This window comes from Galendromus occidentalis, unplaced genomic scaffold (assembly GCF_000255335.2).
Source record: "Galendromus occidentalis unplaced genomic scaffold, Mocc_1.1 scf7180000076295, whole genome shotgun sequence".
Taxonomy (NCBI): Eukaryota; Metazoa; Arthropoda; class Arachnida; order Mesostigmata; family Phytoseiidae; genus Galendromus; species Galendromus occidentalis.
Window position 1 is genome coordinate 399135 of NW_003804284.1, and position 54375 is coordinate 453509.

Genomic DNA, 54375 nt, shown 5'->3' on the forward strand with positions numbered 1-54375 from the left:
GATTTCTCGTCATATTCGTCTCCACGACCTCGCGAAACCTTGGCGCGGCCGATCATCAGGTACCTCTGCTGAAGGCGCGAGCGTCCCCGGAACTCAGCCCCTTAAGGAGCTCAACCAGCATCAGAAGCTCTAGGGACAGAGGGACAAAATCAAATATGCCATAGAGCATCTCCAGTTCTGCCACTAGCACAGAACCGGATTCTTCGAGCGTCTTTTCAAGAAGTTGACCAGATATTTCGAACCTTAATAGGAGCGTTATCTTATCATTAGCGCTAGGTACATATGAGCTCCTATCCGACGCCAACAGGACGCCCATCTCGTAGTTCTTCATCCAACTGAAAAGGTCAACGGGGAGGTAATCAGGGATATGATCGTTGGTGGCGATGACTTCGAGTTCGAAAAGCTGTCGATCGAAAGTTCCACCATCCATCCACGTCAGGCTGAAATAGCTCTCCGACCCTACTTCCGAAGTCTGGGAGCGATAATCATGGAAGCAGTACACAACGAATCGAACCCTTCGCTGCGGTTTAGAAGAATTCCGCACCGCGATCAAGAGGTACGAAACCCGGCCAGACGGTACGCGATCCAATCGAAAGCTTGCTGCCGGAAACACGAAACGTTCCAGACTTGGGTCGACGTTTTCTCGAGATTCCCCGAACAACAGAAAACTTCAACAATTTCGGGGAGAGAGGAGGCGGTATATGTCTCCCGGAAGCGGGCTCAACCTCGGTGTAGGATTGTCATCTCTTGACAGCACGGAAACTATCCTACGTCAATCTCCAGAGCGCTTCTAAAGGTCTCGCTTTCTTGATGCAATGGCCGCGATGAGATCCCCAAACAAAGGCTCCAAAATGATCACCGTGTGGCGTGCTCTCGGTATGGGCTGTCTCCTAACAGAAAAAAAACCGCCCACCAATGTCGCGAGCTCCTTAGAGTAAAATGAGGAAGTCACTTGATGCAAGAGCATCTCTTGAGGGTCGTACGGTGCGCTCGGAACCTTTGCGAACTAGCATCAATTATCGGATTGATGTAGCGTGAATTGAAAATCCTGCGAATTCAATGAGGTTTTGCACTCAGATGTAGGACTGAAAGGGGATAATCAACCAGACCTGAGGTGGATATCCTTCCGAAGATGCCAGATCGGAAATTCACCCCATAAAAAAGTTTCCACTGACAATGGCCTCAACCAGGGAGTGTCTTCCAATCTCCCCCCGAATTGTTGGAATCAATCAGCGAGCAGTCCGATGATAAGTCAGGCAGGCTCTCCTTCGGAACTTCGAGAATGAGGGTGCACGCCTTTACTCCGAAACATCAATGGGAGGCCTGATGTTGGACTCTCAATACTTCCGCCACGCAAAGGGGTCAACGGGGGCACTGCTGGTTGTAGGCTCGCTCCTCCGTTAGAGGATGGGAGCACCCGATGAGGTCCGTCTTTCGCATCCTTGTCCGTCCATAGTTCTCCGTCGTTGAGAATAGCATCAGATCGTTCTGCTTGAGAGCTAGAACTAGGATATTCCTCCTGTATCGACAGCCCGATCTCGGAGACGATCCTGTCCCGACGCACCGTCGCGGAAATCGTATCGAAACTCGATACGCGGAGATTCCTTTCGTCGGTAGGATCTGAGGGACATGCCTGCAGGTCCGCGGTGTCGTGCCGATCTCGCGATCGTGAGCTCATCTTTCATGGTTTGCAGCCGCTGCTCCTTCGGCGGGAAGAAGATTCCGAAACCGTTCATTTGCCAACGAGAGATCGTGGGGGGGGGGGGTTGGCCCGGAGAATCAAGGGTGATGTGTGATGTCATTCCGGCGAGGTTTTCTGACGGGTCTCCGGGAAGATAGAGCATCGCTTCCGATCAGCCAAGAGGAGCTACAGGGCCCATGATTGCGAGAAACGCCACAAGTCTCATCAGTACTCGCTTGATTCGAACAGAATTCGATCGTGCCTCCGAGATAGCTTATTTCAAGGCTGCCTCGCTCCACTGAAATCGGCGAAAATGAGGATGCTGCCTTAATTGTCTCCTTACGGACGAAGCGCGGCCGTGATCGAAAAAGCTACCGGAAACTCTCGAGACTCAGCGCAGAGCTCCGGTAGTCGACGTGCAAACTGAAGAGCGTGCTCAGAGTGCACCAACTCCTCTCATTCTCGCTGAAATCCCCTTCCGCAGGGATCTACGCACTCTTGCGCTGCGTCCCAATGCACACAAGCAGCTTGCGGACCGCCGCATCGATCCGCCCGTCGCGGCAGCTCGCCCGGAATCCCCTTCCCTTGCCGCAACTAGACGTTCACAGCTCCCTATGGTTATTTCATCTTCCTTGCTGATCATCGCAAGGCAGCATCATCCTGTTTTGAGTAGTGGAAGAACTGTATAACATACATTATGGGCCTGACTGCTTATCTTGCGAATTTTCAGTGCCTCATCGCCTGGCTGCCTGTTTTGCGAGTTTCTAGTGCCTCAGTCGCCTGAGTCCACTGATCAGTAGATGGGTGATCTGTGGGCAAATGGATTATTTGAGGTTTGCTGCGCATCGCGTCTTCCCGAAATCGATCCATAAATTTTTTTTACTGGAACGCGCAAACGGTAGTTCTCCTCCAGTTCTAGAAGCGCTGTTCTGAGGATGGATAGCATTCCCCTGGTGAGTTGATAACATAGGTTTGGAACTACCTGCTCGAGATCATCCCCTGAACCCTCCGGAAGAAAAACTCTTCCGGTCAGGCGTTCTCCCAAAGACGCAAAGTTTCAAGATCCCCGACAGTATTCGGAGAAGGCATTTGCATCGGCGGCATCGAGCTATCCGGCTGCGAAAGTCCCCTATGAAAACGCCTATTCGGCTTAGGGGCCTGCATCATCTCAATTTGTAAGCTCGAAGTTATCTTACGATTGTAGTCTCTCGAGAGCAAAGTCATTGCAATTTCTGCATGAGCGTACGTGTGGGTGTATTCCTATGGATTATCTCGTCGAGAGCTCCGATGAACGAGTTTATTATCAGCCAACGATTCGTGCGATAATGGATTCAACTCCGTCAGCAACGAGATGCTGACGTGCGATGAGTTTGTAGTCTCACCAAGGTCACGCTCCGAGCCCTCGATGACTCCTGGCAGATTAGTTCTCGATGCCGGATCGTAGAGTATGTGAAAAATAATGCCGAATATGGGCGAGGCCGCCATCCAACAATATGATGCGGGAATGTGATGTACACAAGAGGCTTATTGATAGTATTCTTGCTTCTCACTCACAGGGACGTCCCCGGAGCACATGGCCGCTCCGAGCAGCGGCCCTGAGAATGAGGAAGTCTTTACTTTTGCGAGGGAGCGGATATTCGTGTCTAAGCCGGGAATGGCCCTCGTATCCCTCGCTCATCTCGAAATGTCAAGGTCCTCTGAATTGGGACGATTCCCTAGCCATTACAATGGAGAATATATTTTCTTATCAGTCTTACCACTCATCACTAATTTCGCGTCGATTATCGTCGCCTCAGAGAGAAGATCCCTGTCGATTACGTTCGCCTTGAATCGATCGCTCAAGCGAGTCGACCCCATTCGATGGACAAACGGCCACCGTGGCGCTCGAAGAGCAGCCGAATGAATCATATTGATTGGAACCTCAATTACAGAACTTAATCCGTTCCACAAAGAAAGAGGAGGAGAAAATCGTTAACCGAAATGTTCGCCAAACGAGGCATTTGTTAGACGAGGGTTCATCGTGTTCACACACTCGAGACAATCGGCCATCGGGTAGGATGTTCGCGGCTTTCGGTTGATTCTGACAAACTGGTGTTCGAGACTCGGATACGCTGACGCTCCCTTGGGAATGGTTCATGGAGCATGGAGCTGCTCGCGAAGACGGCTCTCGAGCTTTCATCTCATGTTATTAGTCTAACACATCATAAGCCCATGATTATTATCTCACACATCATTCTCGTTTCGAAACTCTCGGAACTCCGTTTTTGCGGCTAGGCATGCTCAGGACTTCCACGCACCATCGTTGCCGTATGAGACGATACTTGCGAGACAGATCGTTCGCGTAGCGTTCATTATATACGGTCACAAACGCTATGATCCATGATCCAAAAGATCATCGGATTCACCGCTGCGACGCTACTATACTTTCGACTACCGAGCTGATACAATCTATCAAGTCTCGTTCAGGCCTGTCTAGATTTGACAAAATGTAGATGAGCTCGATAAGCTCGACAATTACAGCGGTACTCGAGCCACTGTTTATTGCGAGATCGATCAGAGAGACCACCCCAAGGTCAGAAGTCGATGCGCTAGCTAACACTAGGAGCCTCCCGACTAGACTACCTGAGGAGCTTAGTTCAAGAAATCAGCTCGACAGTCGAGCCCGATGCTAACAGATCCTGACAGCCTGCTTATACAATGGAATCAGATCACGAGCGATTCGGAGGGGATTTCGACTCGACTAGAGACTAGAGCTTCCTTGCGTTGGAGAGCACGCCGAAAACGAACGGAATGATCGAGATCCAAGCCGGATCAGAGCCGGATAATTTTTCAGACCAACTGTAACTGTTCAAAGAGTCGTGAAAGCCTTCAAACGCTGTGGTTCAGGGAGGAAACGAATCTTGCTACATAGCCTCTGCCTTGCGAATTGAGATACATTTGGAAGGTGCGACAACAACTTCCGGATACGGCCCTAATCTGAGGATCGATTCCGGTCGGGTCACTAGCGAATCGCCGCGTCCGCTATGCTGTGGGTCTTACTTTGGACGAGGGAATCGCACGCTCCTCGTCGGGAGATAATCCCGAACTTCATTGTCCTTTGGATCGATTCTGGTCGCAGCCACGCACATACTCTCCAAAGTATGACATTTCGAGCCCAGAAGGCAGAGTCTCTGCGGGAAGTGAACTTCATCTATTGGAAAATATTCGCAAACTCATTATTATCGACTTACAGCGTCGGCTGTCTGGCTGGAGAGCAAAGCTCATAGAGACCGCAATTATGTTCTTCCTGTCAGGAAGAGGATTATCAGCTTTACGTCAGCCGGGCTAGGAGTCTTCCGTGGCTGAAGAGAAACTATTTCCAGATCTGAGCCCACTGAGGCGAGCGAACGAGATCCTAGCCCATCGGCGACCTTCCTCTAAACGGAGGGGAAGCGTCCTCCGGATTGTCAGCAGGTCCCGTATCGTGACGGAGGTTCGCGGCGATCAGACAAACGTCAGAAGCATCATTCATCGCGGCCTATAATGCTCCGGAGTTGAAGCTCGCTCCCTGATCGCTTCCGGGCGGTATTCGTCCGACAGAAATTCAGCTCTATCCTTGAAGTTCCGCGGATGCAGAAATATGCCGATGTATGGCAACAGACTATGAGCGAGCCTACCGCGGTCAGCGCTAATCAAGAGAAGATAAGACACTGAAAAGTCCGACTGGAATTCGATAATACTCGTCCCCCCTTCAAGCTTGCTCAGATGTTCCGGACGAAGGAACCGTCTAGATCTAAAGCGCACCCTATAGGGCTGCAGATTATGGAGTACGAATTTTCCATTGATCTCCCGGCGGATTGACGTGAGATGAACGGCTTTCTGGAGCTTTCGAGAACGCATCCTCCACCGCGCCAAGGGATTCTCGCTACCGGTGCGCCCGCCCAGGGCCGCTCTGGACCCCATCCATTCTCCACTCTGTCCCCGATAGCTAATTCCGCCAGTCAGAGCTCAGCGTTCATCCATACTCCCTGCAAACGATCGAATGAAGAGTTGAATGTGATTCTTCGTGAGCGAAGGGAGTTTCCATCTCATGGAGCACTCGGAGATTCCATGACACGCAGCGCTCGATTGTGAGAGAGCGAAAATTCATGGTTTTGGAGGTCCCGGTCGGCGGTCAGCGGATATGAGTCCTCTGATTCTCGTTGAACATGCGAATTGTGATTGTGAGCTTGTCTTCGTGGATCATGTTGAGGAGACCAGAATCGAGTCATCGCGGCCGGATCTCCTCTCATTTTTCTGGCTGAAATATAATATTCCCGAAATATACGAGGTTCGCGCGTGGCCCTGTATCCATTAGGAGCCGCGGCCGGACAGATTCACAGCCAGCCATGCGGGAAAATGCTCCGAAAGGAGGAGTTCCCGACGCCTTCTATGGTCTCGATAATCCCGGGGATTGCCTTTCCCGAGATTAGAAGTTCGAATGAAATGCGGCGGATTATGCTCATGAGAAGTCATTCGCCAAGCGTGGGCAATGCGTCGAAATGCTCAACAGCAAGAGATTCCTCAACGTTCCTGATACAAAGTATCGAGGTCGCTCTCTCGAGCGATCAATCAATCGGGGAGCCCGCGCACATGGGCGATGCTCGCGCTAGGGCCGGCAACAGCTGCTTATTTCAAAATCGGAGGAGCGCCTCCGATTCCGCAGCGCGAAGTCCGGCGTTTCGGTTTCCCGTCCGAGGTCTCGCGATCGGGAGCTGCTGCGACTGTTGTTGTAGAGAGTACCGAGGATCAGTATATTCGACTGCTCCACTCCATTTACTCGAGAGAACGGCGGGGAGGCTCAAGGGTTGAGGCTGATACGCTGCATTGCGACTCCAGTTCCATTAGTCATCCTTTCCGACGACCCGTCTTCATGGAGTCGGTAACAAAAATATGTTTGTTCTGTAAGCTTTCTAGAATTTTTCCCGACCAGATGCTTGTACCGACTCTTGGCTCTTCTCCTGTATGGCGGATCCAGAAGTGACAGTTTCGTTTGGGCTGCCCATTAGCGTCCTCTCCAACTCGTTGAAGGTCACTGAGAAGCGCTTTAACGAAGTCTGCCACTATCTCTGAACGCCTAAAAGATGCGTCCTCAGCAGGCTTAGCACGCGTTTTGCGTCTTTCAGCCGGAAGCTTAATTAAGCGGAGCACTATTCTGTGAGGTCGTTTCATTTTGAAGCGTTTTTTTAGCGATTCTGGTCTGCTTTCGTCACTTAAGCATCTGGAACACGTCAAACGCATCGTGAGGGTACAGTTCCGCCTGTATGCACTTTTTTAGGCAGTGCGAAGACTCTGAGTGAGGGTGACCCTGTTTACCGCTCAAACAAAAGCCGGAGGAGAATTCCTACTACGAACGGTCGGAGCAGATTCGTCACGTTCCCCTGAATGGTTCAGGGCGACTCTTCCTCGGCCTCGAGACTCAGTTGTTCGGATCAGCTGGTATCGCGAGCTAGAAGCAGACTGATATGAGGCACCTTCCATTCGAATCTGAGGTATCGATCTGAATGAGTCTGGAATGGGATCACCTATGACCATAACCAACGGCTTAGGCCCTGGCGCCGGACCCGAAATCCGGTATCCGAGTAATGGGCAGGAACATCAGAAGAAGCGCTACATCCTGGATTCCATATGTCGATGATAAGGAGAAAATCTACGAGCAACCTCGCTAATCCGGCGGCTGTGATTGGTTTTTCCGATGTCGGAGTGAATCTCCTAGACCGAAGCTCACAGAAGCTCTCCTTATTCACCTTGCGCGTGAGAATGTAATAGGCTCTGGGCGTCCGTTGAAATTTCGCACCGGTCGCTTTGAGGCCCTACAGATTTGACCCCAATAGCGGAGAGGTCCTGGCGAAAGCTTATCACGTAATGAGCGGAAGGAAAACAGCGGTACCCAGTGCACCGCTCAGCGCTCCACGGTGTATGATATTTTCCCCGACGGGTCGACCTTATTCAGGCGCGAAACTCGCTCTCCGGTATAAGTCGAAAACTGCCGCTCAAGCCGTATCATCTCCGTGCTACAACGTTCATGTGTTCTTCGGCTTATGGGGAGGTCCGATTTCCGTATTTTCCCTCTGACCGCCTCGACGACATCGAAGTCAGCCGTCTTCGACGTACGACATTTTCAGGCGTAATACGGAGGGGTCCAAAGAACAATGTAAGCCGCTGTAGCAGGAAGTCCCTTTCAACCAGCTCGCTCTAGCCGAATGAGTTTAGTGTTAGTCTCTGTTCATCTTAAAATATGTATCCAACTTCGCACTTTGTGAACGCGAGGCCTATGAGACGTTATCTGGAGATAAGCAGCTTTCGCGGAAGCCTTGATGCCTCGAGGAGATTGACAACGAGCCGTCCGAAGTGAGTAGGCCCGCAATTTCGATAGAGAATGTCATCCTCGGGAGCTGTGGACTTTTCAGCGGGAGCGTCTCTTTCATTTCCCGTTTTTGTAGACTTCCTCCTCCGGCCGAAATGGGGCCGATCGCATCGTTCCGAAAAACAACAAAGACTGAATTAGGATTTGATGCTGTATAATTCTTATCCCTGCAGCACAGGCCGCCAGTGCTTTCTCGAGGAAAGGAATCTCGTACGGAAAAATCACAAATTTTCCAAGCTCTCACTGGGAAAATCAGCACCAAATCGAATATACACAAACGTCGCCTTTTATTTTCTTTCCAGGCACACCACAGGACCGGGCTCAGTCGGAAGCTCCGAGTCCATCCACGTTTTTGTGCAACAAAAATATTCACAGCAGAAATAGAATGGCGAGCGAATCGGATTCTCGTCTGGAGCTGTTTTTTCCATCTTGCAAAAACAGTTCACAATCATTAAATATTTCGCTTAAATATATCGCTCTTCTCGCTTATCTACACCATAAATATACAGAGTTTTCCCTCACAGCGATCGTCGTAGGAGGCCGATGGGATCCGAGAAACTCGGTCACATTCCGGCGCTGGCAACGTCGGGTTGATTTTATCTGACGATGGTGAGCTCCAAGTGCAAGCGAATACCTCGCGTCAAAAGTGAAACCAACAATCAATATATATGCAGATCAGAGGGCAACGCGAACGTGTAGTCGTTCGGAAAGATGAGAAAACGGTGACGTCGTTCATAGGGCACGAATTGGTCCGGTCAGCAAAGATGTCTCAGAGTCGAGCCTCGATTTCGCCGTCATCACCCGTTATCCTGATTTCCATTGGGATTTCCCGCGGACTCAATAGACCCAGTTCAGCGTGACTTTTCTCTGGAATCGTTCGAATCGCAAATTTGAACTCAATGGCTCCGAGATGAAAAACGTGATGAAGTCTAAAGCGAGAGAAATTCGAAACTCCAACCTGGCAGACATCTGGGATCTCGGTTGTGTTTCAGCTGGGTCGTCTCGCGGCCGCCCCGTCGCATTGAAAGAATCTTGAACTTAACGTTCTCTGGAAGCAGTCTGTACACCTCTGACTGGACTTCGCCGTTGGAGAAACAGTACAGAAGCGCCACGACAGAACCCTGAAATAAGTAGGCAACCTCCGTCAAGTATAATAGATGAATGTCCGAAACACGCCTGCTGTCGACACCTTCATCGTCGCTTCATTTGACTGCGACCGATAAATACCCATGCTGTGGTATTCCCGCTTGGCGGGAAGGAAATCGGCAGCAATTCGCTGCGCTTAGAGAATCAAGAGCGCCCCGAATCCTCTCTCCCCCGAGTCTGATCAGAGTTGCGAAAGAGTCAAAAGCCATACAGAGGGTCGAGAACAATAAAAACGCGATCGATCGAAGCGAGATGAAGCTTGTCGCTGAGGCTCCAGGCGTGGCAACGAATCATAGGTCGGGATCAGAGAGACGCTCTAACGGCGTACACTGAGACCTGTTTACTAGAAGAACACCATTGGGGAATTCGAATTCCGGAATTCTGATAATTCAGGTGGACTCATCGGGCAGGTCCCCGTTCATGGAACCCTATTATTTGGAGTCCGGAAAGGGTGGTCTGATTATGGCGGTGGTCTCCCCCTCCAATTTCACTGTGCATATATTTCTATGCTGGGATTCTCAGTTCGTCCTTTTCCTCGAAAGCTCCTTCCCGATATGTATCTCCAAAAATAAGGATCAAGAGACCCTGATTCGGATTCCCAGGCGATCTCTGCGAGGACTTCATCCGAGCCAGAATCTTCGAGGCGAGCGCGGAGGCGAATGAGACGATCATTTCTGTTCATGGACGGGAGTATTTCACAAGAGAATGATGAACGAGATTTCGAAGCGCCGCTTGAGAGGATCTTGTCCTCAAATGTTTCGAGAGTCTTAGAGAGTGGCGTGAGTTCGACCCTCCTCTGATGACTCCCGGGCAAAAATGAGTGCGAATGTGACCCGGCGATGGGATATCGAATGAACTTCATCGATTCGGTCAAATTTCTCTGTTGGATTGTTAATCTGATGAGAGTCAGCCCGCACAGACGCGACTCGGGCTCCAATAGCGGTGGAAGTATTGAGCACACAGCCGAAACTGCGAGAACTCGAGCCACTCCTGACTCTAGCGGAAGGCATATAGAATCCATGCAGAAACTGGGGCATCGCCGAGACGAGCATATTTCAGGAAATTCCCACACCCTACCTGAAACGACGTGAATAACTGATCGACATATAGCCAACAGAGCTCGTAAACAGGTGTCACGGCTGCGATCGACATCACCATCAAGATAGTGTGGTGGGCACCGAACAAGGGCACCAGGACAAGGGTAGATTTGAACCATTTCCTGCGGGGAGAGAAGCGAGCTCGGATGAAACACGGAGCAGCCGATGGACTGGAAGTTAAAATTTTTCTCGTTCCCCCGGAGTCGATCCCGATTAGGAAATTCACGCATCGGCATTTGTCGTGGACGCTCAATAACCATGGGTGAACGCTGAATCGCCGAAAAATTCGTCGAATTGTAAACTAAGAGAACATAGTCTGACATTGCACTCACTTATACTTCAGACGGCGGGCTTCGGGTTCATGCGATTTCGACATTTTGATGAACACCACCCGTGTAATGTTGATGAAGAAGAAAAAATTGAGCTGCAATTGTTCGAGAGGAGGCAAGGTGAGTCCATGAGCTTTCTTCTTGAGACGTCTCCGCCCATCAGAGGAACGACGGGACCGGACCTCGAGTCACGTGCTGCCGCGTGAGGGAGCCGTGTCTCGAGCTCATGGAAGCGAGAGCCGTCCGTGCGCATCAACTACTCGACGCGTCGCTCTAAGTGAGCTCAGACTAGAGCTCATCCGGAGCCTCCCGAAGCGCCGAACGATATTACGCTTCACGACTGACCGATCCAATGGGAGTGGAGGGTCGCGAAAATCACCGCCGGTGAGGACATTCGATGTTGCTCTCCAGTCGACCCGTTTTCGAATTCGATGATGTTCGGGAAAACCGCGTCGAGAGCCGACGGGCGCGTAAAATATTCCCCAGAATAGTCGCTGGCCCATCGACTTATGAGAGTACTTTAGACCGGTCGCCACTCGAGCTACGTGTCGGATCGAATGATCTGCTGAGAAGTGTTTCGAACTACGCTGGTCCTCCCAAGCACTTCACTGCAGATTTTCCGGCTCGTTGCATTCACTGGTAGGTGACGTCGAACCCCTGCCCCGACGGAGCCCTTCGCCCACAAGAGCTGTTTTCGTGAGCTTCGAAGGACTCGGAGATGGGTGTTCGGTACACTTCGGCCGGGGAGCTTCAAGGATCCTGAAACACCGGAGAGCGTCGCGCCGACTTACCACAATGCTTATCGTTATCGGTCCTCTGAGGACCCACTGTATGAGCTTGGAGTCTGAAGCCCAACACCTAAAACATAATGGGGAGATCCCTAAATTCATTTTCTACGGAATGGATATGGCACATACTCGAAAATGTTCGTTGAGGTATCTACGCGATTTTCGGAAATCATATCCCGGATCTGCTACTTGGGAGTCCACGAGTTTGGGTGCGAGCAACCTGCGATAATTTTGCCTCGGACTCGGTGGCGTGGTTCCAAAAAGAGCAAGGTATTGCCTCCCATGGCGACAGCGCTTTTTGCCACGAATAGCTCGTGATAAGATTCGCGGTTTCTCATTGGGCGGGTCCCTTCTTTTCGGAGACTCGTACCGAAGGATCTCTGCGATCGGGAACCCTCACACCACGAATTGGTCAGGGGTTTTCTGATTTCCTCATGCAGCGCCTCCTAATGGCCGCGTTGTTGCGGAGCGGCAGAATCCTTAGAATAAGCCATGCACCCAGACACATGGCGCCCCAGAGCATGAGGGGGACGCTAGGGCAGCGAAACATGGAACCATTATATGTCGATGAACTTCCGAACATGCCGGATTCCCAGTCCCGAAATTCAGGGAATCAGAGAAGTCTGCTCGCAAGGGTCCCCTTTCCGTGGGGATTCCTTACCGCGATGCATGCCCGAGCTCATACTGAGGTTTTCGGAGCCCAATAAGTCGACCATATGATTTGCGAATGGAAGCTCTTCGTATACTCACATGTCGTTGCCTACATAGTATCTGGAGATGGCCCAAAATACGACGCATGGTACAGGAATTCCTGAAATCGACAAACAAGTCCACATTGAGCCGATTCGCACGGAAGCCTCATCTGTCAAACAAGGTCGGAGATAGCTAAGGGCTGCCCACTTACCCCATCCCATGACGACGTATTTGGTGATGTCGGAATTGTTGTCGGCGTAGTACTGCGTGAAAATCAGACTGTGAAGATAGAGACCTTCCATCAAAATCCAGCAGTAGTTCGCCATGAGCGAGTAGTGGAATACACACATCAATATCCAACATTGGAAATTCAGCTGCAAACATCAAGGAAGCGAGTCGTCTTATTATCGCCAGCCCAGGAAGCTTGTTGCTACCCCTCCACTCGATTAAATCTAGTGCTTCCCAGTCTCGGATCTGGGCAACGATACTTTTGGTTCGAGTCGAAAACGGCTAACAAGTTGCTAGGTCTCTACGACTGCAATCCAATTTAGGAAAGCGGACAACAGTGCAAACAGCTGTCTCCTGTACAGAGCTCTCCGCTATTCGAATGTGGTTCCGTTTCGTGCGTTCCTCGAATTCTTCGGAGTGTTTGAATTTCTCTCTCAAAATCTCCTCGGAAACCTTTCTGACGGATATTTCAAGTCTGTCGTTTATTCGCCCCGTGTTCTCTAATTTCCGGTACTCTCCGGAATCCGGAAAATTGGAAATGTCCGCGGAAGCCTGAACTTTGGATTCGTCGACTCGTTTGATGTCGGAAGACTTCAAATTTTGAAAGCGCGGGATTCACCTCGAGTTCGGCTTTGCTCTTCGATGCTGCGTATGAGTTTATCAAGAATTCAATATTGAGAGATGGTTGTCGCTGCGAAGCGATGACCACGCCCAGAAGATATATGCGAAGCGAGTTAAGTTGTCCCTTGTTGTAACAATTGGTATCCGCCGCAAGCAAGTCAGCGGCACAAGCAAACTACGGCGCGGTCAGCGTAGCTGAGGATGCCGCCTTCCCAAATGCGATTCCCGATCGGAGAGTTCTTATCATCAATTATGGACAGCGATTAGTCGGCCGAAGGAGGGGGGAGAACTAGCCAGAGAGGATCTCGCTAAAGCACCGGATCCCATTAGGTCCCACAGTTTCGACCGTGAAATCTGTCCCCGAACCGGGGTTCCTCTTCCGGACCCCCAGGATCTAGATCAGACTCACGATGACCGGATTCCACAATTGAAGGTTCAGGATATAGTTTACTCCACCGCCGCCTCCTCCTCCCGAATGCACTCATGCCCCGGAGCAGGGGTGTGAGCCGCGCAAGCTAGAGGCAGATTTCTGGTCACGCCGCGTGGTGGCTGAGGGAGGAGCCTTCCTGTGGGGGATTCGAGTTAACCCAGAACAAACTTCGTCATGGGGATAAGAAATTATAAAACGCAGCCGCGTTCTAGCGACTAGGAGCGTGATACGAATACATTGTCGACAACAGATGAGGCGCCGTCGTTTTTTTGAAACGCGACTCGAGTCAATGCTTCTCATCCAAAACGCTCAGAATCCGCGGAAATATAGCTCCGACGCACTCCCAGAATGATTTGCGGACGAATCGAGATGGCTAAGAGCAAATTGTTCATTGTTTCCTTGGATTGTATGAATCCCGGATTCCATGTTGCGCTACCGGAGTCGAGACACGAGTCCCCTCGTCGTCCTCGCTTGTATATCTCTGACCCGGGTCCGAGATCTCTTGAGCAGTACGCGGGAAATAGTAGCCTTCAGACATGCCCTCCCGTCGCCTCCGCGGATCCATGAGAATCGGATCCACCAGCGAAGATCGTGGGCGATGATGAGCTCCCGGGATTCATGTCCCGACAACCAAGGGAATAGAGCTGGAAGCAATAGTACCAGATATCTGGCCACACAGTCGATCTTGTTCTCCTAATTATACCAAATGGCCCAATGCAATATTTATTCCCGTCTGACATCTCCGAAAGCCCCAGACGTCACCGATGCTGCCATTTACCCATATCGAAGCTCGATCAGAGTCCAACTCGAATTCGCTGCATCACAGTTGACGCGTCTTGACTGATCTATTTTGAGAACACAACATATTTTGGTGGACTATCTCGTTGACGGGACCGACTGAATCGGTGAGAAGCCAGATTCACGTTCGATTGCACAGGGATCGAGCGGCTGTCGCGCACGAGCGTGAAAACCGAGCGGATTTTTCTTTCCGTTTCCTGCATTTCCGCTCCTGCTCTCCCGCATCGTGCTTCTCCAATTCCAAGATCTGGCTAATTTCCCGGCCTGATTAGATGCCGAATATACTCCTCGATCTCAAGAGATTCCCGAAGACTCCTCCTACACCCACACAGGAGAATGGGACCAGGACCGGCGAGAAGGAGAATTCTTCAACACCGGAAACGAGATGATTGTATTCATTTTCAGAAGCTTCATGAAAGCGTGAAATGTCTCTATTGACGTGAAATGTCTTCAAAATGACTTGAGCGGCAGGATCAAAGAACTCCGTCCTGCATGCTGCGACATCTTTTCCGCTCCTGCGGGCCAAGAACTCGCGCGCGGCTCGACAGATTCGCATGCTGAATGCCCAAGGAAGTTGCGAAACGGCACTTACTCTGCGAATTCACGGTCGACTTTAAAGTTCCCGTGGAGATTCGAACGCAGCCTCGAAAAAGTCCGAACATGCTCGTGAATAATGGTTCTCTTCGATTAGTGATGTATTTCTCCAGTCCATTCCCGTCTTGATGGTGGATCACGGTACATTTCGACGGAGAGGTTCATCTATCGCCACACTTCGAATCCAGTCGCTAAGATAATCGACGGAAAGGCCCGAAATTCCGTCTCCCCGATCCATTGGTCCGCCATTCCTCTCGGGAGGGCGCACTACCGTCTCTCCTTCGCGGGGCATTTCATCGCTTGTTTAGATGATCGAATAGTGCAGCGAACCACGACGCTGCGGCTGCAACGTACGCTCATAACGCGCCGAAGCTTCTGACGCTGTGCTCTCAGTGCTGGCTGTACCCACCAGTGTCGAGGAGCAAATCGCGCTTCCCTTGGAAGGGGAATACCTCGAATTCCCGCAGAATTCCGGGCCCCAGTCTAAGGCGATATTGGGGAAGCTATCGTTTTGTTCAGACTATATGAGCCTCCTGAGAGATGCTCATTTCTTGAGGGATTCTCCAGTGTCATCTTACACAAGGCGGTCGTGGGCAACCCAATAGCACCCTCGATCCACCAAATGCTCCCAGAACAAGATTCTATACCAGAACTCGGCTACCCCATCGAGCACTGTCCGGACCCACTCCGTTTCTAGGGGTATGGTTCGATTATTCAAGTTGGGGTTGGACTCGGAGTCCGGGAACATGCTCCTGAATCGCATGGTTCAGGTGCTCCCATAGCTCGTCCATTCGAATTATGAGTCCTGATGACCACGAAATCCATGCCCGACTGAGCGAGGCTCGATTCCTTGAGATTGCGAGACTTCTCATCTACAATTACGATGCGCCCAGTGCTGCTCTGCTAGCACAATTATGTAACCCCAGTGAACACCGGTTTGGCTCCCGGAAAAAGCCACCTGAAAATTTTCCTGAGAAATGCTCTCGGTGTGAGATCTCCCTCTCGTCACCGCGTCTCGATCCCCCTCTAGGAATCATCCTCAAGTTTCTAGCAGGAAAACTCGAACAGCAGAGGGGGGGAAAGGGATATCGAATCTGGATGGTTCTCCTTATTCGTCGGTCATTTTTGAGCCATATAACGGAACTTCGGGAAGCGAGCCAAGCTGTCGCGCTAGCTCCTTCAGGAAAGATTCGCCGCGGCATTGAAGTTGGACTCTGAGGTGCCCCGCCCTTAGAAAGAATACGGCATATCGGCGCGGGAAAGTCTTTCCGCGCTCAGCAGACGGTATTGTCTCTCTGAGGCTGATGCCGAGAATTTCATCCCCGGCTACTGTTTGCCATAGATCCAAACTTTCGTGTACGCTCAGTCAGAGCAAGCAGATGGGGTTCCTTGATCAATTGGTAGGAGCTTCGAGCGACGGCTCAAAAGTTTTCAACTAGAACAAGATTATCTCAACGGGGGAAAAAAATCCCTATCTTCGCGAGAGATGCGACCAGATTCGAATTTATGCAGGTCGACGAGGAGAAAAGCTCGCTCGAGACGTGTCTCGAACGAGATCGCAAGTTTGGCCTATTTGGCAGGCATGGCAGGAACTCTCCTTACACGTCCCGGAGGTATGCAAACTTTTCAGCAAACGGCGAGTGACTGCGAATCGTCTACGAGATAACCGGTGTTTATCGAAGACCTGCATCGAAGTCGGCGCAAACAAGGGCCATACATTCGATATACCGCGGGTCGTTCCGGTCGAAGTAGCGCGCAGATCGGCTGAGATCTAGACAGCTGTCTCGAGCATTAAGTAGCCCAAATACACACGCCCAGACATCGCAACCAGTCCCTCGCTAAGAGAACGGTGTAATTACGAAAGGTCGAACTCCCGGCCGTCCTCCCGGCTGCTGAGTGGGAACAAGGAACACAGTCCTTCGGATTCGCGTTATTGTCGAGGGAGGCACGTCGCATGCCGCATATGCCTAATGAAACTGTGTCTTCACGATCAGCTGTTCGCAAAGATGCTCGTCGTATTCTTTATGACGGTCAGCAGACGTCAGATGACGATATCCGCCCCCGAGGACAATCTGGTGACGCCGGGAAAAAAAACTCGAGATCACTCTCCCGCTCCGACCCGAAACGCTCTCGCGTCCCATGCCGAGACCATGGATCGAGTCACGATTTTTGGGGCGCTCACTCGAAAATCTCGACCATATGAATAAGTTCCGTCGTGGAGTCGCGAATTCACGGGCGGAATTCAAGGGGCGAATACAAGAGAGAAACACTGAGGATATCGAGTCTCTGAGCGACATTCCCCGACGTTCCAATGCACCGTGTGAGTATCATATTTTCGGATTTTTGCGACTCGGTCAAGTACGGGCGAATGCGAGAAGCAGCGGTAGCGACCAACAGGAACATCGTTACCATGAGTGAAACGATTCGGGCAATACTCGGAACACGTGCGAGGCATACAAACAGCTCCGACAAGAACCACAGCGTCATAATCACCGTTCCAGCCACCATGACCACGCCAGAGCAGAAAGTCAGCTGTTGGCAGCTGCTGCCGAGGCACGGAGATTGGCTAAAAGGAAGCCAGTACGTGCTAACCGCAGCTTGCAGTGCGATCTATTCGAATGAAAAATACTTCTTGGAGGGCACTACTGTATCAAGCAGCAAGCAGATCTCTGGCTCTGACGAAGGTCAGGAAAGCGTTCGGGACTTTTTGAGAAAGAGAGAGGAAATTATTTTCTGGAACATTCCAGACATCGATTCGAGCCTCGAAGGACTCCCAACCACCCTTCGTGTGATGAATGACAGAAAACTGTCAAAGCTCCGAAGGTCAAAAATCTTTCGCCCACAACTCTGTTCAGGACAACTCTCTCCGGACCCTAGCCGCTCGAACTCTGTAACCTTGAGAACTGCTATCAACCCCGTGGAGGTCATGGGTCCCGAAGTTCAAGATCACTCACTTCCTGATAGGGCTTGTAGCTGTGTTTATAGATTAAAACGATGGCTCTGACGATGAATGAGGCGAATAGCTGAAGATGGAGTTTGTTGCGGGCGCAGCGGAGCCGTCTGTGAAAGAAGCAGAACAGCTTTCATTGAAGTCGGTCTTCCATGCGCAGACCTTTGGCATATCATTGTTTTGGGGATATTCCGAGTGGTGGGATTCGAGGCCGCTCCTCCCGGACTCTCCGAAAGGCTTCAGAGTGGGAGGAGTTGGTAAGACGCTCTTATCAAGCCATCGAGAACACCCGGGAAACTTTGCACTCGGCCGCTGCGAGTGTTTAACAATTCAGACGGCGCTCCGTGCCCACGGACCCATTCATCACGAGTCGTGCATCAATGACTTCGCAGACGAGAGATCTCAGAAATCAATCAGCGAATCACAGAGATCTTCCGATCCCTGAATAATCGATCGCACGGAGAGAATACGGATCGTCGCCAGAGGAATTCTCATCTGACGCTCATCTGGGAGCTGAGAGGCATCGGCGGAACGGGATGCGGTGCCACAGCACTTACTTGAGAGATCCGAGCAGGAAGAACGCGAGCACGAGGAGTGTCAACGACGAAGTGTATCCGACAATGGACACCTGTTTTATGATCGGTAAATGCACCCGAAGGAGACGATATAGCTCTTCCTCGTTTTCCGAGAAAGCCATCGGCTCCCAATCGCAGGCCGAGTAATTCGTGTATGTGAGCCATGTGGTGTGTCCTAATGCTACCCACGTGCCGTTCGCACCACAATACCGGTTGGCAAATCCTGAAATGCGGAAACGTTGATCAGACCCTGGAGAAAATGCGCTCCGGCGTTCTTTCCGTCTGCCCTCTTTCTCCCTCCTACTCCCTCCATCAGACGGGGTGTCATCTTCTGCTGCGAGATGTTGGCACACCGGAGCGAGCGGGGACCTCGGGTAAGATCCGTTTCGCTGCGCTTGGTTCGCTCGGAGTTCGAAGGATGCGAAACCTTCTTATCTCAATGTAGATGGCGGGGCTGGATCAGACGGGCTTCAATATGCAAATAGATGGACCCCGTCAGCCATAAAATAGATTGTCGTCACTTCACCCTTCATCTCGCGTGCTACATCCTTCGCTCCGAGGGTGATGTCTGCGATAATAAAGATGCTCCTTCATGAAGAGCCCATAGTCATCGTTTCACTACCGTGCAGCGATTTCTATGGGTTCCGAGAGAGGATGCATAGGAGAGGATCGAATCTATCAAAATAATTGACGGATGAGTGTCCGATGCTTTCGGGCCATAACGAAAACACTTGACACGGATTTACACGAACCAAGGTTGAAATAACCTCAGAAACGAGCAGTTTTCATACCTCCGAGCATTGTGAGCTCTTAAAATCGGCTTCCCTCTCAATATTCATCCGAGTTCCTCTCAAGGATTGGATGCGCGGGGCCTCAATTCCTCTCCCAGGCTGACGAGCCTATGCCCTGAAGTCCTGACTGAATCGACGATTTTTCCTAAGGAAACTTCCAGGGAACGAGACCGCGAGGTGCGGAATCGTTTTCCTCCGACAGGGGAAGAGGATGACAGGGGAAATAACCGAAATTCTTTCGGCTAAATGAAACTTTCCATCGAGGGAGTCGTTTACGACTGTTCCCGAATGATAGAGCGGAAACCGTTCCGATAGCTGAGGTCTATTCTTCTCGATGAAGTCTCGTATTTTAAGCCTGATCGGAGCCATGTTCGCTTTTGTCGCATGGATAGGCAACCTTTGAGGAACACTTCCTTCAGGGAAACTTGGTCGCACATTAATCCCGCGAGAGGTCAGGACCTCAACTCTCGACTTCCACCTGAGAGATACTCCCGAGAGAGTCCTCTCCTTTCCGAAAAGTCGGAAGTGAAAAAGCAAGCAACGGTAACCTGGTGGCTCCTTTTGAAACTCTGGAGCTCGTTCGCCCAGTATCAGCCTGTCGACCGAGATAGGATATCGCGGCTCCAAAAATCCTCCGCTGCAGAGTGAACTCGTCGCTGAATCGCACCCGTCGCCCCCGTGCCTGCCCGAGCACACATTCTGAGCGAACATACGTTCACGCCTGCTCCTTGGACGAGATCGAGTACTCGGCCGGAGTTCAGAGTGATCGGCGTTCAGAATTAGTGGATTTAAAGGTCGAGAATGACTATGATATCCCAGGGGAGCTCGCGAAAAATACATGCCCCCCTCCGCCACAGGATGAGAAACGCGCCGAATCGCTCTGGGCCTGATGATATCGGGCGGGATTTTTCCCGCAGGAACAGGGTCGCTGACGTGTACCAGAAACTTTCCGGACATGTCTTGCCAAGTCTATGAGAGTTCCCCTCTAGAAGCACGAAGCGGGAAGAATTTCACTCGCAAAGCTGCCGATCCTCGACCTCTTGATGATATTGGAGCTAAACCGCCAAGCTCCATAACGTATCCTCGAGACGGCGACACGAAACCCGCTTATCGGCAGGAAGAGCTCAAAATAACTCAACGAGGGCGCTGCGTGTAGCGGCGCGCATACCGCCGAGCACGGTATCGTTCGCGAATAGATTTAATGCATGACTTACTCGTTTCGTTGAAGTCTTTCAGGTTTGGACACCTTTGCATAACTCCTTGATCCGCTTCCGTCGCCGGCCAGCACAGAAAACCGTCCCATATCCGGGGGCAATATAGTTGGTCCCCGCCGAAATCTAACACATCCGACGCGTTCAAGCACTGTGTGATAGACTTTTCGAATTGTGGTTCGAGAATTGCGCTCGAATTCAGGTACGCGTCCTGCTGAAAGGAAACGAGAATATAAATTTTTCAGTCTCAGGATTCTGTTCCGGCGAAGAATTTGTCAAACTCTGGAAAAATGCTTGCGTTCACCGACAGGAACGTTAAAGGTTCCAACAGGTTTAATCCGGGAACGCCGAACATTATAGTAATTTTCTCGACGTCCCGCAGCGAGCTCACAATGAGGCCTGAGAACACAGAGATACCTTCGCGGTCGTTTCGCAGCTCACTCCGCACCCAACTCCGAATTGCGACCGGTGCAGAAGTTTCCGATCTCGGCCGCGAACTCCTTGCTTGTAGTCCGAACACGAACTAGACCGAGCGCGGAGGCCGTGAATGCCTTAGACTGACTGAGCGGAGGCAATTTTCTGGCGGGAGTCGCAGTCGCTGGCGAGAGGACAGAAAACACGTGGCTCCAGTGGCCAGGGTGCACCAATAGCTCGTGAAAGATTCAACGAAACGCGAGGATTAGAGCCAGAGGCGTCCGTTGTAAGCAGCCATCCGAAGAAGAATGCCGGACTGAGGTGAGTCGGCTTCGGGTAACACAAGCCATATGTAGAATATTTACCAAGCGAACCAGCAAGCTCCGGGAATACCAGGACAATGGGAATGTTTTCCTGTCATTCGTCATTCCCTCAAAGGCTTGCTCCCCCTTGTAACAACATAATAACTCCCTGTCTGGCGAGATACTGACAGAGTATCGAGCAGCCAAGAGCACAACGTGAACTTAGTTAGCGGTAGAGTCCTGCTGTTTTCAAAGGTCAATCGCCGCCGAGGGCCCGAGAAGACACTTTCCAGGTACAGGATGTCCCCGGATCGAGACCCGTGGGAGGCAGCCCACATCCGCTTCGACTTATTCGTACGGCAGCGTCCCAGCACAGTCGTGATAGCTACCGAGGGACTGCCGACTTCGCACATAAGCAAGGAACTCATCGAAAACAGCGCCAGTCGGCGAAATTGATGTCTCTTATTATCGAAGAGAGGGAGAATTCCGTCGCATATTTCGCCATTGGGAATTTGAAGCTCGAGCGCATAGACCGTGGTTACCCAAGACCTGCAGATGTGTCCGGCAGCCTGACTGGAGAGCGATCTGGGAGTTTGACTCTTGCCACGTGCTCAGCGTGGCGCACAGCTTTTGTTGTCTGGAGCCAAAATCCGGATGAGAGGAACACATTCGAGAATTGTATTAGGTAAGATGTGCGAAAGTCGATGTCGAGGCATGCTCTAGCTGCGAGTCGCTAGAAACTCTCGGCGCCGGCGGAGAAATCAGGAAAATCGGAATTTATCAGGAAAATATTCAATTCGGGAAGAGGCGATTTGATAGACACTCCGGAATAATCGTCCCATGTTCGTGTGCAGACGGTCGACTCCCACGAGGCGACGAAGTTGACGAGCGTTGCCACCGACGCTGACGTCCGGGTCTAAGATTTCCGAAGTCTAATCTTTTGACCTGTAATGCTTGGCAGCATTCCTCCTAGTGAGGGAATCCGAAAACTCGCTTCGGTTCTGTTGAGAAACACCAATTCTCCACGTCTCAACTCTTCCGTCCCGCGCCGGGTCGGAGCACATGAAATCAATCAAATCCCAGCCGGGAGCGGCTCCTCTGAGCACGTATCCACAGAAACATCGAACCTCGATCGGTCCGCTAGATTTTGAGATTCTTCGAGCTCGGGCGAGGTCGGGGTCGTTGAATGGAGGTATTTTCGAGGACACCTTGTTAGAAACATTCTGCGAGCGTTTGTAGGTCTGCCGTAATTCGATGCTTGTAGAAATTTTAAACTCCACGTGGTCCAGACAGCCCGCGCGGAGAGTACTCTGCGCTTCCCATCGACTCAATTTGTTGCCTCATGGATTCGGAAATCCAAACTACCGGAGGAGTGGGAATGACGCGTTGATGTTCCGAATTTTAAAATTCGGATAAAGGTGTCTCGAGATAATTTGGAAAAGTCGTGTTCAGCCAGGTTCAGAGGAGTTTTCGGTCCGCGCGAAACTTCGTGAGGCCTTGAGTCCATCATTGGCAGGACGGTAAGATTCCTCAGACACCGATACGGCAGGAATAATGACAGATCCGCGATGAAAGCCCCTTCCTGCAGGCTGGCCGTTGGTTCCGCGACCTGACGCCCAACGTACCTCAAATCGGGGGAGAAAAGAAAAAACCGAAAGCTGGCCGTCCGACAAGATTGCCTTCCGCGACGGTGCGGTGTGCCCACGGTCAAAGAGTCCCGCTCCGACGTCATGATCAACGCGAGCTTCTCTACTTGGTTATAAATTGGACATGATGGAGACTTTGGTCGCCGAGATTACTCTATCGGAGGAAATGACGAGCTGGACCAGGATTGATCGTCGCTCAAGTTTGGGATTTTTCTTGAGCGGAACTCAAGCGCAGAGGGGTTCTCTCCGATGAGTGGGGGAAGGATCCGAGCTGAATAGAAACGCTCATTAGGTACGGGCGAATCCGGCTCCGGAAAACACGTGATCCCGCAGATCCAGCTTGCGCGGAACTGATCTCGATTTCCCGATCTCCGTGGAATTCCCGGCTGAGAACTCGACTCGGAAGCGGTCTCTTCATTTGAGAATCTTAGACTCGAAACAACTTCCCGTCAATTCCTTCGAGATGGCTCCGAGCCTTGATGGCGGCTAGTTCATCTGTTCTATTGAGAAAAAATGATGATTCCGACTCTGGGCTCCCGCGATGAGTGCAATGGCTCACGTTCCTCTCGTCGCTCACGAGTTCAATAAACTCCAAGATGTCTCTGAGGATCCCCTCGTTGGGGAGATAGAACGGATGTGATAGGTTTTAAATCTTGCGGGAGGTTTATGGAGCAATGCGACCTTCCTGAGAGGAGTTCCCCGCATGGTCTGCCATGACGATTCTGAGGCTCCGGTATCTCAAACGATTTGGGCTTCATCGCGGGGAATGAGCGCGTGTTTTTTTCCAGGAAAAGGAGAAAGAGAAGGACCGATGACGACGGCTCGCAGGATGTTACTCACTCAGAGATCGCTCCATAGAATAAACGTAACCTCCGTGCTCCCACCGCCGGAAGTTTCGGCGGGGGGAGCGCGTAGGTTGGGGGTTGAGATCTCCGGTTCGAATATCTCAAAGCTAAGACGAGGCGCTGAACTTTCGAATGATTTGAATCGCTCCACGAACGGTAGCGATTTTAGAAATGTCAATGTCACGAAAAGTAAGTGTTCAGGTTTTGTTTGTTTTCTCTCCTTCCTGAAGGTCGTTCGGAACACGAGGAAGCGTTCCGATCCTGAATCGAATTAACATGGGCAACGGAGAGGTCCGTCCACCGGGGAATTATGGCTCCGAGGTGACTCCCAGGGTTTCGTAACGCCGTTGCTCGATTCCAACCGACACGCCTGGCTTCCATGAACGAGTTATACAGGGTAATTTCTGGCTGTCCCGCAATGGTTCCGCTGCATGGAGCTGTCACGAGCAATCTATTCCGGAGGTTCATCACGCTTTTGGCGGACCGCGAGTCTATCCCGCTCGACACTGATACAAGCCCAGTCGAGGATACAGAACCCAGATGCACCGCGTATCACGCGGGATCACGGACCGGGATGTGGAAAACCTTCGGTGTCGTTCCAATCCCTCGCCTCAAGAGCAGAAGCTGCAACGGTATGTATAGCGATTCTCGAGAAACCACAAGGGTCTTGACGACTTCGTGAGGGTTCGCCATTAGCCGGTACCTGAGTAAAACTCATAGAATGCGAATCTGTTGGAAATTGATGACCGTTCGAGTGTCTACCACTCTCACTCGGCGGTCTTGTCGCGATCCGCGGGCCCTGATTGGTCGCTGGACGTGTCTTGGCAGATCATTCCTTCCTCTACCTCAATGCGGTATCTTCCGTCCCATTCTTCTTCTCCTTCTCGCTCGAGGATTTCAGAAGCCTCCAGACGCACTCTTTCTCGATGGAAAACCGCCGAGCGATGATGGGGGCAAATGTCAGTTTCCGAATGATCCTGAATGGAACTCGAGAAAAAGCGAGAGAAAGGCTCGATAGCGCTTTTTGAACGGGACCGGCGGCGATGTTAATTGAGGAGTCGAACCTCGAGAAAAACTCGCTCCACGGATATGCGGTAGTCCGACCCGAAGAATTCATTCCAGTGGCAGATCCCAAGCGCTCCCCTCTACGGCAGTACGAAGCAAGTTCGGAAGCCGAAGGAATCCTTTGATTCTCGTCCAAGAGTTCTTAGCTCATCAGACAAGGAATTGAGCTCTATTTCCGACAGTGTTGCCGACAGATGTCGCCGAACATGACTCGGAGAATGAGTTTCGATCCGACATCAAAGGTTCCAGAAAATTGGCTCCGCTCGAATCTTGGAAGGGTCTAATAGTTCCGAATCAACCCTTTTAGGCGCTTCAATTTGTATCGGGGAGCGCCTCAAAAACCAGAGAAGAATGTTTTGTTCGAGCCATGAGAGCTGCTGGCTCAGAAGGGGATGAACAAAGTCTCGATGCCTTCATTTATGCCGGCTCTGGTTTCGAGACGAATCCTCCTGATTAGAATAAGCTTCCGTGAACGAGCTCCTTTTCATTCGGGAACTCTCCCCGCAGCGAATAATAGCAACCAGCTTGGGAGCCGGGACAGCCTGGTCGCAATCAGGCTAATCATGTCATGAGCTTCTGACGATGTCGAGGAGATCCCGAGTCGTTTCCCTCCTAGTCGATGCTGGCTCTTCGAATCCAGGACTTGGACGACTCAACATCGGAGTCATTAATGGACTCGAATTGTTCGGCAGAACTCACAACGGCCGGAACCGAGTCTGTATCGTGAGTACATATCTTATCTCCACTACTCCAGAACTCATCGATCGTGGCTGCGGGCTTCCCCAACTTAGGCGAACCGCTCGGATACGGAGCGATCCTTGCGAGCAAGTAATAATCGCAGAAGTCCACCGTGGGCAAGTGCGAGGGAGTCTCAACGACCCACATGGCGCTCCTTCCATGAATAATGAACAACAAGTTTTCATTTGCAGCTTTTCGAAATCATTCACGAGGAACCGCTGAAGCTCCTTATTAAAACCTTCCACGTCGTTTAATGGGTCGGTGGACTTGGACGATGGGAACTTGATTATGAGGTCGCATTCATCTCCCAAGCACTAGGTGGTGGTGGTGGTCGTCGTTGTCGTCGCCGTCCCCCGACTAAGAGTGACATCAGTGCATTACTGCGGAGCACATCGCATTAAGAAATCGCTCCGAGGAGCCGAGGGGACGCCAACAATGAGCGACGACATGTTCCTACCACGAGCAGCGTGAATACCTCGGCGTTCACTCCCTCTTCGCACTGCCCTCTTGCCTGCAATGCTTTTTCTCTTTACCAAAGACTCCCGTTCGTTCCATTCTTAGCGTCTTGCCCCTTCTCCTCACTCAGCCGTCCCCTGTAGTCGTGGTAATTGTGTTCCTTCTAATGCGATGCTCGGCGAGTCCACGCGATGACACAAGCCCCGAGCGGCGGGAAATCCCTCGCAGTTTGTCAACAAGCCCAGAAAATCTCCTGAGCCTAACATTAGGCATGGTACGTGAAGTTGCTTTGCTCGAGTCGAAATGCAAACTCTGGCGCAAACGACATAGTTTCATGCGGAATCTCCGTTGCAACGTCAACTTATTCTGCTTACGTGATCAGGGGGAGAATTTAGAAATGACTAGCTCTTCGCTCGGCTCGCCCGCTCTGATCCTGGTGAATACCCGCGGAAAAGAGCTGACCACGCTCATTTCCTCATCGCCGCCCTCCGAGTCTAATTAAGCAAAAACCCATGTCTCCGGGTATTAATGAGATGAGAGCTCGAATGAAAACTGAAGGGTGACGCTGCCAGTTCCTTGTGCCGGGAGCCGATCCGGTATTGGATTCGAGACGCCACGTCGCGTGAAAATTCGCCGTCTCAGCGATGAAGACGTCGCTCGATGTAAGATCTTGCGCGATGTAGGATCTTGTTCGTTGTCCCTGCTTTCCCTTCTGCGCGAGCTCCATCGAACACGTCAAATATGCGGTCGTCTTATCTCGCAGTGGAATATATAATGTTTGCTCAGGCAACATGCAGCGTCATTTATGCCGGATGTGCCACGAGCACGCTGGAGCTCGCTCCCTATCCCGGGCTCCTAGATTCGCCCTCAAACAATTCTGCGGGCTACATTTATCGATTCGGAGCGTCTTTGGCAACTGACCACCCATGGAGCCGATTCCTGTGAATTTTCCAACCGTGTGGCTCCGAAAATAGATTCCACCTGTATCATCTGAGATATGGGCGCAAATGCCCTCCGTCTGTGATCTGTCCGGGGAAGCCGCGAGCGGTAAGATATCCGGGAGATGATTATCCCTCACAATAGGTAACGAGAGGCTTGTGTCTCGGCTTTTCTTCTGGGGATAATCTTTCGAGTCGGAGCTGTCCTCACAAAAAGCGATACAACCGGGAAAATGAGATATATCTTCGCTCGGTTCCGTCGTCCATCCGACCGGGCATAGTTTTTTTCTTCAGCAATTTATGCGCGAAAGGTGCGAACTGAATTATCCGGGTACGATTCCCGACAACAAGACGAGATTTGTCAGATCGCGAAAAAATCACATCCCGCATGGAGTCAGTCGCGATTTTTCCGAAGTTCCGCTGATTACGCAAACCCGCTTGTTCGAACATATTTTCCCGCTCTCCGACACAAATGCACGGACAAGATTGTCGTGAGCAATCGATGTAGGTACTTGAAAACGGGAGGGCGGACGATGCGTGTTTTCAGAGCCCGCATTGGACCCGACTGCTACACTAATCGATTGCGCATACGTCATCTTCGGGCGGGGAGATGATTCTTAAGTGCCCGACCGGAGCGTGAGGGAACGATAGACGACTCGGATCCGGTAAGGTGGGTAGCTTGCAATTCGAAGCGTAAATCCTGAGAAAAGTCACCCAATTGAAAAACACTGATCATCACCGGTCGAGAGTACGGAAACCTCGAAAGCAAACACGAGCCTGGCGCGGTGTGGATCATCATAAAAGTTCTGTTGCCGCGTCTTGAATTTCGAGACCAGCATCCCACGCAAAATCACCCCAAGAAAAACTCCAGGGGCTCAAACTCCAATCAGGAGCCCCTGGAGACGCTCATCTTTTGTCACAGAACTCGCAGCAACAGTAGGAGGGAACGTGGACGGAAGCGGCGAACGCGACAAAGCCGAGATGGTTTTTGAAACGTTCATGCAAATGAAATATGAAGGCTCTGTCAGCACAGTCACCCGAAGAGTGGAGCTTCCGCGGAGACGGAGTTGGCCGGAAAGGCCGAGCAAAAAGAAAATGATGCTTCGGCGACTCCGGGCCGCGACCTCCGCTGTTGCTGTCTTGCTGCGTGGCGAATCGCAAACAATGGGTTTAGTCGTGGCGTGTAGGACTGCTGGACGCGCATTCCGTCCCGAGTGGAAATCCCGCCAGATTCGAGTGGCACGCTACAATCCTGAACGAGTGCGAACCGCCTGCAACTACTTCACGGGTCGACCGATCCAGAATCCAATCGAAAAGTGTCGGAGAGCATGACTCCTCCCGCCATTTGAAATCTCGGAGCCATCCTGGAGGTTTCACGAGTAAACTTCAAGCACTTTTCAGGACCACGCACGCTAAACGGGAATCACCGTCGGGGTCCGAGGGGAGCGAGACGCATCTCCGGCTTGAGCGGGAATATCGTCCAACAAGATGCGAATCCTCCCATCCGGGATTCTTGAGAAATTCTCCCCCCTATGCTTAAATCGATCATGAAGCCGGTACGTTCCCACATGGTCGTCGCCCAGCATGCCGGGCGAAAGCGGATTTGTACCGGACGACGGAGTTGCGACCGCCTCGTCCTGAGACCGATGTACGGATAAGTAAAATTGAATCGCGACAGTGTTTATTCAGCGCGCCGGTCGAGATCCGAGGATAACCTGTTGGAGTCCGACCACGCGGCTCGTGCAGCCATTGTTCTCCTCCGAGGAGTCAGGCGGGCTACACATCCCTAATCTACTCACTCCATTGGCCATAATGCTCCGATGCGAGGGATGGCCGTGCTGATCGGTTTCTTAGCACCACTGCGTCATTCGGTTTGATGTCAACGTCACATGAATTCAACACAAACCGGTCATCGGGGGACTCTATCGGAACTCACTGAAGACCTCGAGGGGTCTGGCTGTCTCTTTGAGTTCCTTTCCAAAGCGGAAAGGGTACGTTCCGAGACTCTCTCAATGATGTCCTTTCTCCGGCAAGCACGGTGACCGTACATAAGCGCCGAAATGTTGCAACAACAGATCATTGTTCCTCGTTCGTTTCAGAATTGAACAAATTAGCCAGACGCTCAGCGATAATAGTCGATCAGACAATAATAAATATCGTCGCACGAAGGAGTTCTTGACAAAGGTGCCTCTCGAGCCGGTCTCGCAGCACTGATCGAGTGAGTGTCTACATGAAACATAATCGATGAGCAATTTTTAATTCATGCGTCTATGGTCTTTCAACTCGATTAGATGTGATACGGCGGATCTCGGTGGGATTAGCCCAGAGCGAGGGCAGTGGAGAGCAGGGACCATCTGCGATCCGCATCCAGACGGATTGAGGATATGTGCGGACTTGATGCGGGGAAAACTTGCCCGATATCCGCGGAAATCGATGTTTCGGGGTTCGCTGCTCATTTCCCCACAATATACAACAGATCGTCTCCATTTGACTCAGCTCTTTGAGTTCCTCATCCTTGCGGGTGCTTTTCGGAGCGAGACTTGGGAAGTTTCGTAAATGGAGCCTTTATTTCTGGTCGGGCCATCGAATCTACCCCGAAGTCTCCTCTTGCTGCACCGATCTGGAGATCTCCACAAATCCCGGCTTTTGCGACCTCGGATTTGCATCCAGATCTGGACACCTCCTTCCGCGAGGAACTACCCCTAAAAGCTAAGGATTCTGGAGAAATCCCCGAAAACTGAGGCTTGAGAGGATATTATCCGCGTCATTTCCAGGAGCCTTAACCTCCGTTTCCCTATTTCCATCAATTTTCATGATACTCGTCAAGAAAAAAATAAGGTATTGGATATTCATTCATTGTCTTAGTGAACGGTGCATGCTTGTTCACGGCTGACTGAATCAGGATCGAGATGTCCGTCCAAATCGGATGTCTGATCTCTGCTGACCGAGAGCCTTCCGCGCGCCACCGGCTGGGCATCCGTCCCGTTCCGGGAAGCGCTGACGTCCATGAATGGATCTGATGATTTCCTGGCGGAGCACGGCCTGTACTGCAGGCGCTCGCTGACCGAAACCGAGATGACCCTGAGAAATGCACGGATTTCTAATATAGTCAACAGGCAGACAGGAAGAGAAGCGAGGCTCTCTTCCTCGCTGGGAAGCGCGCTCTCCATGACCTTCCGCCCGATTCAATCGCGCAGGTGAAGTTCTTGATCGATAATCCCCGATTGTGAAAGTCGCTCTAACCTGTTCCGCTCGAACGAGCCTGGAATCTCTGCGAGCGGGATATCATGTTCCACTCCGCCTCCCCCTTGTCCGGCAGACGTTTCCGATGGCTAGCCAACTATCCTCTTACACGGAATCTCCGAACAAGAGAGGAAGGGGCACAAGGAACGAGAGGAACATGAGGTTCTCCCACAGACGTCCCACTGGATCCTCTTTTACGGGCTGAATCCTGTGCCGCAAAGCTCCAAAGCTTTGCTGGTAGCAGAGTGATAGCTGGCGACAGTGGACCGGTCCTGTCGGCGTGGGATTCAGAATGAGCAGGTCGGCCCGTATTCCCCGTGTTTAGGGGTGACCACTGTAAGTTCGACTCTCGCCTTGGGTCCGAAAGTATCCAAACTTGGCGAGATCGCGGATGAGTCCAGCAGCGGTGGAACGCAGCGTGAATGATTTTATGAGCACCCAACGAGGGGCAAAGATTCAGTCCAAGACAACTTGTCACTTGGCAGTGGCGGGCAATCTTCGCGCCACCAGAGCCGGCTCGGCGATCCGTTCCGAACTTTTCGAGGCAGACCTGCGGAATTCCATCTCCTGCCGATTATTCTTCCGTCGGTGCCAAGCCCAGGAATGTCGTCCGCCTACTCAATTTTTCCTCTGCTAGTCCCTAATTATTGGTGCGCTCCGCACGCAAGGATTCCCTGTAGACTCGACCTACGCAGAACACCTCCTGTATTGTGGAGCACCCTCGGGATTTTCCTTCCGATTAAGCGGATGATTCGGTCATGCGGAGTCAGGAACGAGGAGCTCCAATGCATGCGGGAAATTGATTTCAGGCCTCGGGACCGGATGAGCGGTCCATCCGATCGAGTGGAGCACCGGTGCGGTGGAGCGATTTCCACCGTATCTTGAAACACACCTGTCCTGGTTCGGCCGTAGAAGTCCGATTCCGTGCCTGTTCCGTATCGTGGCCGGGGAGGAACTGTGCCAAAATCCATTGAATATATTCAGGTCGGAAGGGTCTTATCGATCGAATTGTGAGTCTAGCGAAGAGATCCTTATCGAATCTGAAAGACCCATATCGATCCTCGCAACATCCTAAGTTCTGTAATGAAACTTGATTCTCTGGTATTCTGTGTAAGGAGCCCATTCGTAATCGAAGACGTGGACTCGTGTCTATGAGACCGAGTGGGGAAAAAAAGCTGCCTTTTTGAATGGCCGCATCCGGATTCAAGGAGAGAAAAAGTGAATCGAGAAGTTCCCTTCCCTCCTTATTAATAATCGTTGTTATCTGCCGACCATTCGCTCACGTACCTCCTCTCAAAGGCTTCAACCGTCGAGCCTACGGCCTCGTTCTTCCATACGCTCGCATGTCGTCCGCATCTACGGCTAGTAAGAAATTACTGTTATACATCCGCGGATCGGGCGTTGCCTCCTCCTCGGAAACTTCTCTCGCCTGCACTGAGACGTTTGTGAATACTCATCAGGGACTCCTCGCCCTCGCAGCCTCCCCCGTGGTATGTGAAACTGGCACTGACCCATCCCAGATCTCTTATTGGTACTCCGAGAGGCGAACTGAGACCGCGTTCCAAGTACTCAATGCGGGAACGTCACGCTGTGGATCACTTTGATATTCTCCAGCGTATTTGTTCGGGACGACTCGGTATCCCGACCTTGTCCCAGTTTCAGTAAGACCCACCCTTGTACCCTCGGCGGGAAATGAAGCATGCGTGGAACGCTCTTTAATTTCTCCTGTGTATTCCATCCACATAGGCCATTTTGAAATCCATTCCTGGCTGCACCACTCCCCTCTCGTTCGGTCTCGAATATTAAAACGAGGGAAAATGCTGAATCTCGGCGAGCCTTCCGACACGAGGTCCAATACTGCTGAAAGCTCAGAGGATGCTGGTTAGTTGGTTTCTTTTTTTTACGAGACACGAGAGCTTTTCGGGCGTCTAAGCCAATTCTCTGCAGCCTTGAGCACTCGCACAGCATTCGGGGCTCATGACGTGGACACCGCGGAGACCATAGCCGCGAGTTGCGAGTCATACAAAGCAACCTTATGGAGTTTTCTCCTCAGATTGCCCTTAGTCAAGCGCTATTCTCTTTTATGCTATGAAACAAAGAATGATTTGAGGTCAGCTGCGAGAGACGAATCAAAGCTCAGCTCGACGGTTCGCGGTCAGTGGAGAGCCTCCGTGCGGCTCTCGCACGCGGGTCGATCTGAAACTCTCTCATCCGCGACCAGCCAAGGAACTCGACACAATCATCAATCCTCGCTGGGAATCACGTTCTCGAACGTGTCGAGCCTCAGCGGACGGGTCGAACGATTCCAAAAGAGGCTTGTAGTAGGCTCGAGTTCTGCATGCCCCGTCCACGGAGTAGCGCTGAGCTGTGAGCCCAGAGTACCGTGAGAGTTTGAGAATCAGCTGGCTTTCCAAGGTTGGAGCCGAAACTTTCTCCCGGCAGATCTGGAGGCGGCGGCGATCCCCAACCGGGCGCTCTTGTTTGGCGCCTTTTCCGAGTTTCTCATCGCGATAGCGACCGGGGATTCAAGGGGAAATCCGACGTTCTGGTGGAGCCTATTCAAGAAGGTTCCGGAGGGGACGCGGACGCACGGCGGAATCTTCGTTGGCCGCGCTCGAAGATCAAAAAACCTCATTCCGAGCTCCGTTAAGAAGTGCGCGGGGAAGAAGCTCGCCATTGCTCTCCTTCGACCATAAAGAATCCTGCCTGAGCAATACAGATCGTGGTCGAGTATCCTACTGCGAAATCGTGGCCCGAGAATTCCGGAGCTCATCGAGTCGCAGAAGCACGTCGGGCAAGCCCGCAAAAAGTTTTCCGAGCGCCTTACGGTTCACGGAAGAGCGCGCGACGAGCGTCCGCGTCCTATCTCATCGAAGGGAGATCGATGACCTACGTGGTAGATATGCGTTGCCCAGAGGTTTCTAGCCAGAAATAGCGGCGAAGGAGAACGAACTGTCAGATGGTTTATCAAAGCGGCTCTCAATGTCTTTTTAGCGTGGGACACCCTCCCAAGTCCTCGACTAAGCTCGGAGCCCTTTTTGGATGTCACTCCGGAAGTCGCCTGTTCCTCCAGACGGAGAACTTTTTGAGATTGTTGCCACTTCTCTATTGACTAAGCTCTCTCAGACTAGCTATCAACAGATTCTGACCCCTCGTGGCTTGTCGATATTCTCACAAGAAGTATCGAATATATTTCCCCATGGGATCACAGTATAATATTATCATGTATTCCTTCGACCTCAGGGAACCCCTAGTCTAACAGGAGAAAAATGATGCGCTTGATTTCCCGTATTCCGAATCGCATGCGAGAAGTATTTTTTGATTTACGGAGAGGAGAAACTCGCTACACAGTCCATTGACAGCTCTTTTAGAAATGATCGAGAGGATGCTGCGCTCGGCTGCCCTTGTCATCCTCGGACGGAGGAGCTCCTGACTCCAGCTGAAGGAGCCTGGCTATTCCTATCGCGGATCTGAGTTTGTGGAAAGGCCACAAGAATGAAGCCCGATAAAGCCCGATCCGGGTTCCTGAGTCCGATCGGGGAAGTTCGTCTCCGGTAACTGTTGAGGGGCTTGAAATTCTCGTCGAGGTTTTTACGATTTTTTCTTCGAGTATGTACGAATGGGGCCATGCGGGGTCGATCCTACCATGATACGAGACGCCGCCTGCTTTGCAGCATCAAGCTCGGCGAACCCCGCAGCGCTAGCCTCATCCATCCGAGCGAGGACGATTCGGAGTGACTGAGATCGATCTCCCTCAATCACGTCCCCTTCCTTTGAATAATTCAGCCCGAGCCTCCGTCTTCTGGCATAATCCCTTCATGAGACTGTCCATTCGAGCCCTAACAAAACTCAATAGGAGATGATACGTCTACCTACGTCTTCCTTCCCAGCTTCTCAAGGTTTAGCGGGAAACCTATTCAATTTATTGAGATATAGCCGTGAGGGCGCTTCGCGCCCCAACGGATTAGTAGTCCTCGAGAGTTCATGGAAAAGACGAAAGATTGTCTCACGGCAGTTCGTACTGATTTGTCGACCCGCGAGCTAGTGGGCTGCCACTTCAGTGTCCATAGTTAATACCTGAGCACTTCGAGGAGCTTCAGCATCGCGGGTATAGAGTCCTCCAAGCGTATGGTAGACTTGGCCGTGGAGTACTATATTGCCGCACTACTATATCGAGATCTGGATGCCGTGATGTGCGTGCTCGTCGAACGCTGAAACAAACGAAGTAGAGAATCCTTCCTTGATACCGGCGATTGAATGTAGCCTGTGGGCTCGTGCCAGTAGAGCTGAGATGAGTGATAACATCTGACGTCATAGTGAAGCGGCTTGACATTTTGTGGAATTTAACGATTTCTGGACAAACACGTTATTTTCACGGAAAACATGCGGCTAAGCAATATGAAAAATACCGACCTCACTGAGGCGATTGCGCATCGATCGGGAAAGGTTCGGGGTCTGTTCGGAGGAGAAAAGCGCCAAAGATTGGGTCGGTCAGACAGACATAGCGATTGTATCATATAGGGGGAGGGGAATAGGGGGATACATGAGTTTCATCGCCTCCTTATACGCCTCTCCTTCATTTTTTTCTCCGAATACTCTGATAGAGAGTCAGATGAGAATTTGATAAAGGCGCGTTTTTCCTTTTTTCTGTAGTTTTCCTAGTGATATTCGTAGCGTCAGATGAACTCCGAGCGACCGGTCGCGACTCACTATCCGTTCTAATCGATCTGAAGGTATCTCCTCGTGATGGTTCCTCTGCGAAACGGATTGAGGAGTAGAATTCTTGCTTCCTGTGATGCATTCCGCGCTCTTTCGGGATCTCATCGATCGCTTCATGAGATTCTGAGTAGGGATAACGCACAGTCCACCATGAGCAACCGATTTGGTGTTTACAATGCGGGAGGAAAGGATGCCGTAGAAGCTGCCAGATGCGCTCGCCAACGCATCGGTTCAGTGTGTTCGTACAGTGGTGCTACTTATGTAGCAGAGTATAACCCTCTCCGCGAAGATACTCAATCGCTCTCGTTTGGCATTATGGCGGAGTTTCATCTTTCAGTGCGAAGCTCGACGAGACTGTATGGCACTGGTGGTACTCCGACGCCCATATCTGTGATGCCGCAACAAAGCCGCAAGACCGGGCGGACACAGGTGCAAATAATCCTGAGACTGCATAGATTCCCGACGATGTCGTAAGCATAACTGGGCTGAAGCAGGATTGCGCCTTGGTTATCATTCCACAACGTGACTGGCCGTTGAATCTCGTTCGGGAGAAGCTCTCGAACATTGAGCAGCCACTTTATTTCCTGACCAGCGGCTCCACCAACGGTGGGCTGTTTGCGACTATTCCAAGAGATGCACGCGCCTGCGAGCAGGAAACAATATCCCGTCGTTGATTACCGACAGTCGTGACGCCCGCCCCAATCGGCATCACTGAATGCTTCCATGGGTTTGTGGTCGGCACCGGTGAACTTCGGATGCAGATCCTTGCTACCCTTTAGATAACGGATATTCTCTTGAGGGCCGACCAGTGTTCTTTCGATGGGCTCGAGCTGAACTTGCTGACCACTCCGACCACGAAACAAATATCGGGACGAGTGATCTGGGACAGATGAATCAAACACCCCACTGCCTCACGGTACGGCTCTACGCAAGCTCCGTCGTCTCCCTGATTCTCGACTGGGTCAGATCTCTTGTCCAACTTCCATTGGCCTTGACACAGGTTTCGCAATATTTCGCGAGCCCAAGGTGTTTCAGCGGGAACACATTCCCCAGTTCTGAACGTACCTCCTCGAACAGCGCCGTACTGTCGGTGAAAATCAGAAGATCATCGACGTATACGGACAGGAGGAGGATCCTGCCGTCCTTATGCAGGTGGTACAGACACGGATCGGCTGCACGGTACATGACAATTCATCGCCGAAATCTCAACGCCGACTCCTCAACGCCGGATAGCTCAACGCCGAGACAACTCAACGCCGAGACAACTCAACGCCGAGACAACTCATCGCCGGACAAGCTAAAGCCGGGACAACCCAGCGCCGGACAATTGATCGCCGGTCAACTTAACGCCGAAACTTAGCCTGCTCAGGATGTTCTTTGCGCGAATATGATGCTCTCAGCTCAGATCAGATGCGGTGTTCCTGCTTCGTCATATTTATGTCATTTTATTCTAACATAACCCCATGACAAGTCTTAAGCGTAGAATCTAGGACGGCCAGAACCTCGGCAGTGTTCATCGACCACGTCCACTTAGGTACTTTTTAGCGAGCTTTTTCCGATAAACACGCAATCATTCAGGGTTTCATGAGGAGAGTCTTTGCGCACCCGCGTAAGTATTCGACTACCGTAAACGTGTGGAAGTCATTGACTCGTTTCAACAACTTTTTGTCGATGTCCGCGTATTTTTTCGTTTCGCTGGTGCTTCGTTGCCGGCTTCGAATCTTGCGAGAAGCAGATCTCGATGATGTTGAACTTACCTAAGGCCATCCATGAAGCGCCCTAGGTTTGGGTGACTCACACGCAACTCAGTCTGCAATCTCCTGTGGGCGGCTTCCGCGTAGTTATTCGTACGGGAGTCCCCAGTGAGAGTGCGAGAATACACCGACCACATAAACGGAGGAAACAACAGCTGTCGCCGGACAACAGAACCGTCGGGGAGGACATGGAGAAGTGAGCCCACACAATAATTATCCTCTAAATACTTGAGAGCTGGCATCAGCTCCTGCGGCAAGTCAATTGCGAGCTCAGCTATCGCGTTGTCGAGGAGAGGGGGAGGTACAAACGCGAGAGCTGCTATCATCCTAGCGCTAAGCGAAAAGTTCCCATCCGTACGATACCGGCCCAGCAAGCCGAGCTCGCCAAGTTTCTTCTTTAGACTTTGAACAGGATGAAACAAGCATTCATCGATCCGCGCATTCGGGAAACTGCAACAAAAGCTTTGATAAGGCCCTCGTAGTCAGTTGAGATGGCGAGAGGAGCGAACGAGGGCCAGGCTTGGAGGATGAGTTCGATCATCCGAGAGTACGATGCCTGGCTTTTATCAGGCAAGAGTAAACGGGTATCACAAAGTCACCGCGTTCTGCGAGAATCGCTACGATTTGGCAGAAACATGGTGGTGGCAAACTAAAAGTACCATCCACATATTTCTTCTTAAATGAACGATCCAATCACCGACTTGAGACCGTTTCGGTACTCGGCAGGACCAACTTCGCAGCTCTGGTTGACCTCTCGATAACTCCTTCGATTAGTGGCAGCGGGGTCTCCTGGCATCCCAGAGTATTCCGCTCCAGAGCAACTCTGTTCCTCGCCACTTCGACCGCTGCAGGGTCGGGCTCATCGCTATGAGGACCCATGACTTCGAGGACTTCTTGAGTCGAAGCTGAGTCGAAGTGTGTAATCGCACTTTGCAGTTTGTGAGATACTGATATCGCCAGCCTTCGCACTCCGCACCAAGAGCGGACTGCTCGCTTTCTTCATGCTTTGCACGAGAATCAGAGCAAACACACGGTCCTTGAATCGTCTGGGAGAACCTATCTGTGTACTTAGCTGTGTACGGCGTTGAGTTGACCGGACCCGACAGGTTCTCGGCGTTGAGTTGACCAGCTCAATCAATTGTCCGGCGCTAGGTTGTCCCGGCGATGAGTTGTCTCGGCGTTGAGCTATCCGGCGTTTAGAAGTCGGCGACGTGATTTCGGCGACGTGATTTCGGCGATGAGTTGGTCGGCGATGAGTTGTCTGTGTCCGCCCGGGAAGATATGCTCAGACGAGATAAGGGGGAATACTCGGCAGGAGTGCGCCTCGCTCCGCATCCCCGGACTGAAGTTCGATGTTTCCAGAATTTGGAGACGTTCGCCGCGCGGTGGGATTGTGGCGCCGGTTTCGATTCATTACGTTAATCAGTCTTTTTTCCGTGATGAACGGCTCGCTCCATGACCCCTGAAGATCATCGAGTCAGCGCATTGAGCACTCCGGAAGTATAAGCATATCAAGTCGATTCGTTTCCCGAGTATATCCATAGGATACTATTCCTCTCGTAGGAACGACGATGTTTCGAAATTTGTGGGGTCGAGAATCTACAGAGAAGACAATAGAGCTGAAATTACCGGACCTCGGTGTGAGCAAAGCGGGCCAGAAGCTGACCGAGGCTGTTTCCGAAAGTTTCGTGCTACCAGGATTCGGATGGCTGCGAAAGACAAAGGTCGAGGCGCCTGACATCAAGGTTGAACTCGGTGAAGGCGTCATCGGATCGGAGTCTCGGAAATCGGAAGAGAAGAGCAGTGGACTCCTAGGGAAGTTGTTCAAGCGATCGGAATCCGCTCCAGAAACAACAAAGAAGAAGGAGACCGCCGACACAGGACTTCTGGATGGCTTCTTCGGAAAGTTGGGCCCGTCGAAAGTGGAGAAAGTGAAAACCGAAATAAGACTGCCTGAACTGCCTGAACCGAGTGAAAAGAGTGAAACAGTCGTCTCGCGACTCACCGAAGAGAAAACAGGTGAGAGAAAGTTGCACAAATGCGTTGACCGGGGTAATCTCCAGGCTCCTGAATTCTCCATCAATGGTCTCAGTCGTGACTCGTGAAGCAGCAAACTCTCGCTGATCCACGGCGTCGCTCCTTGCGCCCGCGTGAAGTTCGGGGAAAGACCTGTCCCTCGTGTCCGACGCTGTGCGCTTCCTCCTTCTTGTCTTGGGTCCTGACCCCTTAGACCCCGAGCGGGTTTCGACTCGGTTAGCAGATTGGGATTCCCTTACCCAGTCGTCTCCGAGAACTCGGAAGCGGAACGACGCGGAAAACGAAGGCTTCCCGCGTTCCTCCCTCGATCCAAAAGCGCTCGGTTCCCGGTTCTAATATCGAGCCGTTCAAGCCCATCATGCCATGAAATACCCTCTAATCTGACTTTCCTTCCCACAGCCATCCAATCTGGCTGTACCATATGGAAGAAGAGAGTGTTGACCGCTCTTGGTGCCTTGGCAACAGTGGCCTTTGCATTCGCTGTAATGGGTAAAGTGTCCAATCCTGCGTTGGTCCCAGAAAAGAAGATGGATCTGGATAAAGCGATGGGCCCAGGTATCTAGGGTCTTGAACTCTTTCAAAAGCTCGATATTCACAACATAATGAGGCGAGGGAGATGGGGCTACCGTCTGCTCGATGGGGCGTTGTAGTTCCCCTTCGATTTCTTGTTCCCAAAGGGGGAGGAGCGCCGGATATCCTAAGGCTCCGGATATCGGGCAGCTCTGGTGTACATCCCCAAGTCATGCTCCCTTTTTCTCCTTCCCCTATCCCTGCACCCGAGCTGTAATGCGGACTTCGTTTGAGCTGCCACAGAGCCCACACAGAGCTGCCCCCATATCTCTTCCGATAATTATTTCAGTACTTCCTGCTCACACGCGTCTCTCTCGATGCAGGTGCTCCTTCCGGCGGCCTGAGCGGCGGGAAGTTGTCCGGGGGCGGAGTAATCGGGAGCCTTGCGAGCGGAGCTCTGACGGGGGCTTTGAGCGGCGGTCTCGGAGGCGGGAAGATTCTCGGGGGCATCGGCGGTCTTGGTGTAGGGGCACTCTCCGGCGGCCTCGCAGGAATCGGTGGCGGAAAACTTACTGGGGGTCTCAGCGGCGGAAAGCTAGCCGGTGCTCTGAGCGGTGGGAGAATCACCGGCGATCTCGGTCTTGAGAAACTCAGCGGTGGCCTCAATAGCGGAACACTCACTGGCGGTAAACTCCCAGATCTGAAACTCCCTGACGTCAATCTGCCGGGCGATAAATTGAATGCCGGGAAACTTGCTGGAGGTCTCGGTGCGCGTAAGCTCAAGGGTGGTTTAAGCGGTGGGAAACTCCCCGATCTGAAAGTGCCTGGAGGACAGCTCCCCGATCTGAAACTTCCGGCAGCGAAGCTCCCCGAACTGAAACTCCAAGGTGGTAAACTGCCCGACGGGAAGCTTCCCGACTTGGAGCTTTCAGGTGGGAATCTTCCTGGTGGAGGACTTCCCGATTTAAAGCTACCAGGTGGGAAACTTCCCGATATGAAACTGTCTGGAGGAAAGCTCCCCAGCGGGAAACTTCCTGATTTGAAACTGCCAGATGGAAAACTTCCCGATTTGAAACTTTCTGGTGGGAAACTCGCCGGCGGGAAACTTCCTGATTTGAAGCTCCCTGGGGGTCGGCTACCTAGCGGGAAACTGCCCAACTTGAAGCTACCTGGTGGTAAGCTCCCCGATATGAAGCTTTCCGGAGGGAAACTCACCGGTGGGAAACTCCCCGATATGAAGCTTCCAGGAGGGAAGCTCCCCGATTTGAAACTTCCGGGGGTTAAACTCCCAAGCGGAAATGTCCCCGATTTGAAGCTACCCGGTGTTAAACTCCCCGATACGAAACTCTCTGGAGGGAAGCTCCCTGGTGGAAAACTTCCGGATTTGAAGCTCCCGGGTGGTAAACTCTCCGACATGAAGCTTTCTGGCGGGAAACTCCCTGATCTGAAGCTGCCAGATGGGAAACTTCCCGATGTGAAACTTTCCGGGGGGAAAGTCGCCGGCGGAAAACTCCCTGATCTTAAGCTACCGAGTGGTAAACTTCCCGGTATGAAACTCCCCGGCGGGAAACTATCTAATTTGAAACTGCCAGATGGAAAGCTTCCCGATGCTAAACTTTCTGGAGGGAAAGTCGCAGGCGGAAAACTTCCCGGCTTGAATCTCCCTGATGGCAAGCTATCTAGCGGGAAGCTCCCCAATTTGAAGCTCCCTAGTGGTAAGCTCCCCGATACGAAACTCTCTGGAGGGAAGCTCCCTGGAGGAAAACTTCCTGATTCGAAACTGCCAGGTGGTAAACTTCCCGATGTGAAACTTTCTGGAGGGAAGTTCGCCGGCGGAGAACTTCCAGATTCGAAGCTCTCTGGTGGGAAACTACCCGGCGGGGGACTCTCCGATTTGAAACTTTCTGGTGGTAAGCTCTCCGGCGGGAAAATTTCGGATCTGAAGCTACCGAGTGGCAAGCTCCCCAATGTGAAACTTCCGCGAGGCGAGCTCCCCGGCGGTAAACTACCCAACATCGAAGTCTCTGGTGGTAAGCTCCCCAGCGGAAAACTTCCCGACTTGAAGCTACCTGGTGGGAAACTTCCCGACTTGAAGCTACCTGGTGGGAAACTTCCCGATATGAAGCTCTCTGGTGGTAAGCTCCCCAGCGGAAAACTCCCCGACTTGAAGTTACCGAAAGGGAAGCTTCCCGAAATGAAGCTCTCTGGTGGTAAGCTTATCAGCGGAAAACTCCCCGACTTGAATTTACCGGGAGGGAAGCTTCCCGATATGAAACTCTCCGGTGATAAGCTCCCCAGCGGAAAACTCCCCGACTTGAAATTACCGAAAGGAAAGCTTCCCGATGTGAAGCTGTCTGGTGGTAAGCTCCCTGGCGGAAAACTCCCCGACTTAAAGTTACCGGAGGGGAAGCTTCCCGATATGAAATTCTCCGGTGGTAAGCTCCCCAGCGGGAAATCACCCGACTTGAAATTAGCAGGTGGGAAACTACCCAGCATGAAGCTCTCTGGTGGTGAGCTCCCTAGCGGAAAACTCCCCGACTTGAAGTTACCGGGAAGGAAGCTTTCCGATATGGAACTCTCTGGCGGCAAGCTCCCCAGCGGGAAACTACCAGGCTTGAAGGTACCGGGCGTGAAGCTTCCCGACGGGAAGCTTGCCAGTGGTCTCGGGGCAGGGAAAGTCACCGGAAGCTTGAGCGGTGGGAAACTCGCTAGCGGAAAACCAAGCGAAGGGAAGCTCTCTAGCGGAGATCTTAGCGGTGGAAAACTGTCGGGCCTTGGAGGCGGAAAATTGAGTGGCGGCTTGAAAGGGGGCAAACTCTCCGATGTGAAAGTTCCGGGTGAGAAGCTTCCCGACGTGAAACTTTCTGGAGGTAAACTTACCAGCGGGGAGCTCTCGGGTGGGAGACTCACCGGCGGGAAACTCCCCGATGTCAAAGTCTCCGAGGGGAAGCTCTCAGGCGGGAAAATCGGCGGTGGGAAATTCACAGGGGGTCTCGGAGGCGGGAAGCTGACTGGCGGCTCAAATTGGGGTGAACTTGGGAAATCGAGCCGCGGAAAACTTGAGGGCGGCTCCGGCGGTGGGAAACTCTCCGACAGTGAGCTCAGCGGGGGCATCGGGAGCCCGAAACTTGGAGGTGGTTCTACCGGTGGGAAAGTTCCGGGTGGGAAACTTAGCGGTGGTCTCGGCCGCCCGAAATCAGACGGTGGAATCGGCGACAAGAAAAAAAGCAGCGGCAAGCTCTCTGATGGGAATGGCTCCGGTGGTAAAATCCCTGACGGCAAACTGAGCGGCGGTCTCGGTGGCGGGAAAGTGCCTGGAAATCTCAGCGGTGGGAAACCTGGTGCTGGAAAAATGCCGGGTAAACCCCCCGGTGGAGATCTCCCGGGCCAGAAACTCCCTGGTGGGGAAGCCACAGGCGGAATCAGCGATGGGAAGCTCCCAGACGGAGGACTGAGCAGTGGAAAACTGACGGGGGGTTTGAGCGGCGGGAAGCTCAGCGGTGCTGCCATGGCTTCGAAAGCTGCTTCTGGTTCTGCGAAAGACCCCAAATTTCCGCCGAACTTCAGTGATAGCAAGGATTCGAAAGCAGGAAAAGGTCCCTCGGGGTCCAGCGACTCCAAGACAATGGAAGACGATCTGCCGAGAAATGGGCCCGAAGGCTCTGAGAATTTCAATCGAGGGGAGAGTTCCCCGGGGCTCGGAAATCCGAAGAGCTCAGGTGCAGGAAACAGTCCCTCCGTCCGCAATCAACGCAAGAATTCCAAAGGGGGAAAGGGTTCTTCAGGATCCACTGATCCCAAGAACTCCGCTGCAGGACACAGTCCCTCGATACTCAATCATCGTAAGAATCCCCAAGGAGGACAGGGTGCTCCGGGATCCGGCGGTCCAAAAAACGCCGGTGCAGGAAACATCCCCCGGTACCCAATGATCGAGAGAATTTCGGAGGAGGGAAAAATCCTTCAGGATCCAGCGTTCCGAATGCGGCAGAAGACTCTAAGCTGAAGGCAGGATCTGGATTTCGCCGGGATCATGGGGCAGAAAATGCTCCCTCGGCGTCGAGTGAGACCAAGAATCCAAGAGGCAGCAGGGGACCCCTGGGACACAAAGACCCGAATTCGGCGAAAGACTCCGGCGGCAGTCCTGGCGACGGTGAGACCCCCGGTGGCGGTAGACCGAGTGGTGGAGGTCTCGGGAAACGTAAGCTCAACAACGGCCTTGGGAGCGGAAAATTCAGCGGAGGCTTCGGCGTCGGGAGCGCCAGCGGCGCACAAGCCGGCGGCGGTGTCGATGGCGGAAAACTGAGCGGCGATTCCGAGGGTGGAGAAGTCAACGGTGGTTCCGGAGGTGGAAAACTATCCGGCGCTTCCGGGGGCGGAAAGCTGCTCGGCGGTGGCGGAGTGAGGAAGATCACCGGCGGCCTGGGTGGAGGAGAACTCAGTGGAGGCTTCAGCGGAGGCAAAGTCGCAGGCAGTGCCGATGGAGGAGAATCAAGTGGTGGTCTCGACGGAGGTGACTCCCTCCAGCAAAGTAAAGAATCCCCAATCGGCGGGGGAGCGCCTGGAGCACCGGGGAACACCGCATTCGCGGATGGTACCATGAAAGGGACGGGTTCCAAGGCCTCGGGCGGCTGGTCGTTGGGAGGCTCCTGGCTAGCGAAGGCTTCTAAGCTGGCGAAGGATGCTCTGGGCGAGATAACTTTCAGAGATCCGAGAGAAATGATAAAGGACCGATTTAAAGCAATGGTGGATCCCACAGCAAGAGATGATTCTGGATAAATAGAAGATTTGATTTTGTAACTTCGGATTTCTATCTGATACAGGCGATCTCTTTCTCTTTGAACACGCCGTCCATATACCCAGATAGCATGCTGCCGGCTCAACCTTGTGGCACAAGCTCAACTCCAAGGTTGTGGCACTGATAAAGCGAAACTGGTGGTGAACGCGTGGCCTCTCAGGTGGGTGAGACAGACGCGATGCTTGCTCGTCAGGGGCATAATATCGACAACACACGAGGCGCGATCTCTGTGTCTGACTGCACACTGAGGACTTCGCCTGCACAACCGGTGTCTCTCGAGCGCGTGGGAGAATTCTTTCCCGATTCCGGAGAGGCGAGGGTCAGAGCTAGTCTTGCCTGAAGGCGCCCTCGGAGGAATGTGGTCGGATGATCCTTTCTTCGAGTCCATCATGGTGTTGATGAATGCTTGGGCGTTGATCCTAAGGAGAACGTCTGCGTCTGCCATCGGGAGCCGGTCGAAGTTATCCCTGGGGATGATGTCAGAGGTTATCTCCCATCTCCGGCGCTCCTGCTTGGATCGAACAGGGGCAGAGCTATCCTGTTGCTCTCGTGAGAATGATTCCATCCCATCCGAGATCGGTCTTGACAACCTCGGGGCAGGAGAAGAGATGAGCCTGAAATCTGTGTGCAGCTCTCCTCATTCCTTACGAACGCTCCTTCCGTATGGATACGGCCAATGGTGCAACAATCTCGCTCAGCCCGTCCGACGATGCCTCGGCTCTTTATATCCATTTACTTCCATAGAATTTCTCCGCAGAGCTGGATCGATTGGGCCGGTCGAGTCTGCTCGCACACGCAACAAGCGTCAGAGGGGGAGGAGCAGGGACTGCGCGCGAAAACTCCGGGGTTTAGACATCATGTCCGCCTGCTAGACGTACAACAAGATCTTTCCAGTCGAACTCAGTCTCGATTCAATGCCATCGGCGCATCAATATAGTTCGCAGAAAAGGGACCGAGCTCCGAAGATGGGGCGGTCCTTAGAGAGTTTCGAGAAGCCGCTTTGACTCGAGGTTACTTTCCCGCCCCGGAATGAAGCGAGCGCTTCGAAAAGCTTCCAGATACCACAGTCAGGAAATTTCGAGTAATCTCAACAGGTGAACAGCTCTAATGCCAAGCTGGTACTGCATTTCTCCTTCATCCGTGAGAAACTCTGATCTGTAGATCCGCATCAGCTGGAGCAGGCATCTCACACTTGAACCTCAGTCCGCATACTTCCATTCGTCTTCGCGCGTTCTCAATCTCATCCTCGAGCTCTGTTTCTCATGAAGGCGAGCGGGTGTACAGCAAAAGGGAATGCGACTCCTTCGCCGTATTCAATAGAGGACTTGCTAGGCATAGAGAGGAACTGGAGTCATTGCTCTGTCAATGTCTTTATTGAGACGACTCATCAGCAATCATCAGTGGTTCAAGCCGAACGGTTCGTGATACAGAAGACTCCATCTCTCACGCTTCTTAACAAGACTCCGCCTTGCCCTCGAACGAAGGCAATGACGTTCGAGAGAACGTTGCCCGTCTGAAAGGTTCCATGATCATTAGATTTGAAAACCATTGTCCATTGGGTTCGAGACTTTATACCGAGGAGCGTCCCCGCGAATCCTCGTCGAGGAAAGGAGTTTATATAGGAACCGCTCCCGAGGATCGAAGGCAAAATTGCTCAAACATGAATGAAATCCGCTCGTCGCGGTCGATCTGGGGGCAAGCAGAGCGGAGAGTCCATTTCGAGAATGGCACAGCCGGTCATTGGATGGAATACCATCAATACGCCAAATGAATGCGATAAATGCACAAGCCCATCCCGAATGTGCCGATGTCCGGATGTTTTTTCTCCGATTATTGTCTCCAGACCAAGAGGCGGACGGAATATCACTCACCGCGAAATCAAGTTGAGCCCTGCTCAAGATCATGATGGTGTTTTTCGTGAGAATCAGCACTGCCCTTGTGTTCCTGTGTAGATACGGAAGGGGAGACCAATTAGAAATAGGAAGAATCCTCCATGGCTCGTACAAATCTTAGAAGAAAAATGGCGAGGAAGCGAATCCATGGACAGCGAGATAGCTCACTTCTGAACGAAGCTCAGCTTGGCCAGCAGTCCGCAACTCCTCTTGAAGACAGCATTCTCGTTATTTTCCTCACACGTAGCTCTGTCGGCGAGGACAATTTCCGTGCTGGAAAACGGGTCGTTCAAATGAATGCAACATGCCGGTTATATGGTTCCCAATGCTCCCAAGATATGTACATATGTGTGCTCGATTTGGACGCATGGTCGCGATGCTTTACTTTTCCTCCACTCTTCTCTGGAGCATTTCGTATTCCGCGGAGATGTTGGCGCGAACCTCGTCGATGTGTCCTTTGGGGGATAGCTTTTGCAGGAAGGCTAGTGTTCTGTTTCTACTGATTCCGATGCTGCTCTGAACAACCCTGCGAATGCAACCTGAAAATTTTGCGGGATAAGACCATCCGACCACAGGAAAGCGAACTTAAAGCAAGCTGGGAGCTGGCCCGATTGCGCGACTCCCCGTCGGGAACTTCCCCAAGACCCGGTCGGTGTCCTCGGATCGAGGCGAAAGGTTGGAGTCGAATATATGTGGAGGCAAGTCATGCTTCTCCATTTTCATGGAGGTTGACCTACTGAGTGCGTTATCTGGTAAGACGGTCGTCGTGTCCTCGTCATCCGGAGTTTCGGTCGTCGACGTCGCGTCATCTTGAGCGTCGGTCGTCGACGTCGCTTGATCCTGAGCGTCGGTCGTCGATGACACTTCATCATCAGCGAAAGTCGTTGTCCGTCCTTGAGCAGCCGCGAGGGCGAAGACGAGGTACAGAACCACCAGAGCACGCATTGTATCCGAGATGAAACACTGCTTTCCGGACACACATTAGATTGAGTCTTTTATAGCAATTCCCCCGCGGCGAGGTATAAGAAAGCCTCCTCAGGATTAGGATAATCCTTTCTCGCCTTATCGGTATTAGGACTTTGAGCATCGATTGAAGGCGACAGCTCCGATAAGAACTCGAGGATTTGCGGGTAGGATCGGCGATTCATTGCTCCCGCGGAGGGCTCTCCGTGACCAGACATTACCCTGAACTAAGTCCAGGGGACCCGAGAAAAACTTGAGCATAGGTAGTGGAATCCCCCTAAACCCTTCATATCACATCCCTTCCTACATAGACGAAAACATTGCGGCTAATCCAAAAAATTCCGACCTCGGCACGCAATCTCTGGCGGACTCATGACGCAGCCCTTTCCTTATAGCTGAGGATTACAGAGAACTAGGCTCACATCTTCCCACTCTAGAATTTTAGCTTGACACTGAGGGAACGAGCCTTATACGCGGAGCTTCCGTCGCGCCGATTGATCTTGAATCCGGTCGGAATGATAAGATCAACAAAATCCGGTTCCTTTGCGATCGTAATTAGAGAAAATTATCGCCCCCTTGAAGCGGGATCGAATTTGAGTGCGCGTGATTTTGCCAGAAGGAGATGGCTCCGGGCATCGCGAGACGGCGATTTCGTCGACAGACGGCTCTGCGGATCCCTCACGATCAATATTCAACTTGTTAGATGTTAGTAAGCTATTCCTTGTAGAGAGCGGGGAAGAGGAGACCATTATCGACACGGCGAGATTCAGACAATCGGTGGGAGTTGAGGACTGTCAATGGCCAGTCATCCAGTGTACGGATGTCAGGTCGAAAGATACCCGGACGACGACAACATGCCTCCAAGAATTCATAGCGAGACCTCTGTTCTACGTCAGAGATGGCGATTCGATTGCTCGCGATTATTCCTGGATCAGAATGGGCTGTAAATGCTTCGTGATCAAGGTGTGATTGGGAGTTCGAGGGCCGCTTGACAAGAGCAGCGTTCTCGTTCTGTCTAAAGAGAGTTTCTAGTCGCGCGAGTGTCTTTCTGTCGGGTTTAACAGCATGACTCGGTATCTCGTCCGATTCTTCCGTTTTAGCTCTTCCCTGTGAGCCAGTTTCCCGCATGAACTCGAGTCAAGCAGCGCAGGTCAAGCGGCGGATGAACAGTTCGCCTCTGCCGCGCCACCGATCCCGAATCGAGTTTTTATGTACGTAGTATAAATCGAAGTTCACGCATCTTCGCGTCACGTGGACAAAACCGTCGCTTCCGGAATCGGAAGCTCAGCTAAATTAGTCTACATCAATGCGGTAACTCGTCGCTTCTCGAGCTCGTGTGCTCCGATCGCAACCGGCTTCTGCTCATCTGAAGTTCAGAGGGAGTCTGGCTGGAGGAAAGGAGAGAGAGGTCAGCGGACCAGCTAATCGGCAGCGAGCCTCTAGTGCGTACGGTCTGACCGTCTCATGCCGAGCGTCTCCCTGTAACTATTAAAGAGTCATTTAACGGGGAATCATGCGAAGTTCCGTAGATGGCTTGCTCTTGCACTAAGTCCACTCTTACAATGATAATATCGACCCCTTCGAAAAGTTCACCGTCCTCGGTGATGCCTTCTCAGGAAACAACCTGCGCTCGAGACGGCTCACCAAAATGCGATCGTTGAGACGTGACTGTGAAGCGAAGAGCTGGCTCGTCATTTCTTCGCTCTCTAGACAGATTGGAGCGAGACTCCCTTCCGACAGAGCGTATGCTTTTCTCTCGATGACGAATCGCTTCGGGATTGCTTTCCGGGGACCAGCCGTGGAAACTCCGAGCCGACGCTCATCAGGAGAGCCCATGGATTGGGGATTGTGCAAACCGGAACTCTATTAACGAATATCCGAACGGTAGGCCGAAATAGAGCATCCAAACTCATTGAATTCCGGAGGCAGTTGGCTTCATTCATCACATCAAAGGATATTCACGTTTCTAGCTCTTCGGACAGGATACTGAGCGATGAACATCTTTCTCGATTCGTTTCTGACGTCTGCGGATCAAGAGATAGATCGAGAATATATTTTGTTGTGCATGATGGACTAACGGCGAACCTCTGACTAAAAGCTATAGGGAGTGACTCCGAAGTGGAATTATTCGAGGATCCGCTTTTATTCCCGCACAATATGCTCGTGAGGTGGTGATTCACGAGTGTCAAGCGGTTCCTCTAATATTGTGGGTCGAAAAATCGTAGACATGCGTTTTCACACCGACGCCTAGCCGCGGGTCCCTCCCTTGTGCTCAGAGAAAGGATTCAAGAGCGAGGAGCCCGTTTCGACGTGAAACGTCTTCAAAATGTTGGCCTAGTTTTTCACCAAAAGTGTGACAAAACTTGTCCATTTTCTACGCCCTGCAGCTCCGTGCCTTCTACACCGATCGACACCCGGTTGGTGTCTTTAGATAGCAAATTTACGGGACATCAATTTCATATACTTCCCATGGAATTCCCACACGCACAGATCAACTCCTGGAGGAGAGAAGGACACCCTATGCGCCCTATTCGCCCGTGAACATGGCTGCTCCTGGGAGAGGGCGATTTCAAATTTCCAGAGCGCGCGTAACGGCCCGATGGCTAGCAACGCAATCCCGCATCCACCTCTTTCAAAACTCAGAAGACGATATTTTCCACTCAGAAGAAGATATTTTTCCAACTTCGGTGAAGAGTTCGACTTCACCAGTGATAATGAGACCTAAAAGTACGAGCTCAGTTTAAAGAGATACTGACGATGCTCGAGTCTTACGAACGGCCATTCCGAAGACGTTTCACGTCCCCTACACGGTAGTGACTCTGTTGCTACCTCTGAATTTTTTTTATAAGATTGGATGCTGATACGTAGAACATTTTCATTATTTGTCTAGGGAATGACCAAAGATCGCTTTCTGACTTTTGAAGAGAGCTGAGCAGACTTCTCCCCAACGATATCATCCACCTATCGGCTTTGGAAGGTTTCGCTCATGGTGCGTAATTGCCTTTTGTCAGAAAGCCTAAAACTTAAATCCTAGCCTAGACTCTTGGAGATGGCCATGTGAACTTGGAAGAAGCATTCCAGGTCCATTCTCGGAGTCCGAGATTTCCAGGTACTGGCGGGATGACTAACATAAAGCGAATCCCTTGAGTACGGGTCGCAAGCTCGCGAGCTTGAGCCACCCAAACAAAACCTTCCGCAGACCTTCGAGCCTGGAACAAACTCCGGGAAGACTGGAGGTGTTTACACCTCTTCATTCGAACCTATGCCTCGCACGATCCCTGCCGCTTGAAGGGCCAAGATAGCTCAGTCAGACACTGCTTACAGCTTCAAGGGAAGACGACACCATGGAAGCCACTCCGACTCACTAATCGTGAGTCAATCCACATGTTCATCGTCTGTTCACATGTGCACGTTGCGTCGCTTCGTGCATTTCTATCGACTTGTGCTAAGCGGGATAGACCCAGGAATCGACTGTTTGGTCCGTTTTCCGGGCTTCCAGGCTGAATCGACTCCAATCAACGGTGCCTAAACGTAGAGAAGTTCCTGGCAGACAATTCCCTCACGGAAACCCCAGACCCAAGGCGCGCGAAACGGGCAGCCCTCAGTTCTCGGCGACCCTCAACCTCAGCCCCGGAATGGCTCGGCTGAAGTCCTACACCATGAGACCGGCTGTCTGGTTGGGATTACCGAGCTCTAGCCGCAGTGCTGATACAATGGTCCGAGTCGAATCTCTAACAGAGCAGTGGGAGTTGCCGACCCTGACCAGGAGCGTCAGTCGAGTTTAGTTCGCTTTTGTGTCTTATCCAGCAAATCGAGTACCCCAAGACCCAGGTAGCATCCTTTAGGAGCTAGAGGGTCTCCGCGAAGCGTCGATTCACATTTCCACTGCCAGCGATCTTCGGCGCAAGTCGGGCCAAACCAATGGAGTTTGAGAACGCAGTTGACGGTCAGTCTGATCCTTCCCTCGACATCTAGCGCAAATGATGTGGGATGAGGTTCATCTCTGAATTTGTTTGTAAAATCGTTGCATCCGGACGCCTATGCGACAAAGCACCACCATCGAGAAAAAGACTGACTTTCGGGCGGCAAGCGAGTCAGTCACAAGGCAGATGACGGCAACGGGTGTCTCGAGGCCCTTTCATCCTTCCGACTCGGTTTCCCGGGAAGGCTCTAGGAAGGGGTCATTGGAGTTTTGTATCGGTCGTCTCCGGATCCTCCGTTCGCGAATCCGTAGCATCCGGCAAAGTTAAGCTGTAGTTTGAGCCCCGAAACTGACGGTCCCAGCAACCACGGACCTGAATCGGGGAAACAGGCTCAAGACCGTAAAGAAAGGTCGCGATCTCCAAGTTGAATCATTCGTGGCTGGTTCTTCGGGTGCTAGAAAAAGGAACAAATACATGAATGCCGACGAGCGAATGCTTGAAGTCGTTCATCGGGACGGGGTTTCTTATCCACGTAGAATACCTCCGAGGTATCGCACATAATTTCCTCATGGATGCATAGTTTCGGTTATGTCGCGGAGATGTACCGACAAGGTCGTCGGTACTATTCCGAGATAAATCCGAATCGCGAGTTTTGAGAAGAATCATAACAAGAAGTCGAAAAGAAAAGAGCGGCGAGAATAGTGCACAGAATAGTGCCTTACGGCTAAGCGACGCTTTCAATTCTATTCCGAGTCTTCAATTTAGGTAGAGACGATTCTTATCGAAAATCGTTGGAAAAGTCGCTGAGGCACTCGAGACTTCGAGCGGAGCTGGGAAGAAGTCTCCGGAACTGGTTCGGTGTATTTTCGATCGACTTTCCTCGTTTTGAAACAGCGGAGTCCTCGAGAAATAGCGCGACTGCGGTGACCAGACTCCGTTACGGCTCCCCAACACCTGCCTCCGAGCAAGGAAACGTTCGGACTGGCATTGTAGTCGCTTTGGTGTATACGCCGTGGTGAATCAATGATTTTTCGAATGAGAATCCCGCGCTCACTTGACCTCAACGTGTCAATTGATTATGTATAGGGTGTCCGGTTTATAATAGACCCAATTTGAATTTGGCGCCATTCGGCTTGTGTTGGATCGGCACGGTGTGGATTGCGGGAGTGTGTAGGGTGTATAAATACATTTCGTTCACAATGAGGTTCAGCACGGAACAACGACAAAACCCACATCGAGAACGGCTCATCATTTGTGGAGGCGCTCCGAGCGCTGCGTCGGGTACACCATATCAAAGATTTGCCTATCAGCGGTTTCGTAAACAAACAAAACAGCCGCTTCTGGTATAGCGAGAATTCCAGGCAAACGCTATAGATTCCCCTGCACTGCGAGCGAGTCACTGTCTGGTGCGGCATTTGGAGCGGGGGCATCATCGGCCCGTATTTCTTCGAAGATGAGCAAGGAAACCCGGTGACTGTCGACGGGGAACGTTACCGGAAGATGTTGAAGGACTTTGTGGAACCGGAATGCCGCGCGTTACGCCAGAAGAACATGTGGTTTCAACAAGATGGCGCCACACCGCACACCTCGAACGAAACCATCGAATTAGCCAAGTCCATGTTCCCGGGAAAACTCATCTCGAAGAATGGCGAAATCATCTGGCCGCCGCGATCGCGCGATTTGACCCCGTGTGATTTTTTTTGTGGGGTCATTTGAAACAGAGGGTCTATCGAGACGAGCCGAAGACAATCGGAGCTCTGAAAGCCAATATCCAGCGCGAAATTTTGAAGATCAATCCGCAACTTTGTCAGAGAGTGATCCGAAACTTTGCTAAGCGGCTCAAGATCTGCAGAAAAGTCAGGGGTCGGCTTTTGTCGGATATAATCTTCCATAAATGAATGTAAATAAATTATCTGCCAGACGCCACGAATCCGGCGCGAATCGAAGGTGTTTTCGCTAAGTTATTAGAGAAACAAATTGGGTCTATTATAAACCGGACACCCTATAGGTGTGTTCGAAGCCGAACGAGCATTTCGGCGGGAGCCTTTTGTCTCTCAATGGTAGATACTAGTTTAGAAGTGGCGGGCTGGATTGGCGCCCGAACGTTCCAATGGCGCACCATCTGATTTAAGGAGAGCATCGGGCGGTCATGACGAACCAGAATTTCGAACGATAACGTTCGGTGTTGATGACATTCCGGTGGAAACTTTCGAGTTTTCTGTTCGAATCGAACTTCTCGAGAGCCTCCGAAAAGACTGCCCGGAACTGTGATATTGATTTCGGCTGGCTCTCGGTAATCGATGCTCGTCATCAGAAACGTGAGTGATCCGGCGCGTGGCGGTTTCTGTTTACGTACCGAGTTGAGTTTCTCAAAACATCTGAAGCGCCATCGGAAGAGATGCCCGGGTACTCTTTTCTCTGGTAGACGGGTCGGGATTGTGGGAGACGGCGTTTCCTGTCCAATTTCTCGAGATCGAATCCGAGTGCTGATCGATCATCGTAAAGTACCTGAGGAGGACTTGTGCAAATATCTGGTCCATCCATGCGTTTTTCAGCGAACGACTTCGGTTTGCGAGAGCCGCCCTCATAGGAGGCTCTGGGAAGTATTCGGCTGTTCCCGAACTTCTTCACTCCAATCGAGCTCTGAGTTGGCAGAATATGTAGCGGTCGCCGAGACTGGGCGGATAGATTGATACATGCCGGAGCCGTGAAGTCTCAGAGGAAGCCGGGCTGTTTTCGGTGGGATAGTTGAGCCCCGGAATGCAAATGGATGACCATTTCCCCCAGGTAGTCAAGATGTCTCTGAAGAAACAGATGGAGGTCGCCACTTTGTTGGGCAATGCTGACAGATCCGTGGAAGCCGAATCCTCCAAGAAGGACTCGCGGAGACGGAATCTTCGAGAAACCCCGAGAACATCGTCAACCACTCCCAGTATTCTGGGCAGGAAGCGGAAGGACCAAGTGAGTGCTTGAACCGAGAATTCACCTTCCCATCATCCATCTGACCAACAACTCTTCAGTCAAATCATCGCGAAGCTGCCCGAACTCCGATAGCTAGGCAACCGGCCCGCGGACCATCTCCAATGGTTCAGAACTCGTTGGGAGAGACTCTCGCATCTGCAGACCTTGCTCGCCGAAATCTTCGACATCCCTCTCACGCAAGCGTAGTGAACAGCTGCAACACCTTAGTTTTGTTTCCGTTGCTAGTTGTTCTAAATCTAATCTCCATCCTGACTCAGATCCAATCTACGTTCAATGTACAAGCATCAAACTCATCACCTCCGAATTCCCGCGGGCAAAGACCCCGATCCATTCGAACTCGTAACCTTGATGGAATTTCCACGGGAGGTTCAATGGTGCTTCAATGGGCTCATTCTTCCTCCCGTGGCTCCGACACGAGAAGAATATTGGTAGTCTCATCAATGATCCCCCAAGCTATCGAGGCGAGGCCTGTCGAGCACCGGGTGGTGTATGGTAGTATAGCGTTCCTATACCGAAGAAGGGGCTCTAGCAACGATAGTTTATTGTGAACTAGCACGGGCTTTTATAGAAGCAGATGGCGCTACGAGCGTCGCTTCATTCGGCCAAGCTACCGATATCGAACGTCCTCGTCCGAAATGCTTCCGACAATTCTTATACTACCGGGAACAGGGGTCCATGGAGTAGTAATGCAAACTCCGACCAGTCTTCGACAGCTGCGCATACGGTACGAAACGATCAGCGGACGATTCCACATGACTCTGATGACTCGGCGCGCTTGCTTCCGGTCCTTATACGACTCCTCCGCAACTGACAATCGAGGCAGCTCTTGACATACT

At 51.9% G+C, this 54375-nt stretch overlaps 3 protein-coding genes across 4 annotated transcripts; 1 reads left to right on the plus strand and 2 right to left on the minus strand.

Moving 5' to 3' along the window:
* Window positions 1–8637: 8637 nt before the first annotated feature.
* LOC100902721 (secretin receptor) lies at window positions 8638–28658 on the minus strand. The gene is made up of 12 exons (XM_029113090.1): window positions 28521–28658; window positions 20321–20531; window positions 19572–19613; window positions 18298–18538; window positions 17745–17850; window positions 12331–12493; window positions 12177–12237; window positions 11430–11496; window positions 10642–10733; window positions 10290–10431; window positions 9025–9187; window positions 8638–8933 (listed from the first exon to the last, which is right to left on the minus strand). Exons 1-12 carry the CDS (start codon window positions 28530–28532, stop codon window positions 8836–8838), a joined length of 1398 nt encoding a protein of 465 aa, XP_028968923.1. The 5' UTR covers window positions 28533–28658; the 3' UTR covers window positions 8638–8835.
* Window positions 28659–38008: 9350 nt separating this feature from the next.
* Window positions 38009–43760, plus strand: LOC108865114 (neuroblast differentiation-associated protein AHNAK-like). Its single transcript, XM_018641790.1, has 4 exons — window positions 38009–38456; window positions 38874–39029; window positions 39368–42826; window positions 42949–43760. The coding sequence occupies exons 1-4, from the start codon at window positions 38009–38011 to the stop codon at window positions 43758–43760; spliced, it is 4875 nt and encodes a 1624-aa protein (XP_018497306.1).
* A 1371-nt stretch (window positions 43761–45131) lies between these two features.
* On the minus strand, window positions 45132–46664 carry LOC100899451 (uncharacterized). 2 transcript variants are annotated; one of them, XM_003738684.2, is made up of 5 exons: window positions 46409–46664; window positions 46057–46210; window positions 45840–45944; window positions 45651–45723; window positions 45132–45292 (listed from the first exon to the last, which is right to left on the minus strand). In XM_003738684.2, exons 1-5 carry the CDS (start codon window positions 46614–46616, stop codon window positions 45185–45187), a joined length of 648 nt encoding a protein of 215 aa, XP_003738732.1. In that variant the 5' UTR covers window positions 46617–46664; the 3' UTR covers window positions 45132–45184. The 2 variants fall into 2 exon arrangements, with proteins under 2 accessions (XP_003738732.1, XP_018497310.1); XM_018641794.1 differs by having other exon boundaries at window positions 45275–45723.
* Window positions 46665–54375: the final 7711 nt, after the last annotated feature.

Bases quoted from the DNA above. Each gene is read 5' to 3' on its own strand.
- LOC100902721 (XM_029113090.1), bottom strand. The intron at 10,432-10,641 runs GTGAGTGCAATG...CTCTCCCCGCAG, and splicing joins GCCCGCCGTCTGAAGTATAA to GAAATGGTTCAAATCTACCC. The intron at 8,934-9,024 runs GTTGGAGTTTCG...GAACGATTCCAG, and splicing joins AGATCCCAGATGTCTGCCAG to AGAAAAGTCACGCTGAACTG.
- LOC108865114 (XM_018641790.1), top strand. From the start codon at position 38,009: ATGTTTCGAAATTTGTGGGGTCGAGAATCTACAGAGAAGACAATAGAG. The intron at 39,030-39,367 runs GTATCTAGGGTC...CTCTCGATGCAG, and splicing joins GGATAAAGCGATGGGCCCAG to GTGCTCCTTCCGGCGGCCTG. The intron at 42,827-42,948 runs GTAAGAATCCCC...AAAATCCTTCAG, and splicing joins TCCCTCGATACTCAATCATC to GATCCAGCGTTCCGAATGCG.
- LOC100899451 (XM_018641794.1), bottom strand. From the start codon at position 46,616: ATGCGTGCTCTGGTGGTTCTGTACCTCGTCTTCGCCCTCGCGGCTGCT. The intron at 46,211-46,408 runs GTAGGTCAACCT...CAAAATTTTCAG, and splicing joins CTTACCAGATAACGCACTCA to GTTGCATTCGCAGGGTTGTT. The intron at 45,945-46,056 runs GTAAAGCATCGC...CCCGTTTTCCAG, and splicing joins CAGAGAAGAGTGGAGGAAAA to CACGGAAATTGTCCTCGCCG.